Genomic DNA, 72,089 nt, shown 5'->3' with positions numbered 1-72,089 from the left:
GGTTTAGGAGGCCAAACACCATGCGGTGCGGACGGAGATGAAGACGGTCCTCGAGGAACCCCCTGGACCCCCAGGGCCTCCCGAGCCTCAGGGCCCCGGTGGCTCATGAGGGGCAGCCCTCTCACCGCACACCTTCAGCTACCCCAACTCTCCTTCATCAACAGAACCAGGTGACATTTTCCAAAGTTCATTCAGCAGGGAGCGCCCCCAGGGATGCATCATTCCTAGGCCATGTGGGTCCGTCACTGTGGCATGTATCTTTCCTTTCATCTCTCTAGCTTACCCTGTTGGGGGCGCCCCTCGGGAAGCATTCCCCAAGCCGCTCGGGCCGGACCCGGTGGCATGCATCTTCCCTGCATTTACCTAAGCTAGGTTGCTTTCCATGCTTAATCTATCTATGACTATCGCCTGCTTGATTGTCACCCACCATGGGAGCCGCGTGCCGGCCGTCTTTCTTCAGGACCCCTCGCTTGAGTAAGTTAAGCACGGCGTCTGTGCTCGGGCCCGTCCCTGCAGCATCGATAAATCCAGCAGATGAGCTCTGTCTGGCGGGCCGGCCCCGTTCACGTCACCTCCTGGGGCCATTGGTGCTTTGCTTTTTCACGTGATGACCTTAGGAGATTTGTTCGTCGCAGGTTGTCTAACCACCTCGAAGGACCAAGACATCAAACAAGAATCAAGACCAGGCGCAACCCATCTTGAGGTACGGCCTCGTGAGTCCCACGCTGGCTCACGAGTGCCCAGATACACCTCGTCTAGCCCTGCCGTGCAAGCCACCTGTCAGGGCGGGGCTGTACACGGCCGGGGGGCTCTCCACAGTAGGGAGTCCCCCTCCCACGTCCTAGTGGAAGCACCATGCTCTGCGCTGGCCGTCAACACTACCGAGGAGCAGCTATGCCCGTGCACAAGCAGAAGCACTACGCTCTACGCCAGTGATAAACAATTGAGGGCGGCCCATGGCCGTACCAACCTCAGGGAGCCCCAGAGATCAATGTCCGGCCTCACCGCAATGCCTCCCCTCGGGAGAGCCACGCGAGGGGGCTGGTCATGGCGGCTGCACTCGGGTCACGCCCAAGCGTATGCCACCCAACGAGGTCCCCCGGGCCTGGTCGTTGCACGCCCCTCCCGAGCCGAGCCTCGGCAAGGGCAAAGGTATGGAGAATGTTTGCACGTCAAGGGGGACTCCTGAGCATCGCGACTCAGGAGCCTAACTGGTCATGTAGCCCCTCACTCCTTGGTCCGTCCTGGTTTCCGGTCGGCCCAACGGTGGTTGAGGTATGCGCGGGGCCAGGCTCTGCCGACGTAGAACATTAACCTATCCTCACGTATCCTTCCTATAGGCTGTTTGCGCGTCAAGGGGGACTCCTGAGCATCGCGACTCAGGAGCATAACTGGTCATGTAGCCCCTCACTCCTTAGTTTGTCTTGGTCTCCGGTTGGCCCAACGGTGGTTGAGGTATGCGCGGGGCCGGGCTCTACTGACGCAGAACGCAAAGCAAATAGGAAGAAAATCGCAAAATCTCAAAGCAAATATTACAATACATATTGTTCTCACAATATCAAACGAGAGTTTAACGCCTCCGCGAGGCAAGGTGCATGTTGCAGGAATGAAGCAGAAAAGCAGCTGCGAGTCACCCTTGGACACCGCATGCACCTGCAAAAGGTGCCCCCTCCAGGGTACCGTCGCCTTAACCTACGTCACTAGTCGAGGGCACGGGGGCGAAGGCGTCAAACTTCTTCAGCAGGGCCTCCACTTGACCCCTCACGGTTGTGGCAGCAGTCACGCAGTGTTCGTCAGCTATAGGTTCCAGCAGCTCGTCAAGACAAGAGCTGGGGTCACTGTCGGATTTTGGGTTCCGGCAGACCCTTGAGGTTTGAACACTGGGGTGCGCGCGGAGATTTCGCTTCCTACCTACCTGCACCCCTCCGCCTCGCTAAGATCTAAGCTATGGAAAGAACAACACAAGGGACACAGGGTTTATACTGGTTCGGGCCACCGTTGTGGTGTAATACCCTACTCAGTGTGTGGCGTGATGGATTGCCTCTTGGGCTGATGATGATGAATGATACAAGGAAGAACAACCTCGTGAGGGTCCGTTCTTGGCTGGGGTGATGAACTGCTATGAGGAGTTCAGCCACCCTTCTCTCTCTCTCTCTCTCTCTCTCTCTCTCTCTCTCTCTTCTGAACCCCTCTGAACCCCTCTTCTTAATCCTTCCCCCAAAGACCCCTCTCTTCTGTGGGTGGCTGGTCCTATTTATAGAGGCCCTGGTCCTATTCCCAAATATCGAGCGGGAAGGGAGCCAACAATGGCGGGCTAATTTGAAGGGGGGCAGCTAGTACTCGCTACCCTGACAAAAGTAGTCTTCGCCTGCACAAAGCTTTGGTGGTCACGCCGTCTTGGGCTCCACGATGACCTCCGTCTTGCAGTCCTCCTGGTCTTGGTCTTGTTGCACCGAAATGGCAACCTTTGCCTGACGCCTCGGTACTCCACGGCTGCGCTTGCTCCCTTTGCACCAAAGAGGAAAGGAGGACACTGCGCGGGCTGGCACCCGCCTGGCGCCCTTGGTCGTCATGGCTTGTGTCACGGGCGCCTCGTGAGGTACCCCGCCTTGATCTATCCGCCTCCTCGCGAGCCAGCCTGATGAGGCCGTGCCTGAGGAAGCTCCGTGTCGTCCGCCCCGCGAGGCTTGGCCCCTCGCGAGGGTCTTGGGTCTGTGTTGATGAAGATGGGCCGTGCTGGGCCCCCCTTTGAGCCACGCTGCAGGCCGCAGGCAGGCAAGTCTGGGGACCCCCGTTCCCAGAACACCGACAGTAGCCCCCGGGCCCAAGGCGCGCCCGGACTTGGCCGTGCAGGGAGGCGGAAGGGCAAGAGTGAAGCGCCGCGGGCCCTAACAGCCTGCGGCCTTGGGCGCTGCGTGGCGGTTGACAGGACGTGGGTGCCTCAGCAACCGCGCGAGTTGATAAGGGAGCGGCATCTGCCCAGGCTTTGCCTTTTGCTTTCTCCGGTTGCTGCTCAGATCCCCTTTCTTACGCCTCTCCTTCCTTCCTCCAAAATCTCTAGGTCTACTCCGATCGCGTGACCTAGGAAGCCATGGCGCCTCATCAGTCCCCGGACGGAGCTTGGTACTCGTCTGCCCTGGACTCGCCAAACGTGTCGGAGGCGAGCCTTGCCCGGTTGTGCAGGATGGTGGTGGCGCAGGGCATCAACGGGGCGAAGGCGCTGAAGGCCGGCTCCGCCACCCCGGAAGGCCAAGGGAGCACCTTCTATCCGTTCTTCGTAAGTGCCATTGCCGCCGGCCTGGTGCCTCCCTTCTCTGAGTTCTTCTTCTCTTTCCTTCGCCATTACAAGCTACAGGCTCTGCATCTCCACCCCAACTCCGTCCTTCTCCTTGCAATCTTCGCCTATTACTGCGAGGCTCACGTAGGGGTGCAGCCCTCAGTGGCCTTGCTGCGCCACTACTTCTACCTCCGGACCTCTCGTGGTCCTGCTTCCGCGTGCGCGAACTTCATCGCGTACGGTGGCGCCATTGCCATCTCGAACCCTGGGAAAAGGATTGAGGGCTTCAGGAGCAAGTGGGTCTTGGTGGATGTTGGGCGCATCCACCCTCGGCTGATCTTGCCCACGGAGCAGCCCACGAGCTCCAGCGATTGGGGTCGAGCTGAACTCGCGGATCCCTGCGCGAAGCTGGTGCTGGAGAAGATGGACGCGGATCTGAGGCCGACCAACATGGCGGCGGCGAAGCTGACTGGCGCGTCACTGCTGAGGGAGTTCCTGGAGCACCAGCTAGCTCCGCTTCGGCAGTACTCACTTCCGATGTGGAGGCCCCATCCGAGCCCCACGACCTGGGCCGATGGAGATCTGGCTGCGGTCCTCCAATCTCTGGTCGGGGGCGATGTGGCGAGGTTGGAGGGCGCTCCTACGCCCTTGTTCCTCCGCGATGACTGGGAGCAGGTAGTGGAGTCCATGCCCGTCTTCAACGGGGATGGGCCCGTGCCCGTGGAAACCCCCGAGGAACCGGTGGACGTGCCCTCCGACGATTCCAGCGAAGAGGAGGAAGGAGGGGAGCGGGAAAGAGGGCCTGACTCCGAGGCGACTGATGGAGAGTCGAGGGCTCCCCTCTCCCGACGCAGGTCCCGCGTTCTCCGCCTCTCTCCGAGCGATGACGACGAGGACGATGACGAGGATGACGGCAAGCAGGACGGCGGGAGCTTGCCCCCGATCTACCCCGGCCCCGAGGCGAACCGCAGACGCACCTTCCACTTCCAAGCTTCCCGAGGTTGACCCTTCCAGCTGGCTTTCAGGCTTCAAATTTGGCCGGAGGCCGCTCGAGCTCACTGGCGACGACCTGTAAGCGCTTGATCCTTGTCTTTATTTCTTGTCCTGCTTCTGAGGCTTGACGTCCGCATCTCTTGGATAGGCTGGCGCCCGCGGCAAAGAAGCCGAACGGAGCTCCTGAGGTTCCACCCATGGCAGCACCTCTGCCCACGAAGGAGGGTGACCGCGACGCACGGGCTTCTCCTACCCGGTCGTCCTCGCGAGGCCAGGCTGAGCCGGCTGGGGCGAGCTCAGCCCCCATGGCCCATGTGACTCCCGAGGTGTCCTTGCCTGCCGCCGCCACTTCAGTCGTTGGGGCGCAGTAGACTCCGCCTCAGGATGTTGTGGCCGCGCTGCCGCCTTCTCCTCCTACTCCACCGGCTACTGTCTCTCTGACTCCTTCTGCCGTTCTGGACCATGCTGCTACTGAGCTGGACTGACTGCGGCAGGATCTTCTTGGCGTCGACCCTCGCTTGGTGGCCGGGCGCTTGGAGCTGGCTTCAGGATGGGTTTGCTCCGACGCTTCGATTCGGGCGGCACTGGTCCAGGCCTCGACGGCTTGCGATGAGGAGAAACAGGTCATTCTTGAAGCGAAGGCTGCTCGTGACGCAACCCTGGGGGAGGCGGTCGACACCCGTGGTCACTACAAGGCGCTGGAGGACGAGCTGCAAGGTCTGCGGGACCAACTCGCGAAAGAGGCCCGCCTTCGCCAAGAGCAGGAAGAAGGCGTGAAGGCTCGTGAGGCGGCCGTCAAGGAGAGGGAGGCCAAGCTCAGGAAGCGCCGCGGCCGCCTAGGCGCGCTGGAGCAGGAGTTGGGGGCGAGGAAGGCCGAGCTGGATGACAAGGCCCTGGTTCTTGCTGAGGACCACGTGGCCTTCACGGAGATGGAGGCGAAGGCTTGCTCCTCGCTGAGGACGCTTTACGACAGCGGCCTGGAGAGCCCGCTGGCTGGCACCGAGGACGGCCCCGCCAAGCCGCTTCCCTTCCTAGTTCGTGCTCTCGAAGATGTCGCCCTTGGACTTGGCCCCACGGCTGAGGCCGAGGCGCGTGTCCTGTCTTCTGCAGCACTGACGCGGGTCCTCACCCACATCTACCTTCGCGATCCCGGCGTCGACCTCGACAGCCTGCTAGAGCTAGTAAGCGGCGAGCGTGCCGCTGCCGCTGCCGAGGCCATGAAGGGTCGCGCGGAGGCTCTGCTGGGGAAGTTCCGGGCCTTCAGCACCAAGCCGAAGCAAGGCGCTGCCGACCTCACTGCTCCGTAAGGCGAACCCATTCCGTGCTGCTCCTCCACCGACAAGTGACTCCGTCGCGGCTCCTGTCCTGCCTTTAACTCCTGCACATGTATCATGCCTCAGGGAGGCGTTTAAACTTGCATTTGGCATTGAGATAACAGTGTGGACTGTAATATTTTCTTTTGAATTCCTTGAAATTTGCGCTTTTCCTTCCTACTTGCTTATGTTCTACGCTGGCAGAGCCCGGCCCCGTGCGTACCTCACCCAGCGTTAGTCACGACCGGAAACCAGGACGGGGCCAAGGAGTGAGGGGCTACGTGACAAGTTAGGCTCCTGAGTCATGATGCTCAGGAGTCCCCCTTGGCGCACGAACAGCAAGTAGAGAGGTGTGAAGTGGGTGGATCTACTGTTCTACGTCTGCAGAGTCTGGCCGCGCGCATACCTCACCCAGCATTAGTCCCGACCGGAAACCAGGACGGGGCCAAGGAGTGAGGGGCTACGTGACCAGTTAGGCTCCTGAGTCGCGATGCTCGGGAGTCCCCCTTGACACCCAAACAGCCTTCATACCTTGGCTCCACTCGGGGAGAGACACGCGACGAACCAGGCCCCGGGGGGGGCCGGCTGGGCGGCGTGCGTCTGGGCGTGACCTAGGCGCAGCCCCCGTGCCCAGCCCCCTCGCGCGGCACTCCCGAGGGGAGGCGTTGCGATGAGGCTAGACACTGAGCTCTCGGCTCCCTGAGGTTGACGTGGCCCGGGGCCACCCTCAGTTGTTTATCACCAACGCGGAGCATAGCGCTTCCGTATGTGTACGGGCATAGCCGCTCCTCGGCAGTGTCGTCAGCCAGCGCGGAGCTTGGTGCTTCCACTGGTACATGGGAGGGGGGCCCCTCCGGGAGGAGCCCCCGGGGCGTGTACAGCCCCGCCCTGACACATGGCTGGCATGGTAGGGCCTGGTGAGGTGTATCTGGGCACCTGTGAGCCAGCGCGGGACTCACGGGGCCCTACCTCTAGGCGGGTTGCGCCTGGCCCTGGGCCTTATCTTGTGATGTGTCCCTGCAAATTCAGTTAGATGTCGGCACTCTATGTCCTCGGGTCCGGCCCTCGAGCTGGTCTCAGCCGTCGCTGGTATGCCAGGTCGCGATGCCGTGGACAAGGCCAGAGGGTGAGGGCTGGAGAGCCAGTAAGAGCCCTGAGTCGCGATGCTCAGGTACCCCCCCCCTTTAACGTGCAAGTGGTCGGCATGGAGAAGAAGAGGTGCCGTGGACCGGCATCAAATAATCTAACATAGTGGGTATAGCGCATAACCGGCAATAAACGCAAATGGGATACAAGCCTCTGGGTCTGGCCCGAGCGACTTGGGGATCATGTAGCCCGAGGGGCACCCCCAATAAGGTAAGCTAACAGCATGAAGTAAAAGGGATACATGCCGCAGGGACGGACCCACGCGGCCTGGGAATAATGCAGCCCTAGGGGGCGCTCCCAGCTGGAAGTGAAACTTGAAAGATGTCACCTGATGACGTTGAGGACGAAGGGGTGTTGGTGTAGCAGACTCGGTGGGCTGCGGAAGCCGATCCTCGCGAGCCCCCAGGCCCGGGGGCCTCAGGAGGCTCCAGAGGTGCTGGCGGCTCCCCACGGACCATCTCCATCTCCGCCAGGGCTGCAGAACACCTGGCCTCTTGCGCCTCCATGATGCCCCTCATGAGGCGCTCGTACATGGCAGCCGCGTTCGGCAAGCCGTAAGGCATGCGAACATAGCTGTGAGGTGGACCTCCGCAGCGCCCCACTCACGAGGGCCAGAGGCGCTCCAGAGAGGCGACTCGGTTGAGCCCTGGTATGTCGATGCAGACGCGCAGCCCACCATCCTCGCCTGGATGGGGAGCCACTGCTGGTAGACGGCGGCCGCCTTTCATGACTCTTGACTCCTGTAGCTCCTGAATGGCCTTGCTGACGAACTCCTGAGGGTCTGGCTCTCCTTGCCTTACTCCTTCTTGAGGGAAACGTGCTTCGAAACATGCCTCCATGTGGTGCCCAAGCGCCTCCCTCGTGACCCTAGCCAGGTCGGTGGCCCTCCAGGGGAGAGCCCCCGAGCCCTGCCTGAGGAGGGCGCCGAGCACGCTTTCCTATGCGATGGAAGGAGGTTCCCCCTGGGCAGGCACGGGCCCTGAGGGGCCTGCCTCCTGAGGAGCCAGGCCGGACGATGTCTTCTTCTTCTTGGGGGCGGTCTCGGGAAGCCTCCTGCTTCCGCGATCCGGGTCTTCCAGTGACGCGGCCTGAAAGGCTCGTTCCAGGGAACACACCGCATCCTTCTCTTCACAGGGCACCGTGATGACTCCGCCACTTCCTGGCATCTTGAGGACGTTGTAGCCGTGGTGAGTTACGGCCATGAACTTGGCCAGCGCTGGGTACCCGAGGATGGCGTTGTACGCCAGGCGAATGTGAGCGACGTCGAAGTCGATGAGCTCGGTGTGGTAGTTGTCGCATGCCTCGAAGGTGACAGGGAGGCGGACCTGCCCAATCGGGACCGTGGAGCCGTCGGTGACTCCGGGGAAAGGCTTGGTTGGCTGAAGCTGGCTGTAGGGCACTTGGAGATTGTTGAATGTTTCCACGGACAGGACGTTGAGCCCTGCCCCGCCATCGATGAGGGTCCTCGTGACCACCACGTTGTTGATGATTGGGGAACAAAGCATCGGGAGGACTCTGGCTGTAGCCGCACACTTGAGCTGATCTGCTGAGCTGAACGTGATGGCGCACGCCGACCACCTGAGAGGGCGTGTGGCTTCGAGCTTGGGGAGGACTGCATTCACTTCACGGGCGAACTGCTTGAACATGCGTTGAGAGGCTGGGGCTTGAGCCCCGCCCAGGATGCAGGCGATCTCGCGCGGCTCCTGGAAGCCCCCAGCCTCCTCATCCTGGTGGCGGTCCTTGTTTCTCTTGGTTGCGGCGGCAGCAGAGGGAGGCCGGCGTTGCTTTGCGGGCGATCCTCGCGAGGCCGACCCCTCCAGTCTCCCTCGCGAGGCAGGTCTTGCCAGCGATCCTCGTGAGGTTGATCGCGCCACCCTTGGCACGGGCCACGGTCTTCCCAGCGTCCTGCGTTCCTTCCTCCTCCTCGACCGTAGCCCCGGTCACCGCGGTCGGGGCGACGGCCGATCCTTCCTTCTCGCATGGCTCGGAGCTCTTGACATTTGTTGGTGTTGGTACATGCAGTACCGGCTGCCCTTGGAAGGCTCGGGCTGATCTCTGCCCCGCTTGGTGTCTGGTTCTGCCGCGAGCACGGCAGCCCCCTTGCGCTTCACATCCTTGGCCTTGGGCTTCTTCTCTTCCGGGTCCGCGGCAGGCAGCTCGAGGAGGGAGAGACGCCCTTCCTCAGCCCTGGCGCACTTGGTTGCCAAGTTGAATAGCTCCAAAGAAGTGCACAGGTCTTCATGCATAGCCAACTCCTCCTTCATCTTGACATCGCGCACGCCGTCGGAGAAAGCTGAGATGATGGCCTCTTCAGTCACCCTGGGAATCTTGAGGCGTGCGTTGTTGAAGTGCTGGATGTACTTCTGCAGGGTCTCCCCGGGTTGTTGCTTGATGCGGCGCATGTCGCTCACGGCGGGTGGCCGGTCGCGAGTACCTTGGAAGTTGGCGATGAAGCGGGTGCGCATCTCATCCCAGGAGGAGATCGTGCCTGGAGCCAGGTTCAGGAGCCAGGTGCGTGCCCCATCCTTGAGCGCCATGGGAAACCAGTTAGCCATGACCTTCTTGTCTCCGTTGGCAGCTTCGATGCCCAGCTCGTAGAGCTGGAGGAACTCTGCAGGGTCAGCCATGCCGTCGTAGCGAGGAGGCAGGTCTGGCTTGAACTTGCCGGGCCACGCGACACTGCGTAGCTCGGCGGTGAAGGCACGACAGCCTGCTGTGGCCACGGGAGGCCTTGGGTGACGGAGAGCTTGGTCTTGCATGTCCCCACTCGCTGCAGCTGGGTCTTGACATGCGGGAGCAGGAGCATGGTCGCGACGTGCTGGAGCAGGGAGCGCCCGGGCAGCTTCTTGCGGGCGAGGGACTTCCTGGCAGCTCTGCTCTTGCTGTGCTGGCACCTGACGGAGCGGGTTCCGCCCAGGGGCCACACGCCTTGGAGCCATGGCGCCTTCTTGAGGAGGAGGCGGCCGGGGCGCCGTCTGAGCTTCGTCGCCCGCGCGGGGCGGGGTGCGGTGCAGCGGAACGGACGGCGTAGGAGAGCCCCCTGCGGCGCGGACGAGCTCGGCGACGCGGTCGAGCCATTCTTCGTAGACGTCGTCGACGGGGTGGTAGCGCAAGAGCTCGTTCGCCGCGATGAGCGAAGCTCGAGCCTCCATGGGTGCGCGGAGCGCGCGGGACGAAGAACCAGCCGGGGGGAGCGAGGGAGTTGCGGTGCGGCCATCTTGCCGCATAGACGGATGCTGAGACGATGCTTGCTGCTCGTCCCCCGCCGGGCCGGTGGCGGCGTTGACGATAGGTGACGGGGAACGGTGTTGATGCCCGCCGACAGGAGCCGTCTGGGCGACGCGGGAAGCGAGAGCGGCCCGGCGCTCAGCGCGGGCCCGATGAGCGTCAGACATGGGTGCGATGGTCGGAGGAGAACGGGGTGGTGGAAGACGAATTCCGGCGCACCCCTACCTGGCGCGCCAAATGTCGGATTTCGGGTTTCGGCAGACCCTTGAGGTTCGAACACTGGGGTGCGCACGGAGATTTCACTTCCTACCTACCTGCACCCCTCCGCCTCGCTAAGATCTAAGCTATGGAAAGGACAACACAAGGGACACAGGGTTTATACTGGTTCGGGCCACCGTTGTGGTGTAATACCCTACTCCAGTGTGTGGCGTGGTGGATTGCCTCTTGGGCTGATGATGATGAATGATACAAGGAAGAACAGCCTTGTGAGGGTCCGTTCTTGGCTGGGAGGAGTTCAGCCACCCTTCTCTCTCTCTCTCTCTCTCTCTCTCTCTCTCTCTCTCTCTCTCTCTTCTTAACCCCTCCGAACCCCTCTTCTTAGTCCTTCCCCCCAAAGACCCCTCTCTTCTGTGGGTGGCTGGTCCTATTTATAGAGGCCCTGGTCCTCTTCCCAAATATCGAGCGGGAAGGGAGCCAACAATGGCGGGCTAATTTGAAGGGGGACAGCTAGTACTCGCTACCCTGACAAAAGTAGTCTTCGCCTGCACAAAGCTCTGGTGGTGACGCCGTCTTGGGCTCCATGATGACCTCCGTCTTGCAGTCCTCCTGGTCTTGGTCTTGTTGCACCGAAATGGCAACCTTTGCCTGATGCCTCGGTACTCCATAGCTACGCTTGCCCCCTTTGCACCAAAGAGGAAAGGAGGACACTGCGCGGGCTGGCACCCGCCTGGTGCCCTTGGTCGTCATGGCTTGCGCCATGGGCACCTCGTGAGGTACCCCGCCTTGATCTCTCCGCCTCCTCGCGAGCCAGCCTGATGAGGCCATGCCTGAGGAAGCTCCGTGTCGTCCGCCCCGCGAGGCTTGGCCCCTCGCGAGGGTCTTGGGTCTGTGTTGATGAAGATGGGCCGTGCTAGGCCCCCCTTTGAGCCACGCCGCAGGCCGCAGGCAAGTAAGTCTGGGGACCCCCGTTCCCAGAACGCCGATAGTCACGAAGGTGCAGGTCGCTGAAGACCCGTGTCAGCGCGACTTAAGAAAGGACGCGAGCCTCTGCCTCCGCCATGGGACCAATTCCCTCCACAACTTCCTCAAGCGCCTTCACCAAAAAGGGAAGTAGCTGAGGAGGGCCATCCTCGTCAGTGGTCAGCGGCCTCTCCAAGCCCTTCTCATGCAATGACTTCAGCGCCACATGGGACCTCTCCTCGAGGAGCGAGAAGGCCACGCGGTCTTCAGCCAGGACCCTCGCCTTGGCATCAAGGTCGGCCTCCTTCGCCCTCGTCTTCCGCTTCAACTCCTCCAGCCGGCTGCGCTCCGCCTCCTGCACCTCCGCTAGCTCTCCCAGCTCGGCGTCGCGGCCCTTGATGGCGTCCTCCCAGGCTTTCATCTCCTCCTCCCTCGCCTAGCAGCCACGTGCTTCTTTCGCATACTGGTCACGCAGGCCCTTTAGCCCACCCTCCAGCTCTCGGCAGCGGCCGTGGGCGGTCTCGGCGTCCTTCAATGCCGCCTCACGACCGGCCGCAGCTTTGGCGGCAGCCTACTTCTCCCTCTCGGAGGCCGCCGCAGCCTAGCTTAGCAACGCTCGAACCGCCGAGTCAGAGTGAAGCCAGCCAGAGACCAGCTCCAGGCGCCCGGTGAGGGAGTCCTAGATTAGGGGGTCTTCGGACAGCCGGATTATATCCTTTGGCCGGACTATTGGACTATGAAGATACAAGATTGAAGACTTTGTCTCGTGTCCGGATGGGACTCTACTTGGCGTGGAAGGCAAGCTAGGCAGCACGGATATGGATATATCCTCCTTTGTAACTGACCTTGTGTAACCCTAACCCTCTTCGGTGTCTACATAAATCGGAGGGTTTTAGTCTGTAGGACAAAACAATAACATACAATCATACCATAGGCTAGCTTCTAGGGTTTAGCCTCTCTCATCTCGTGGTAGATCTACTCTTGTACTAGCCATATCATCAATATTAATCAAGCGGGACATAGGGTTTTACCTCCATCAAGAGGGCCCGAACCTGGGTAAAACATCGTATTCCCCGCCTCCTGTTACCATCCGCCTTAGACGCACAGTTCGGGACCCCCTACCCGAGATCTGTCGGTTTTGAAACCGACATTGGTGCTTTCATTGAGAGTTCCTTTGTGTCGTCGACGTTAGGCTTGATGGCTCCTACTATCATCGATAGCGATGCAGTCCAGGGTGAGACTTTCCTCCCCGGACAGATCTTTGTGTTCGGCGGCTTTGCACTGCAGGCCAATTCGCTTGGCCATCTGGAGCAGATTGAAAGCTACGCCCCTGGCCACCAGGTCAGGTTTAGAAGCTTAAACTACCCGGCCGATGTCTGCGGAGACTTGATCTTCGACAGATTCGAGCCTCTGCCTTGTGCGTCACACGGTCACAATGAGTACGTTTTAGCTCTACCATCGGACGGTGTTCAGGAGATCGCACCGGCAGTCGCTCCGACCCTCAATTCGGAGCCAGATGTGTCGTCCATGGACGGGTGGATGGACCCCGCCACGGAGGCCTTACCCTCAGCGACGATCGAGCCGAACATCGACCTTACCTTGCACGAGAGCCGTATTGTTAAACTGTCGGATCTTTCTCCAGCCACGGACTCCGAACCGCCTGCGCCCGTTCCTATCGAATCCGATTGGGCGCCGATCATGGAGTTTACCTCCGCAGATATCTTTCAGCACTCGCCCTTTGGCGACATACTGAACTCATTAAGTTCTCTCTCCTTGTCAGGAGGATCCTGGCCGAACTATGTCCGGCAGGACTGGGATGCGGACGACGAAGAAATTCACGGCCCACCCACCACCCACTTAGTAGCCACTGTCGATGACTTAACCAACATGCTCGACTTCGACTCCGAAGACATCGATGGTATGGACGATGATGTGGGAGACGAAGAGGAACCACTGCCCACAGGGCACTGGACAGCCACCTCATCATACGATATATATACATGGTGGATACACCCAAAGAAGGCAATGGCGACGAGACAGCGGAGGATGACCCCTCCAAGAAGCAACCCAAACACCGACGTCAGCGGCGCCGCTCTAAGTCCCGCCAAAGCAAAAGTGGTGATACCGGCACATGAGGTAATAACACTCCGGATAGTGCCGAAGACAACAATAACCCCCTCCAGCAAGAGTTAGAGCAGGAGGATGGAAGAGCCAGCCCTCCTGAGAGAGCGGCAGATGGAGAAGCAGAGGATGATAATTACATGCCCCCCTTCGAAGACGAGGCAAGCCTCGGCGATGAAGAATTCGCCGTGCCAGAGGATCCCGTCGAACAAGAGCATTTCAAGCGCCGGCTTATGGCCACGGCAAATAGCCTTAAGAAAAAGCAGCAGCAGATTCAAGCTGATCAAGATCTGCTAGCTGACAGATGGACTGAAGTCCTTGCGGCCGAGGAATATAAACTCGAGCGCCCCTCCAAGAGTTACCCAAAATGCAGGTTGCTACATCGACTGGAGGAAGAAGCGTATGACGCGGCTGATCGGCCACCTCGTGGCCATGATAGAGAGGCATTCCAGCCAAAAGCTCAGTCGGCACCCCGATGCCATTCAAATAAAAAAGCATGGGGAAACACACCAGACCTGCGAGACGTATTGGAGGACAAAGCAAAACATGCAAGAACGATCTATGGATCACGAGGGCGCGCCACTATGCGAGACGATAAACGTCATGCCGGATACAGTAAAAGTAAATCCGGCCGGGCCGAACACAGCGGGGAAGACCCATTCGAGCCGCGTCGCGATATAGCCCAATACAGAGGCGCCGCACACCCCTTATGCTTCACAGATGAAGTAATGGATCATCAAATCCCAGAAGGTTTCAAACCTGTAAATATTGAATCATACGACGGCACAACAGATCATGCGGTATGGATCGAGGATTACCTCCTCCACATCCACATGGCCCGCGGGGATGACTTACACGCCATGAAATACCTCCCACTAAAGCTCAAAGGACCAGCGCAGCATTGTCTTAACAGCCTGCCAGCAGAGTCCATTAGCTGTTGGGAAGATCTGGAAGCCGCATTCCTCGACAACTTTCAGGGCACTTATGTGTGACCACCAGATGCCGATGACTTGAGCCACATAATTCAGCAGCCAGAAGAATCGGCCAGGCAATTCTTGACTCGGTTCCTAACAAAGAGAAATCAAATTGTCGACTGTCCGGATGCAGAGGCCTTAGCAGCTTTCAAACACAACATTCGCGACGAGTGGCTAGCCCGGCACCTTGGTCAGGAAAAGCCGAAATCTATGGCAGCCCTCACGACACTCATGACCCGCTTTTGTGCGGGAGAAGACAGCTGGCTGGCTCGCAGTAATAATATGTCAAAGAACCATGGTACTTCGGATACCAAGGACGGCAATAGCAGGTCAAATCGCAACAAACATAAGCGCCGCATTAACAGCTATAATACTGAAGATACGGCAGTCAATGCCGGATTCAAAGGCTCTAAACCCGGTCAGCGGAAAAAGCCATTCAAAAGAAGCACTCCGGGGCCGTCCAGTTTGGACCATATACTCGATCGCTCGTGTCAAATACACGGCACCCCTGACAAGCCAGCCAACCACACCAACAGGGATTGTTGGGTGTTCAAGCAGGCCGACAAGTTAATTGCTGAAGACAAAGATAAGGGGCCACATAGTGATGACGAGGAAGATCCCCGACAGCCGAACACCAGAGGACAGAAGAGGTTCCCCCCACAAGTGCGAACGGTGAACATGATATACGCAACCCACATCCCTAAGAGAGAGCGGAAGCGTGCGCTCAGGGACGTATATGCGTTGGAGCCAGTCGCCGCAATGTTCAACCCATGGTCCTCCTGTCCGATCACCTTCGATCGTAGGGACCACCCCACTAGTATCCATCATGGCGGATTCGCCGCACTGGTCCTAGACCCAATCATTGACGGATTTCACCTCACTCGAGTCCTTATGGATGGCGGCAGCAGCCTGAACCTGCTTTATCAGGACATAGTGCACAAAATGGGTATAGACCCCTCAAGGATCAAACCCATAAAAACGACCTTTAAAGGCGTCATTCCAGGTGTAGAGGCCCATTGAACAGGCTCAATTACACTGGAAGTGGTCTTCGGATCCCCGGATAACTTCCAAAGCGAAGAATTAATCTTCGATATAGTCCCATTCCGCAGTGGTTATCATGCACTGCTCGGGGGAACCGCATTTGCGAGAGTCAATGCGGTACCGCATTATGCATACCTCAAGCTCAAGATGCCAGGACCTCGTGGGGTTATTACAGTTAATGGAAACACAGAGCGCTCTCTCTGAACGGAGGAGCACACTGCGGCCCTCGCAGCAGAAGCGCAAAGCAGCCTCTCAAGGCAATCCACCAGTTCGGCATCTCAAGACCCAGATACCTTCAAGCGCGCTCGGAGTAATCGGCAACTAGACCGTCTGGCACGATCTGAGCTCGCATAGCAATGCGGCCCCCACCCCAGTCCCAGCCAAGTGGCGAAATCCGTGCCACGCGTACATAATTATGCATTAAAAATACCATGGGCACAGGTGGGAAGGGGGGCACAACTACGGCACGCTCCAAGAGGCGGCCTAAACCGCACTAGGGGCTTCCTGCTTTGTTATTTTTCTCTTTCAGGACTTTAATCTCTGGAAACCTTGTTCGGCAGCATGATTGTCGAACACATGATGCAGCAACCAAGAGAGGCAGAAAGCTAAGTCACACCACGGAACTCCCAGGTCGATTACGACAATGAGTGAAATATTTGCTTTAATACTATTCCTCGGCTTGCCCTTGGAAGGGACATAGTCCTACCTTTTGCCTATCGCACTATCTGTATCATTATGCTTTAACGCACCTCTTTGAATAAACAACGCATAACATTACGACTATTATTGCATTCTTGTTATATATATGTGTTCATTAATGACACCTTGCAACCGTACACTTTGGTACGCCCAACACACTAGGGGCTGAAGTACCCCACAATATGGTGTGAGAAGTCCGAACACTTTCACAAGTGTGGCACCCAAAACTTATAGCATTATATGCATCAGCTCTGAATCATGTCTTTGGTCAAATGTTGGGTTTGCCCGGCTCCTATGTTTTGGTACCTTACGTTCCGCTCTATCGGCTAAGGTAGCGCTAGGAGAACTACTGTGATTGTGCCCTGGTTCTGCTCGGCTAAGCACCTTAGTAGAGAAAGCTAAAACTGACTGTCATGATAAGGCGAGAGACTGGTCGCTGTTCGGCGAGGTTTTGAGTCCCTAAAGACTTATGCCGCTTAGAGCGAGGAGCCGGTCCTAATTGCCTTAAAGGCGTGTATCACGCCCTGAATTCGGCCTTCCGAATAGCAGGGGCTTCGCCGAAATTTAAAATTATAGAATTCTATGGCTAAGTGAGAGTGATAAATCATTATTAGTCTGGTTGCGTTGTTCGCTGTGCTGAGCACCTCCCTCGAAGGACCCAAACATGGGAACAAGAGTGCTCAGGTTTATCCTGAACACCCCAGCACTCGCGGCATGGGGGCAGAAGCCGAGGACTAGCCATCTCTCGGATTGGATAAACAGCCAAACAGAAGGTAATATTTTAAATTCAAACAAGCGTTGCATAGCGCATATGAAACAAGTTTTCATCATACTGGATCACATGAGCAAGTTTACTCAAATATTACATCCTTTGAACATTCGTCCCCTACAAGACGGGCACCCTTCAGGACACCCTCATAATAAATTTCGAGGGTGAGATGCTCCTTGCCCTGCGGCGGTCCCTCCTTGATCAGCTTCACGACGTCTAGCTTGGCCCATTGCACCTTCACGCAGGCGAAAGACAGGCGTGCACCTTCAATGCAGACAGACCGCTTGACGACCTCCAGCCGTGGACAGACGTCCACAAGCCGCCTCACCAGGCCGAGGTAGCTGTTCGAAAGGGCGTTGCTAGGCCACAGCCGGACTATAAAGCCCTTCATGGCCTGTTCGGCCGCCTTGTGCAGCTCGACCAGCTGCTTTAGCTGGTCGCTCATAGGCATCGGGTGTTCGGTCCCAATATATTGGGCCCAGAACAACTTCTCCATTGAGCTTCCCTCCTCGGCCTGGTAAAAAGTTGTGGCATCTGACACGCTGCGGTGCAAATCTGCGAATGCTCTTGGAGAGCTCCGGATTCGGGTAAGTAACAGGTAATTTACTTTCACATGCTTGCTTTGCATATAGAATGCCTTACCCGCTGCTATCTTTCTCATCGCATCAATCTCCTGGAGGGCCTTCTGTGCTTCGGCCTTGGCACTCTTTGCACTTTCACGGGCGGCGGCAAGCTCGGACTCTCGCGTCTTCGAGTCACGCTCCAACGCCTCATGCTTCGACACGAGAGCTTGGAGCTCTTGCTGCACCTCGCCCACCCATGCTTGTTGCCTTTCCCGCTTGGTCCGCTCCTTGGCCGCTTTGTCTTCGGCCTCGGTTAGCGCTTGCTTCAAGGTCGCCACCTCGGTCGTGGCCCCTGGCAAATATACGATGATCCTGTCATTTTGCAATTGTGTCTTCTTTTATATATACATAGACAGGGTATTACTTACCCTTGTTCTCCTCGAGCTACCTCTTGGCAAGGCCGAGCTCTTTCTTGGACCTCTCGAGGTCCTGCTTCAGTGTGGCGACCTCTGCAGTCAGTGCGGCTGAGGCCAGCAGCGAAGCCTACATACGCATATAGACATAATTATGTTAGACTCCTGCGGTATCATTTGATCCGCTATTCGGCTTTTCTTTTTGAACACCGAATAGAGCATCGGGGGCTACTGTCTATGCGGTAATATTTTTCCTATATTTCAAACACTTACCTCAAAGCCTGTTAGAAGGCTGGCACAGGCTTCAGTCAATCCGCTCTTGGCGGACTGAACCTTATGGACCACCGCACTCATAATAGTACGGTGCTCCTCGTCGATGGAAGCGCTGCGAAGCGCTCCCAGCAGATTGTCCGACCCCTCTGGATGGACAGAGGTCACCGGCACAGGCGTCTTGCCCCTCTTGGAAGGAGGCCGCCTGCTCGAGTCCGGAACCACTTGAGGTTCCGACACGGTGTTCGGCTGAGGGCCAAACTCGGAGCCCTCAGGGGCCTTCTTCCCTCTGCTCCCGGAGTCTGGAAGGTCGCCTTGAGGTGCCTCCGGGACTGTCTCCCCTCGACCCGGTGCCTCTTGAGACAATACCTCGGTGTAGTCTGCAGGGTAAGGGGAGGTGGCGGTCGTAAGTGGATCGCTATCCATATCCGACGAGCCCAGGGAGCCGTCCGACGATACATCGATACTGGCTCGTGGCGGCCTGCATAATCATATTCGGCGTTAGGGGAAGCAGTGCGACAAAGGAATGCTATGAGTTACTCTGGTATCTGAATACTTACGACTTCGCCAGGGGCTTGTCCCTGAGCAGCCACTCGTCTTTGCCTTCGGCGGAGGTGGTGGAACTGTCCGGAAGGAGAGTCCTTCCCTTCTTGGACCCTTCGGCCTCCCCAGTTGGGGCGGCCTTCCTTTTCTTGTCTCCCCCAACTGGAGGGGGAGCATCTTCTTCTTCCTCCTCGTCTTCGGGGGAGGAGTGTGCCACAGAGTTATCGGACGATGAGTCCGATGACGCGTGGTGTTGGGAACTCTTTCGGGTTCCCTTGGCCTTCTTGGTCTTCTCCGACACCATGTAAGGGGCCGGAGTCAGCATCTTCGTCAGGAGAGCGTCCGCTGGGCCTTCGGGCAAAGGAGACAGACAGTCGATCTATCCGGCCGTCTCCTGCCTGTCCTGTCAAAGGTACAGGAGTTTCGATCCCGCATAGAGTCAAACTATGAAAAACAAGTATCCCGTGAGAGGTAAAACAGCTTACCGCACTGGCTTGGCGCTTCGCGCAGAATCCGCGGTCCTCGGTAGTGGGAGGGGGAACCTCGGCACCCTTGAATAGCACCTTCCAGGCATCCTCGTGAGTTGTGTCGAAGAGCCTGTTCAGAGTTTGGTGTTGGGCCGGGTCGAACTCCCACAAGTTGAAAGCCCATTGTTGGCACGGGAGGATCCGGCGGATGAGCATGACCTGGACTACGTTGATGAGTTTGAGCTTCTTGTTCACCATGTTTTGAATACATGTTTGGAGTCCGGTCAGCTCTCCCGAACTACCCTAGGACAGGCCCTTCTCTTTCCAGGAGGTGAACCACGTGGGGATGCCAGATCGGAACTCGGGGGCCGCTGCCCATTTAGGGTCACGCGGCTCGGTGATGTAGAACCACCTCGATTGCCACCCCTTTACGGTCTCCACGAAGGAGCCCTCGAGCCATGTGACGTTGGGCATCTTGCCCACCATGGCGCCTCCGCACTCCGCCTGGCGGCCGCTCACTACCTTCGGCTTGACATTGAAGGTCTTCAGCCATAAGCCGAAGTGGGGCTTGATGCGAAGGAAGGCCTCGCACACGACGATAAACGCCGAGATGTTGAGGATGAAGTTTGGGGCTAGATCATGGAAATCCAGGCCATAGTAGAACATGAGCCCTCGGACGAATGGGTGGAGAGGGAATCCCAGTCCATGGAGGAAATGGGTAAGGAACACTACCCTCTCATGGGGCCTGGGGGTGGGGATGAGCTGCCCCTCATCTGGGAGCCAGTGCACGATGTCGTCGGGCAGGTATCCGGCTCTCCTCAGCTTCTTGATGTGTCCCTCCGTGACGGAGGAGACCATCCACCTGCCTCCCGCTCCGGACATGGTTGGAGAAGGTCGAGGTGGGAGATGCGGACTTGGGTGCTGGAGCTCGAGTGTGCGAAAATGGATGAGCAAGGGAGGAAGAAGGCGTGGATGAAAAGGTGAATCCTTATCCCTTTATAAGGGTGGACGAAACTATGCGTCCCCACTAGCCTGGTAAAACTCGCTTATCCCCCAAGCACCGTAATCGATGGCGCGGTTGGGTTACCCACGCCTGTATTGATGAGAATCCCGTGATAAGGGGACACAATCTCTGCTTTGACAAGACGTGTCAAAAAACTGCCTCGCGTTATGTGCGGGACTAGTTAAAGGAAACGGTTCGAATAATCACCGGGCCATGACATAATGTCGTGCTGCCAAAACAAGTTAGCAAATTAGATTTGTGAAAATATTATTCTCTCTACGGTGGTATGTGGAACTTATTTTGAAGGGTCGGACACTATCCTTGTATTCAAATTCTTCCGTGGTGTATTCGGAGGAGGAACCCGCCTTGCAATGCCGAAGACAATACTGTGCGCCGGACTCATCGTCATTGAAGCCTGGTTCAGGGGCTACTAAGGGAGTCCTGGATTAGGGGGTCTCCGGACAGCCGGATTATATCCTTTGGCCGGACTGTTGGACTATGAAGATACAAGATTGAAGACTTCGTCTCGTGTCCGGATGGGACTCTACTTGGCGTGGAAGGCAAGCTAGGAAGTACGGATATGGATATATCCTCCTTTGTAACCGACCTTGTGTAACCCTAACCCTCTCTGGTGTCTATATAAACCGGAGGGTTTTAGTCCGTAGGACAGAACAATAACATACAATCATACCATAGGCTATCTTCTAGGGTTTAGCCTCTCTGATCTCGTGGTAGATCTACTCTTGTACTAGCCATATCATCAATATTAATCAAGCAAGACGTAGGGTTTTACCTCCATCGAGAGAGCCCGAACCTGGGTAAAACATCGTGTTCCCCGCCTCCTATTACCATCCGCCTTAGGCGCACAGTTCAGGACCCCCTACCCGAGATCTGCCGGTTTTGACACCGACACCCGGCCATCAGGCGCGGGTCCGTGTCCTGGAGATCTTCCCGCAGCTGGGCTATCTCCGAAAGGGCACGCTCCAAGACGGCTGAGGAAGCAGAAGAACCTGGGACCAGGGGCGCAGCAGGAGAAGGGGGCGACGTTGTCACCAGAGCCTGGGAGATCAAGGGCTCCTGAGCCTTCAGAATCTCACCAGCCGTGCCGGACACCGGCACCTCTTGAGCCAGCGGCGCTTCGGGGGCTGACTCCTCCCGAGGATGCTCCACCGGGCCTCGCGAGGACGACCGGGCTGAAGAGGCATGAGCACCATCCCCACCTTTGCCCATGGAGAGGGGCGCGGTCGCAGGAGGCGACCCAGACTCAAGTGGCACCACCTCGCTCTCCCTTCTCCTCTTCACCGCAGACGACAGCCTGGTTACGCAGCAAGGAAAGATAGTTGGAAACGAGCATCGACAGCAGAACAAGGCAAGGCGGGGCACTTACTAGTCTACAGCAACGTAGTCCACCTTCCGCTTGGTGAGCTTGAAGCCAGAGAGCGTCGTGACCCAAGGCGTGGGCGCACCTGCTCCAGAAGCTGCAGGAGGAGCGACAGTTGAACCAAAAGCGGCTCGAGCTGGCACTGGAGCAGCAGCAGAATCTCAGAGGACTAGTGCCGACCTGCTCCTTGTCGGGATCACGGGAAGTTCCTCCTTCTCCTGGGAAGTGTTGGCCTCGTCATCGTCAGGGAAGGCGCGGAGGATGCCAGCCTTACTCAGGGGGAGATCTCCCCCGTCCCTTTGGGGGTCACCTCCGAGTCTTCCTCCTCCTCTCCTTCCTCATGGGACTCACCAGAAGATAGCTCCACCGGCGCCGGCGCTGCTGGGGCCCCGGTGAGTACCAGCGGCACCAGTCCACGCCGGTCAAAGGTTGGCTTGGAGGCCACGATCAATGCACTATCCTTGTGGCGGAACAAGGGAGTGAAGACATTTGGAGGATACTCCTGATCGTCCCCAACCAGGAGGCGGAGAGCTGTGGACAGCTCCTCACCGGACAAGGCCTTCGAGCTCAAGCGAACCTTGTCCTCTTCATCCCCAAGCTCCCACAAGGGGCGAGAGCGAGCCTGAAGTGGGGCCACGTGCAGCGCCAGGAACTCCCTTAGTTGCGTGGCCCCTGTAATCCTGGCCGACTTCGCGTTGCCAGGCTTCAGGTCGGACTTCATCTGCTCCAGCACCAACATCGCCCGCTCGTTGGTGAGCTTCACGCAGGACCACGCCTTGTCGGCCTAGGGCTTCTCCATCGGCAGCGCCAAGTGCGGGTGGACGCACTTGGCGCTCATCATGACCCATTTGGCCCTGAGGTTGTCAGTCTTCTTCCCGGTGTTTGAGATCGAGTTGGCCTTGCTGGCCGCGATGAAATTGGCACACCCAGAGATATGGCCCTCGCTGGCTCGGAGGAAGAAGAAGTGGCGTAGCAGGGCCACAGATGGCATCACGCCCAGATACGCCTCACAATAGTAGGCGAAGATGGACAAGAAAAGGATGGAGTTGGGATGGGGATGCAGCGCCTGCAGCCCGTAGTGGTCGAGGACCTCATAGAAGAAACCGGAGAAGGGGCGAACCAACCAGGCGGCATTACTGCTCGTGAAGAAGGGGAAGAACACGCTCCCCTCGGGCTCTGGCATGTTGGAGGCAACCCGGAGCTCTGTCTTCCCCCTTTCATTACTCTCCCGCACCGTCAGCAAGCGCGTGGCGGCGAGGCCTTTCTCCGAGACGTTGGGCGAATCAAGGGCAGGTTCGTACCAAGCCTTCGCCACAGACGATACGGGCGACGAGGCGGGCTTAACCCTCCGGGGCGCCATCGGTCGCTGTTGCAGGAAAGGACGGGAGCGGATTTGAAGATTTCGGAAGCGGGGAGCAAGAAAGGGGATACGAGCAAGGCGAAAGGTAACAGTGAAGGCGAACATTGTCTACGCCAGCCTTTTCATAGTCGGGATGTTGCCGAGGCAGCGTGGGGAAGCGGAGACGCCCACGTCCAATCAACCGCCATGCGTCGACCGAGGCCGCGGGCTATTGGGGCCTGCGGCGCTCCGCACTTGACCCTTGGCTTCGCCTTGAAGCCAAGCCCGAGCGCGCCTTGGGCCTGGGGGCTAGTGTTGGCGTTCTGGGAATGGGGGTCCCCAGAGTTGCCTGCCTGCGGCCCATGACATGGCTTTGCTAGCAGGCCTATACGGCCCATCTTCACCAACAAGGAATCAAGACCCTCGTGAGGGGCCAAGCCTCGTGAGGCGGACGACACAAGACCTCCTCACCAGCGGCCTCACCATGCTGGCTCGTGAGGGGCGGAGAGCTCAAGGTTGGGCAAACCTCGCGAGGTTCTCATGACGTGAGCCATGACGATCGAGACCAGGCGGGCGCCAGCGCGCACAGCGTCCTTGTTTCCTCTTTGGTGCTAAGGGGGAAAGCGCAGGCGCGGAGTACCTAGGCATCAAGCAAAGGTTTCCATATTGGTGCAACGAGACCAAGACCAGAAGGACGGCAAGACGGAGGTCACCATCGAGCCCAGGACGGCGTCACCACTAGAACCTTTGGCAGGCGAAGACCACCTTTTTGTCAGGATAGCTTGTACTAGATGTCCCCTTTCAAATTGGTTGTTGTTGGCTCCCTTCCCGCTCAATATTTGGGGAGAGGACCAGGGCCTCTATAAATAGGACTAGCCACAACCATAGACAAGGACGGATCATCAAGATCATCCCCAACCACACAAGTGCACCAAGCACAAGAACACCTCAGCCTCAGGAGTTTGTTCTTCCCCTTGTATTGTTCGTCCTCAGCCCAAGAGGCAATCCACCACCAATACATTGGAGTAGGGCATTACACCACAACGGTGGCCCGAACTAGTATAAATCTTGTGTCCTTTGTGTCGCGAGTTCGTCGAGTTAATTCATGATATCTAGGCTAAGTTAGGACGCGGATCAATAGGGGGAGATCTTCACGCGCACCCCAGTGTTCGAACCTTAAGGGTTTTGCCGGAACCCGTGATCCGACAATGGGTTATACACCTTTTTTCATGTTTTACGGAGCATAGGAAGTTCTCCCTAGTGACATCCGTCATGACTCGCCCTGCGTGGCGGTTTATGTTGAAGCTGACACTGAAAAAGCACGTCAGGAAGCACTTGACCTGTTAGATGAAGAGCGTGACGTCGCAGCGGCTTGTTCGGCGACTTACGAACAAGATTTGCGTCGTTACCAAAGCCGCCAGGTTAAAACCAGAACTTTTCAAGAAGGCGATCTGGTGCTCCATCTCAACCAGGATCAGACTGATATGCACAAGTTATCCCTACCTTGGGAAGGACCCTTTGTGGTCAGCAAGAATCTAAACAACGGGTCATATTACCTTGTCGATGTTCGAGACCACAAGGAGTCACGCACGTCGGAGGAGGAGACCCGCCGACCTTGGAATATTGCTTATCTTAGTCCATACTACACTTGAGCCACAGGCTCTCCTTATGTACATATTTAGACAACATATATATTATGATTGATATAATAAACCGACATCCTTGCTAAAGCGGGGCCTGTGTCATTCTCTTAAATGAGCTTTTGGTTACCATGGGCTTCCGGCTTAGGCATGAAGTTATGATTTCCCCTTGATCCGGCTGTCAAGACAATATTGTCATATTATAAGAGCACAGCTTTGGTCACTTTGGTAATCCGGCTATCATGTCCTTATTATAAGAGCACAACTCTGGTTACTTGGGTAATCCGGTTATCAAACCCATATTATAAGAGCACAGCTCTAATTACCATGGTAATCTAGCTATCAATCCAATATTATAACTTCATATGAGCATAACTCTGGTCTACTTGGAGGCTTAATGCCCGGATTAAAGGGACCAAAGAGAGTCTGTTGCACAGCACAGCTCAAACATATGTACCCATTGGGCGCAGCCCACATAATCACTTCGGGGCTTGGTCGTATTCGAACCATAGCTACACCTCTTGATTAGCGTAAGGCCACCAGGGAAATCACTTGGGGCCTTGGTTGTATTCGAACCATAGCTACACCTCTTGATTGGCGTAAGGCCACCAGGTAAATCACTTCGGGGCTTGGTCGTATTCTAACCATAGCTACACCTCTTGATTGGCGTAAGGCCACCAAGGAAATCACTTGGGGGCTTGGTCGTATTCGAACCATAGATACACCTCTTGATTGGCGTAAGGCCACCAGGGAAATCACTTGGGGGCTTGGTCGTATTTGAACCATAGATACACCTCTTGATTGGCGTAAGGCCACCAGGGAAATCACTTGGGGGCTTGGTCGTATTCGAACCATAGCTACACCTCTTGATAGGCATAAGGCCACCAGGGAAATCACTTGGGGGCTTGGTCGAATTCGAACCATAGCTACACCTCTTGATAGGCATAAGGCCACCAGGGAAGTCATTTGGGGGCTTTGGTCGTATCCGAACCATAGCTTAAACACTCTTGATCAGTGCAACACCACAATTATGAATATTTAAATCTTTCTCGATTTTTTTGGTTTATAATGCTTTATGAGTATAATTTATCTATGCTTATTAACCTGGCTTGGCCTTTGACTATAAGTCACTAGCAAGCGGAAAACTATTGTCCGGTGTTTATTGATCCGGCTTGGGCCCGTTCATAAACCGACAAATAGATGATTACCAGTATTCAAGTTAAGGGTTATCACCCTTATTATGCCAGCTTGCTAAACCAGCAGTGTGATAAAATATCACAGGTATGGTATATCTTACATTGTATATGGTTATTTTTATGCCTAGCCATGGTTATAAACTATGTTATTGGGCAAGATAACCCGTCTAGCGGTACACCGCTAGGAAATTTTTTATTTTATTAATTGCAGGAGAAGATTTCATGGTGCTAAAGTATCATAAGTAGACATAGCTTATATTAACATGGAAGATTAACAGTGTCATGCAAAGTAAATATGCACGATGGCATAGCAGACCAAGCGTTTAAACTAGCCTATTACAAGGCGGTTTGATGCCCATAAGAACAATTGTTTCAAACAAATCTTATAGAGGGGAGAAGCTAAACCAGCTACCGGTTTATGAATCTTGATCGGGCTGGCTTGAAGGTTGTGGATCATCTTGCGCAAGATCACCCTCCTCTTCTCTACCCAGTTGTTGGAAGTCACTGGTTGACCAATCGATCCCAGTTAAGGCTCTGAATACATCTTCATCGCTTATAAGTGAGGAGGGGTCAACATCAGGAGCATAGGTATGCTTATGGATAGGCGGAATAAGATCCGAAGCATTGCAACTTGGCGGGTTAACCTTCTTGTTGTTAGCATCATAAATCGCCTGATAATGTGACAGATCAGTTTCTTCAGCCAATTTGCTAGCCAGTGGACGTATCTCCCTTGTCAAAGCTCTGAGGTCATCATTATCAAAATCTGACCCGTCCTCTTTTATGCTTGGATAGCCATTTCCAAGATCGGCCGGGTCAAGATCAGAGATCCAAGCTTTGGCTCGAGTCAATGCGGTAAGAGCACCCACCCTGGCAGCTGATCTCTTCAGCTCCTCAATCTGAGCAGGCATCACAACTAGCCTTACCAACGTATCCTTGATCAAGGCTGGGGGCGGTTTATTATGAGAGGTTGTGTAGATGACCCATTGTACGCTGGTATATAGTTGTTCTATAAATGTATAGGCAGCTTTCAGGCTTTGACACATGTCCGAGCCAAGATGAGCAACACGACTCCCTACGTTGACAAAAATATTGGTAAACCGGTAGTCTATTCGATAATACATGTTTACGATTTGTGAAGAAGATTACTCACCAAAGACAACAGTAGTCATGGCATTTATTTGCCGCTTCAAGCCAGTTAATTCCTCAACGACCGGATTAAGGGCTGCTTGAGCGTCCTCAGCCCTCTTCGGCAGAGTGGTTTTCTCTATCTCCCATCCTGCCCGCTCACTTTTAAAGCTCTCCTTCAGCTTTTCCATAGCTGCTAATGCGTTGGTCAGTTCTTCTTTGGCCTTGGAAGTCTCGGCTTGTTGAGGTTTGATATTCTCTTGAAGGTCGACGACTTGGGTTTCTTTTTTGCTAAGCTCAGCCTGCAAGAGGTATGCAATTTGTGAGTTGGCAGTATACATTTGAAGTCCCAAGCACATGACAAGTCATACACTTGGCACTTGGGGGCTAATTGCTATTGCTTCTTCTCCAAAATTATTACAAAGTCCCAAGCACATGACAAGTCATATACTTGGCACTTGGGGACTAATGCATATTTTCTCAAGTTAAAGACTATGGATTTTGCTGCCATCAATCGGCTTGGCGGTTCATCAGTTTACACAGGTTTGTACATGAATGTTGAGTTTTATAGTAAAAAGACCCGGTTCATCTTGAAAGATAAACCGGTCCTTAGGGGCTACACAGGGAAAGTTGAAGTATATTCTACAAAGTCCCGGTTCATATCAGTATTATAAACCAGCCCTTGGGGACTACTGGAGTTAGTAGCACTAAGATGGTTATAAGGGAAGAGTAGTTATACAGAAATCAGCAGTGTTTACCTCATATCGCTCCTTCATCATGTTCAATAACCCGGCTTCATAATCACGGCTGGTGTACAACCGGTTTAAAAACCCAGAGTGGATATCTTGGGCACTGAGATGGGCATAACTTTCCAGATCCACCTTCCACTTGCCCTTGTCTATAGCAGAAAATTCTTCTTTGGCGCTATGTTTTGACAGAGTCGTGGGGTTGCCGAGGGCCGTATAGCTGACGCCAGTAACGACAACATCGTCCATTTTATCATCAGTAGCTTTGGTTGGGCTTGGCGGATTATCGTCATGAGCCATCGGATCAATTTCCACTTGCTCAACAATGGTGTCATGATCTTGTGCTGGCGGATCATCAAGGACAACATCAGTATTTGGTTCAGATGGTTCTAGAGTCTTTTCCAGGTCAGCTGTCGTGTCATCATCAGCCAGTTTATTCAACTTGGCCTTTTTGCTGGGTCTGGCTTTGGCTCTGAAATTAATGGAAATAAAGGTTAGTATATTAAGCAGGCGCAAGGTATAAAGTGTTAGTTTAATATGCTTACCTAGGAACAGTTTTAAGAGGTGGAAGTTGTGTCCCTGTTGACTCGCCAGAAGATGAATGAGATGTTCCCTGATAGTTTGAATCAGATGGATTAAGAGGTTGTCGGAAATAACCTGCCTTGGGATAATATGGGTCAGGAATAGGTGTAACCTCTGGGCGATGTTTATGAACCAGCGTGTTCGGTAAACCGGACGAAGTAACCACCTGGCCACTATGTCGGCTTGTACGGCGAGCCTCGTGTTGTTGTTTCTTCAAAAGAAAATTTGGATCCAGATAAGCATGAGGGTGTGAAAAACTTACTTTCCTGTTTGCTTGACGGGTCTTTTGTGTTGGCAGAGGGTCTGAACCGGAGGAAAGAATAATTACCTCTACATCATCAGCCCGGCTAGCCTCAGCGTCATCCTGATAATGGTCATTGTCAATGAGGTGTATGATAAAGGAACCAAGAGAATCAAGTTCTACCTCTAATTCTGGGTTATCAGGATCATCATCGATGTTCAGCTCGACGGACTCGGCGGTTTTCTTCTTGGCAGACCTTTTGACGACCTTGGTCTTGGGGCGAGGCGTCTTGGCCGGTTTATCATGCGGTGTCTTCTTCCATAACAGATCATCACCCTGTCGAAGATTGACAAAAATTATAAGGAAATATAAAAAAGGAACGGATTAAAACAAGAGTTATGTGATTCTTACTGCTGGCGGTTTATTGGAAACGCAGAAAGGACTAAGCCCTGTTTTACTGCAGACAGCCACCAGTTCTCCAGTATTTTCTTGACAACTTTAGTGATTTCAGCGTCAGTTAGCTGAATGTCAGTGTGCCGTTGAGGATCTTTCAAATCCCCTGTGTACTCACACATTAAACCGGGGCGGCAACTTAAAGGTAAAATGCCCCAAGATATCCAGCAGCGAACGAAATCAATGCATGTTAAACCATTAGCCACATAGGCTCTGAGCTTTGAAAGTTGTGGTGAATATTTGGCCCGTTCTTTTGCAGTCAGCCTTTGGGGAAATGGATGTGTATTGGTAAGCCGGTGAGCACGATAACCCGGCAGAGGATTCTCATCATCTGGAGACGCATCTCAGCAATAGAACCAAGTCTGATTCCAGTCTTTCGGGTGACAGTGATGCTTGGCGTGAGGGAAGTTGACATCTTTCCTTTTCTGAATTGAAACCCCGCCAAGTTCAGTATTGGGCCCATCTGTAAATTCAGTACGGCGGTTTAAATAGAAGAAGTCTCTGAACAGTTCAACGGTCGGCTCTTCTTGCAGATAAGCCTCCCAAAACACTTGAAAATTACAAATATTGGACAGAGAGTTAGGTCCAATATCTTGAGGGTGGAGTTGGAAGATAGAAAGCACATCACAAAAATAATTGATCCGGGAGGTTTAAAACTGCGGCTCAGATGATCAACAAACACAACTACTTCTCCATCCTTGGGCGTTGGAGGATTTTCTAGACCGGGGGCTCTGCAATGGATTTCACTCTGTCTGGGTAAAGCGCCAGCTGTAACACATCCATTCAGATCTTCTTCCGTAATCCGGGATGGAACCCAGTTGCAAGCATAAAAAGACTCGGCCATTTCTTTAACAACCTGAAGGAAGGTTTGTGCTGGTTGAAGATTCATGGTTGACAAGCATAAAGCGTTGCAGGTTCAGAGATGGAAAGTGTTAAAGCATGCAAAATTGTTAAACCAGATGTTGGTGTTGTCAAAAGTACAATGATAAGCAATTTGCGGTTTAGGAGGGGAGTAATGGTACCTGGTGGGTTATCATTTTCTAAAGTTAAACCGCCTACATTGATATTGAAGGTACAGATCTGAAGTAACTAAATGATGGAAAAACAAGTTTCACAAGTTGGCACAATAATTTTGGATCTACCATGGGTCAGAAAATGAAAGTATATTCAAACTTAAATATGGATACCGAAGCACCTGGTAAAGGTTCAGATTGGAGTTTTTACTTAAGCAAGATGCATTGATGAAAAAAGAAGGACTAGGCCATCGCCATACATGTTGAATACTTATGTTTGAATCAAAAATCATCGCACAGTGACGAACACCGATGAACACCGATGAACGTTCAAACCCTAAAGACGGATCTATGGGGGAAGAAAGGGAAGCTTACTGATGCTGAGGAAATAGCGGAGACGTGCCGTGATTCTTTGGTGCGTTCAGGGTGATGCAGCCACCAAGGTCGAAGCAGAGGCAAAGTCCGACGGCGGCAGCGGAGTTCGAAGCACTGGGGCGACACGAGGAGGACGATGAGATGAAGAGGCACGAGGGAAAAAATTAAAATGACCCCCAACCCTATTTATAAGGTGAATGGATAAGTGGCAGGTGCAGGTATCGAGGAGGTCGAAAAACGGATCTGTAGATAGGCAGACGCCTCGATTTTTGGAGATTCATTAAAGGTGATACATTAAAAGATTTGGGTACTATAGAAAGTTAATGGCAGATGACGTCACAGCAGACTTTCATGATATTGAAGATGGCGTCACGGTGAGTTATAAAGTTTTCGTAAAGATGTTCAAGAAGGAATTTCTGAAGTACTGAAGATTGACATGAACGAGTTCAAATCAATCTAGGGCCTAATGTTGGGGATATAACTATTGAGTATAAACCGCCTAGGAGGGGCCGGATTATACTCATAGTAAGTTGTTCCTATCAAAGCCCACGAGGACAGGGAGTAGGACGCTTTACGAAGGAGAGTTAACAAGAAGGCCCAAGGCCCAAAGGCAGATTTTGGCCCATAGATGTAAACCGCCATAAGGTGTATAACTTGTGTTGTAAGATAAGAAAAGGTAGAGACCGAGCTGGACATGTTTATGAGTCGGCCGGGACTCTGTAAACCACCAGGAGTCAACCTGTTTATACAAAGGGACGACCCGGCGGCGGTTTAGGGACAAGAAACAAGAGATCGAGAGCCGGGTCAAGCGTATTCACTCCCCGTTCATCGAAACCCTAGCAATACCAACTACAAACTAGACTAGGCTTTTACCATTGTCGTAACGGGCCGAACCAGTATAAACTCTTGTGTCCTTTGTCCGGTTTAACCCCTTTAAGCTAACCTCAACGCGATGGCTCCACGACTAAGTCCTCACACTAGGACATCTGATGTGATGTTTCCACGACAGGGTCCATAGGCCCGGCTGGAGGGGGTGGTCGCAGGCTATGAGGAGTTGTTTCCGGCAAGGTCTCTGCCGGGAGCAGATGGCTCCGCCAGGAGAGGCTTACCGTAGTCCAACTTTCTCCTCTTCTGGGCCATTGTGGGTGGTGATACGGAGGGTTGAGAGAGATGGAGAACAAAAGTTCCTGGTTCCACATGAAGCTTATGTGTAGCACACTTTGAAAGGTGATCCGCTATGCTGTTTTCCGCATGGGGTACATGCTTTGTTTGCAACCCATCAAAGTGCTCCTCCAATATCCTAACTTCCTTGGTGTATGCTTCCATCAATGGGCTTTGGTAATCCTTGTTGGCTTGTCTCATCATGAGCTGTGAGTCTCCTCGAATGATCAGCTTCTTAATCCCCAACTCTGCTGCAATCCTGAGCCCGGCAAGGAGCCCTTCATACTCTGTCGTATTGTTGGTGGCTTCTTCCTGGGCAAAGTTCATCTGGACGACGTACTTGAAGTGCTCCACAGAGGGGGCAACAAGAAGCACGCCAGCCCCTACACCTTGTAGGGAAAAAGCACCATCAAAATACATGATCCATTATTGGGTTGATTCCTTGCCGGGGAGAACTGTCTCTGTCCTTTCCTCATCAGGGGTTGGCATCCATTCTGCAATAAACTCTACCAATGCCATGCTATGAATAGTTGAACTGCTCTCAAACTTCAAACCAAAGTTGGATAACTCCAAAGCTCATTCCACTATTCTTCCAGTTGCCTCAGGGTATCGGAGTATCCTTTGCAACGGGAAACGAGTGACAACCGTGATCTCATGGGCTTGGAGGTAGTCGCACCGTTTCCTTGAGGCCATAATGAGACTAAAGATCAACTTTTGCATGCCAGGGTACCTCGATCTAGCCCCTTGTAACAAGGAGCTGACGAAGTACACTGGGCGCTGCACCACTTTCTTACTTGTCGTGTCCTTGGGGTTGTTCTCATTGTCGTGCTCATTATTGTCTTGATCCTTTTCTGACTCTGCCGTCATCTGGCCACTTTCTGCCTCATCCACCTCTCGTTGTGCTACTAAGGCTGCACCGACCACTTGGTTGCTTGCCGCCAAGTAAAGCAATAACGACTCTCGGGGTTTGGGTGCAACCAAGGTACGCACAGATGATAGGTAGGCCTTTAATTCCTGCAAAGCTGCATCTGCTTCCGGGGTCCACTTCATCGGCCCCGCCTTCTTCAAAACGTCGAAGAAAGGAAGGGCACGCTTGCCGGACTTGGAGATGAATCTTCTCAGCGCGGCAACGCATCCCGTCAAGGGCCTCGCATCCTTAACTGTCCATGGCGCTTGGATCTACTCAATGGCCTTGATCTTGTCAGGGTTGGCTTCGATCCCCCGATTGGACATGAAGAACCTTAGCAGCTTGCCGAAGGGAACACCAAATACACACTTCTCCGGATTAGGCTTCAAGTTGATCTTGCATAGATTGGCAAATATCTCTTCCAAATCTTGGATAAGGGTGGCCTTATCCTTGGTTTTGACCACGATATCATCCATATAGGCTTCTATATTTCTGTGCAACTGTGGCTCAAAACTGATCTGGACTGCCCTTGCAAAAGTGGACCTGACACTCTTTAATCCGAACGGCATGCGAACAAAGTAGTACGTACCAAACGGAATGATGAATGATGTCTTCTCTTTATCTTACTTGGACATGAAGATCTGATGATACCCTAAGTAAGCATCCAGAAAAGGAGAGTAAATCTCATCCTGAAGTAGAATCCACGATCTAGTCAATGCGCGACAAGGGAAATGGGTCCCTCGGGCAAGCCTAGTTGATGTCTGTGAAATCAATGCAAAGCCTCCACTTCCCGTTAGCCTTCCGGACCACTAATGGATTTGCTTACCACGTAGGATGCAGTACTCCTCTAACCAAACCAGCTGCCTCTAACTTCTTGATCTCTTTGGCACTTTCTGCTTGATGGGTGGGGCATGCGGGCAGACAGCAAGGTGGTGCTCAATTACCTCCATGGGAACACCGGGAATATCAGATGGTTGGCAAGCAAACACATCGATATTCGCCCGCAGGAAGGCAACGGACGCGCTTTCCTATCTGTCATCGAGGGTGGCGCTTATCGTGAAAGTACCATCAACGCTAGCTAGCCATGCCGGGACCTTCTTCACATGGGGTGTGTTGGTGTCAAAACCGGTGGATCTCGGGTAGGGGGTCCCGAACTATGCGTCTAGGATCGATGGTAACTGGAGACGGAGACACGATGTTTACCCAGGTTCGGGCCCTCTCTATGGATGTAATATCCTACGTCCTGCTTGATTGATCTTGATGAATATGAGTGTTACAAGAGTTGATCAACCACGAGATCATAATTGGCTATACCCTAGAAGCCTAGCCTGTATGACTATGGTAATGAATCTATCCTTTCCGGACTAACCCCTCCGGTTTATATAGACACCGGGGGGATCTAGGGTTTGCATAGAGTCGGTTACATAAGAAGGAATCTTCATAGTCGGTCGCCAAGCTTGCCTCCCACGCCAAGGAGAGTCCAATCCGGACACGGTTACAATCTTTACAATCTTTAGCCTTCATATCTTCACAGCCCATCATTCCGGCCCATGGATAACAAACCGGACGCCCGAGGACCCCTTAGTCCAGGACTCCCTCAGTAGCCCCTGAACCTGGCTTCAATGATGAGGAGTCCGGCGCGCAGATTGTCTTCGGCATTGCAAGGCAGGTTCCCCCTTCCGAACTCCTAGTTGATCTTCATATGTAATGATTGTATCCGGATTTGTATGCATAACCGCAGAGGACATAATATTTCATGATTTCCACCAACCACTTTTTGGTAATATGACACCATGCCTGCCCGGCCACTACTTGCGAACCGTTTTAGCCGGTCCGTCGCCCCACGTCCCAAGACATGGTCTTATTGGAGCGTCTTATCCAAGCGGAGATCGTGCCTTCCTTTTTAAGGGATTCCTGTCAACCCGGACATGGGTAACCCAACCGTCGCTTGAGTACAACTCCTTGCAAACAAGCAAGTTTTTGAGGCCCAAGAGGAGACGTTTGATATTTGCAGCCTTTATATAGGGGTACAGACCCGTCTTTTTTTTCCACGCTTGCCTCTTTCTCAACCCCGGCTACCCCGAGTTCCAACACCCGGGTTTCGGTCGCCACCAGCCCCAATGATGTCCGGATCCAGCTATCAAGACCGGTGGGTAGCTTCTTCTGTTGCGGAGGAAGACATTGCAAAGCTTCGGGCAGCGAGGTACCTGACCGCTGAAATCCATCATTGGCTTCCTGCCAAGGCAGGTTATTTGTAACGCCCTCGATGCGGCTATATCTCCCACGTGTCGAAGCACGACTTAGAGGCATAACCGCATTGAAAGCAATGTCGCAAGTGAGGTAATCTTCACACAACCCATGTAATACATAAGGGAAAGAGTTACATAGTTGGCTTACAATCGCCACTTCACGCAATACATGAATAAAACATTACATCATCCAGATACAATCAAGGCCCGACTACGGAACCAAAATAAAAGAAGACTACCCCAAATGCTACACAGATCCCCGATCGTCCCAACTGGGCTCCACTACTGATCAACTGAAACGAAACAACACAATGAGCAAGATCTTCATCGAGCTCCTCCTTGAGCTCGGTTGCGTCACCTGCACGGTTTCATCGGCAACTACAAACTGGTTTTGGAAGTATCTGTGAGTCACGGGGACTCAGCAATCTCACACCCTTGCGATCAAGACTATTTAAGCTTATAGGTAGGGTAAAAGGTATGAGGTGGAGCTGCAGCAAGCGACTAGCATATTTGGTGGCTAACATACGCAAATGAGAGCGAGAAGAGAAGGCAAAGCACGTTCGAGAATCTATGATCAAGAAGTGATCCTAGAACAACCTACGTCAAGCATTACTCCAACACCGTGTTCACTTCCCGAACTCTGCTAAGAAGAGACCATCACGGTTACACACGCGGTTGATGTATTTTAATTAAGATCAACTTCAGGTTTTCTACAACCGGACATTAACAAATTCACATCTGCCCATAACCGTGGGCACGGCTTTCGAAAGTTCAAATCCCTGCAGGGGTGTCCCAACTTAGCCCATCACAAGCTGTCATGGTCAACGGAGGATATTCCTTCTCCCAAGACAATCCGATCAGACTCGGCATCTTGGTTACAAGACATCCTCGATAATGGTAAAACAAGTCCATCAAAGCCACCCGAATGTGCCGACAAATCCCGATAGGAGCTGCACATATCTCGTTCTCAGGGCACACCAGATTATCCAAGGTTTCGGTAGGCAGCCCAGAGTTGCCCATGGTGGCCACCGGCAGCTGACAGGTTGGACCAACACTCAGAGGAGCACTGGCCCGGGGGTTTAATAAAGATGACCCTTGGGCAGGCCTACCCGAGGGAAAGAAAAGTCTAGGTGGCAAATGGTAAAACCAATGTTGGGCCTTGCTGGAGGAGTTTTATTCAAGGCGAACTGTCAAGGGGTTCCCATTATAACCCAACCGTGTAAGGAACGCAAAATCCGGGAACATAACACCGATATGACGGAAACTAGGGCGGCAAGAGTGGAACAAAACACCAGGCATATGGCCGAGCCTTCCACCCTTTACCAAGTATATAGATGCATTAATTAAATAAGAGATATTGTGATATCCCAACAAACTAACCATGTTCCAAACATGGAACAAACTCCAATCTTCACCTGCAGCTAACAACGCTATAAGAGGGGCTGAGCAAAGCGGTAACATAGCCAAACAACGGTTTGATAGGACAAGGTGGGTTAGAGGCTTGGCTTAGCAATATGGGAGGCATGATAAGCAAGTGGTAGGTATCATAGCATAGGCATAGCAAAAGAGCGAGCATCTAGCAAGCAAAGATAGAAGTGATTTCGAGGGTATGGTCATCTTGCCTGAAATCTCGCAAGGAAGAAGAACGAGTCCATGAAGAAGACAAACGGACATAGTCGAACGAATCCTCACAAACGCGACGTTATCGAAACCAACCCGAAGAAGCACACAACAAAGTAAACAACCAACGCATGATCATGGTATGATATGCGGGATGCGGTATGTGATGCATATGCATGATTTGGAAAGGAATGATTGAACCTGGCCTCAACTTGGAAATCCAAGAGTGCCACTGGAAAGGTGAGTTGATTTCGGTTGAAATCGATATAAAGATCACCGGAATCGGATGCACGGTTTGGAAATGGCAAGCAAAACAAATATGGCACCGGTCTGCGATAATCAGCAAGTGACCATCTAAATGCATCAAGATAAATATGCTACAGCACTCAAACATGGCAACAAAATAAATGGCAGGGATTCACTCATGATGCTTGACAAAAGATGAACACTGAACTACGGCTAATTCACTCAATAGCAGCTTCAAACAAGCATGGCAAAAGTGCAAATGATAACAGATTTCAGACTTTGTGGAATTAACAGCATGTCAGGAATTTATCAACAGGAAGCAATCTTACGATCATGCTAACTACATACTACAGGAACATATCATGGCAAAGCAAGGCATGGCATGAAGCTACTCTAAGCATATAACAAAAGTCCCTTAGTGACCTTGAGCCAAAAGGGATCAGAAAATACAAATGCAAGCATGTGAACATAGCAAAAACACGACCAGATTCAGACTTAGTGAAAAACTGGAGCATGCAAAACAGCTAACAAGTAGGCATGTTTACGAGCTCGATGCACTTACTACGAGGCATTGCATGACAAACTAAGCATACACCCATCAAATAGACATGGCATAGAAGCTAGACATGGCAAGAATAACAACATAGCATGCATGGATCAATAGCAACATCCTCGGCAAAATCGCTAAACATGTCAACAATCTGCTAGGATCATTTTGTAGTAAAAGTAGAGCTCGATTGACTCAAGCTAGATTGCTCCATAAATGCAAACAAAGACATGGCTGGATAAAGCACCACAATATTAACAAAACATCCTTACTGATCATCCTCAAAAGAGGCACGGATCACTAGGAAACAACATGAACATATGGCATATAAACAATATCAGGACAAGGACTTAGTGAAATTCTAAGTCTCTGAAATCAGCATCATTGAGTAAGCTACTTTGCATGCTTGTGCTAGTCACCACAAAGATCACGAAAATACATGGCATACACCCCTGTAAAGGTAACATGTCATTCTACAAAACACATCTAGAGCTCGGGATCATAGCATGCACACATTAATCATGGCAAAAATGACAAAATGCCATTTGCTGAAACAGATCTGACATAATCATCACATAGCCCTCTTCCAACAGCATTTCGGGCATCAAGATGAGCTCAAATGAAAATTTTGGAATGAGATGAAATGATGTACTCGTTGATACGAACATTTTGATATGCTACACGCACGAATCGGAGCTACGAGTGCAGAGTTATGGCATGATAAAAAATGGGCACATGAATCTGGAAACTTCGGGGACTTAGTGAAAAATTTACCTCCGCGAAAGTCAACGCGGGACGGAGGGATCCGGGACGAAGCGGATCGGGACGCAGGGAGGCCGTTGGTTTCGATGCATTGGTGGATCTGGTCCCGATCCTGGGGACCTCGCCGGAGAAGAAGAAGATGGCCGGAGCGACGAGGCCGGGGATCGCCGGAGTAGCAGGGAGGAAGGGGCGGCGACGGGGACGGCACTCCGGCGGGCGGTGATGCACGACGGCGCGGGCGGTGACCCGTGACGAGGCGGCAGCCGGCTCGGGCCGCGCGGGACGCGGTAGCGGCGTCGCGTGGTGGTGCGGGTCGGCGATGGGAGGAGCACGCGGCGCGGCGGCGGAGACATCGGCGGGCGGCGGCGTGCGACAAAAGTAAGAATGGAATGGAATGAACGAAGGGGAACACGATCTTGAGAGAGCACACTTACAACAAATACTAGAACGGAGTTGTTGGAAAACCAACAACGAAAAGAATAAGCTTGATATGGTCTTATGGAATACATCTCAAATAATGAGGTGACAACCTGCCACTCACAGAAAAAGATTGTGTTGATAAGAATAAGGAGACGAGAAACTTATTCACCGGAAGGATAAAACAAGAACTTGGATCATTTATAACCACCATAAATAGCAAAATCCTTAGGGAAAGCTTTAGGTGAAATATAACCCAAGATAACTCCAACGAAGAGGTTGATGGATTTAAAATTTCTCATTCTTAACAACATGTGAATCATGAAACATGAGCTCAAATTATCAATAATGACATAATACCACCTCCAATGATACGGTAGAAAGAATTTCACTCTGGATTGCAAGATGAAGAATGCTTGAGCTCCTCTGAAAAGAATGTTGATGAACACTTCGAGAAGGAATTAAATCATTGGTGAACCATCATGTAGAGCCTCCATGAAGAACTCCAGTAATAAAAGAATGATCAAACGAAAGGAAAAAAGAAGTTGAAAACACCAGGTGAAGCCTTGCGATTAATTTAGATGGAGCATTGCGACGAGATAAAACGGAAAACTTGGAACTCCGAAAAGAAAAGATGAAGCATCTCGAACCGAGAATGTGATATAATGAACCACTCCAGAAAGCTGGCATTGAATACACTCGATGAAACAAGAATAAGAATTACATTATGCTTATCCTTCATCAATTAAATTGATGACAACCAAAGGATTTGGCATACTACTTATTATCGTAGAAAGGATTTAAGATAGATATAGCGCAAACTTCAGAAGGTCTTCAACGAACCACCGGTAGGATTTGGGAACAACAAATGAATTGATATGATAACAAAGGAAGAGAAATTTTGAATGAGCCACCGGTAAGAATTGAAAATGAACGAAGTAAAGGGATGAATCACCGGGTAAGAATTGTGAAAAGAACGAAGATACTTGAGACAATCTAAACACATGAGAACGAAGGGATGACGACTGATTAGAGATCACTTGAACGATGCACCGATAAGATTGGAGGATGATGACTGAAAGCTGAGAATGAATAAACCTGAAATGATGGACTCCGGATAATTAAACTGAGAAGACTCTTGAATTGCTCCGGATAGGTGGAAAGAATACTCAAAATCAAAAACAATTATGAGAAGATGGCACAAAGCTAGAGCTATGAATCTTGAAGAGAATGGAGCAAGATATGAAGGTAAAACTCTTCTTCGGTCTTCAAATGCAGAGAATGGTGATGAGAAACACCACCAAATTGTTGAGATGCTCTGGGATGAAAAATGGGAAGATGAGCCAACGATGAGAAGAATTTAACCGATCTTGGAGAAAGGCATTAGACTGATGATAATTCATTCTTACGTCAAACTTTAGAAGATTTGAGAATAGCTCCGGTAAAATTAGAAGAGTCAGGTAAGATCCTGGAAAAAGACCTGTGGGTTAGGGCCCACTAAAAGATACACCATTGATGATTTAAAATATATATTGCGCTGGTTGATTTAAATGGCTTGAATGAGATAACATCCTCGAAAGAGCTGGAACGAAACCAGAGTGGAAACACGAATCTCCAAGATATCTTGAGCACTCTGGAACAAATGAATAGCAAGAGTGGATGATTAAGAGGTGCACCGGCATGAGAAAGCATTTGAAACAAGGAGAGGAATATTATCAACACCGAAAGCTTGAATTGAATCCACCAGAGGAGAAAGGGAACAAAGAATGGTGAACTTGAAGCTCCATTAAAATCTTCATGAGCATCACCGGGTAAGAACATTGACGGAAAAGAATGGAGAGACTTCACAAGAATAAAATGGATACTTGATTAAGAAATCCGAGTCCTTGAAGAAACAAGGGTGGGTGGGCGGGAAAACAAAGGCAGCTTGGGATGGATGAAACAAACAACGTTGAGATCTTAGATTGAATCTTGCGGATGTTGAAAATGGACGAATCCGCTTGAAGAGAAGCACACCGGTTGAAAAGGATTGGAAAGACAATCTCGATGATCAAGAAGGATTAGTATTCACATAGGAATATGAGAACACCACTTAGACAAGGGATGGAACTAACATTTCACTTCGAAGCAACTCGAATACCACAACTCAAAACAAAACAAAGGATTGGCTTGCAGAAAAAGCCGGAACAAACATATGATAGAGATTTCGTCCAAAGTTTTCGTGGTGGGGCCTACACGGGCTCGATCGTACAGCACCATCATGTACAAGACAGTGCACATGACATACGAAGCGTCCCCGAGTCGGCATAGCCAAGGACTCTTTAAGACACAACGAGACCACTGTAAAACCAACCGTGGATAGGCGGACCACTAGATGTCGAACCCCAATTTCATATCATACATCTGTCGAAAAGATATCCTAAGAGCTACTTGAATTCCCACTTATAAACTCCTAAAATTTTCCAGTTATGCAATCAGGTGTTGGGGATACAGGGGAAGCATAATATCTCACCCAAACTAGCAAATCCTACATCCAGTTGTATCCATCCTTCAACACATAACCAAGAAACCTTCGGAAATCGTTTACCTCAATCTTCGAAAAGCATCCGTTATACGAGTTATGGCAATACTCCCGAACTCCCGCCCCAGTACTGGGTGGCGTCGAGGTTATCTCACCAGCAACTGCATAAAAGAGATTTTTGATGTCGGCGAACTTAGGTATTCCAGAACTGTAACGATAAAATTATGACGACAACACCTCTGAGCTCAACTCCCCGGGACACTGCCACAACCCCTAAATGTCAGGAGGCACCAAGAACAATGTTCTCGTCACAAAACCATCAGAACGATTCCAATATACCCGCGTGATCCTAAAAATAATTAGTGAAATTTTAGAAGAGAAGAGTCAAAACTCTACGTCAGGAGGCCTCACCAGAGCGACGAAGGGACTGGGGAGTAAAAAGAATTCCTAACTGTCCGATATATAATTCCTAAATGACTCAAAACATTATTCTAGACTCAACAGCGCCAACAATTCGATCAAGCAGGGGGCTCCTAAGGTCGGGGAAGGCTCTGATACCAACTTTGTAACTCTTTCCCTTATGTATTACATGGGTTGTGTGAAGATTACCTCACTTGCGACATTGCTTTCAATGCGGTTATGCCTCTAAGTCATGCTTCGACACGTGGGAGATATAGCCGCATCGAGGGTGTTACATTATTCCCACCCCCAGATCCGGCGAGAGGGTCGTGTTCGTGTCCCACTTCCTTCACCGGTTGGGGTTTGCCCTTAACCCCTTCGTCCGAGGGCTCATGTTCTATTACTGGCTAGACTTTCATGATTTGGCCCCGGACTCTACTCTTCTTATCTCGGCGTTTATAGTCACGTGCGAAGCCTTCCTCCAAACTCCTCCGCACTTCAGCTTGTGGCTCAAGACCTTCGATGTGAAGCCGCAAGTGATAGAGGGGGAGCAAGCCGAGTGTGGCGGCGCTACAGTGAGCAAGCTTGCTAGCGCCGTTTGGCTGAAAGGATCCTTTGCCAAATCTTCCGATCTGTGGCAGCAGGGGTGGTTCTATATCACCGAGCCCCGCAGCTCCAAGTGGGTAACTGCGCCCGCATTCCGATCCAGCCCCCAATTCAGCTTGCATCGTGGATTAACAAGGGGCTGTATTGGGGATCAATGAATGATGTGCAAACTCTACAAAGTTGCATCCGAAGCCTCATTGAGAGGGACATCGACATAGCCAACATCGTTCAAGTAATGCTAGTTCGTCGGACCCTGCCGTCCCAGCGACGGCCTCTCTGCCTATGGGAGTTCAATCCAGAAGGGTCGCGGACTCTTCCGCACTTCTTCGGCACAATGCACGAAGGAATGTGGAGATTATTCTTCGGGAAACGAAGGCAATGGCTGGACACCACCAAAGATGTCGGCTTAGATTGTAACCATCCGGATACCCCGGTAAGTACCCGTTTACCGAATACCTTATAGTCAGATACCCAGTGGCAAGATACCAATAGTATCATCCTTTTTCAGGGCTAGATAAAGAAGGTGGAACTAATTAGGTGTCCGGCTCCCCTTCCCGAAGACTCAGCTACTCCCTTATTAACAAGGATGCTGACCTCGGTGCCATACCAGGCACGAGCAGGGGAGGACGAGAAGTCCCAAGATGACCTTGGTTCTGGAGGTAAGTCGGACACTGGGTCCGGAGAAATCAACCTTTCCTCGCCCGAAGACGAAGGAAGAAAAGGACCCAACATCCCTTCTCCAAACAGGAGGAAAAGGGCCACCTCCGAAGATTGGGAGGGGCGGTCTACCAAGAAGGGCAAGATGTCAACGTCGATCGGCTTAGGTTTGGAAAGCGACGCCGTCGAGCAGCTCCAACAAGGGGACAAGCCCTTGACCAAACCGTAAGAGAATCCGGAGTACTTTGATAGTGTTCCGCTGTGCTATTGTTACTGAAGATACATGTAACGCATTTATGCATTTTTACAGGTCGGCAAAGAATTTTTCTAGGCGATCCTCTTCTTCGGGGAGTCTCCTCCCAGAGATGATGGAGAGCGAGACGCCTCCTCCGACTGCCTCGCCCAATAAGGCGGATGACTCTGAAGTATCATCGCGGAGGGTGCCTTTAGACCAGGGGACAAAAGAGGGAGTACCCAAAGGTGGACCTCCTACCATCCGAGATTTCGGGGCTAATGATAACAAAGGCCCCGGACTGTCTGGTTCACAGCCGACAGAGATTTTGGAGACGGGTGAGCAGATTCCTTCAAAGGATGATTGTGCTTTTGGAGCAGCTTCCGGAGACCTGGGGACTCCGGGTACGTTGCGGGACATGTTGCGGAAAGCATCTATCTCAGGGGAACAACGTACCTTGATGGGTATAGTGATTGAAAAGATTTCGTCCGTGAAGAGCGGATTAAATGAAGCCTTCATGAGCCTACTAACGGGCTTTGAGGTTTGTGACATAAGGTTCTCAGCTATGTTTCATTTGCAAAGACGCGCCTGTGTATAGGTAGTATCCCCTGATACTCACGTTGGCTTCCGCTGGGAAGCAAAACGGAGGATCGAAAAGGATCGTTTGAGGACTAACCTGACCAACTTTGAACACAGGCTGCTTCCCCCTTGGCCGCTCCCCGAACTATGGAAATTGCTGAGTTGCAGCGGAAGCTTGATGTGGCAGGGGATGATATTGCTTTAATCAATGTGCGTCTTGACGAGTCGCAAGGTATGTATTCGGGGCAATCCTCATACAGTTTTGTGGTATAAGCATGATGCTGAGATTTAGATGCTGGGATATGCATGGCTGCAGATGGTGCTGCCGCCGTTGAACTTCTTCGAGAGGAGCTAGCCCGGGCCAAGGAGTAGGCCCATCATAGTAATGTTGCTCCCGAAAAGGCATCGGCTGAATTAAAAGCCGAACAAGCTGCACGGCGCCAAGATGAGGAGAAGATAACCACTATCACGCTCGAACTAGAGAATGTTACTGGCCGCTGTGAATTTCTGGAGAAGGAGAGTAAAGCCTTAACGGCTGATCTGGACAAGGCCTTACAACATGCTAGAGCAGCGTAGTTGGAATTCAGAGCAGCCCATGAGGAGGTTCGACAGGCGAGGGAGATTGCGGCTGGCAAGCCCTTTCTGCCGCAAACTAATTTCGGTGACCCGAACTATGCCCAGCTTAACCAAGTATGGAGTTCTCCGGATGAGTTCTTGGACTTGCCGAAGAGTTCTGTTGATGTGGCGCAGTATTACCAAGCGCGAGATGGATACGCAACAGAGAAGATTTTTTGGTCGCAGTTTGGCGCATCAAAGCACCCTCTGTTGCTCAATGAACAGATGTCCCAATGGGCCGAACTTCATAGGATATCTGGCGCTGCCATGAAGGATGTCGTAACCCGGTTGTGGCCAACCGAGCCTGTTCCGAATAGCTATTTCGGTTTGGTGCAGAAGCTTGTTGATGCGATGCCGCGTATCGATGTTGTGAAGCGATCATCGTGCATTGAGGGTGCGCGGATGGCTTTTGCCCGAGTCAAAACATTCTGGGGGAAGATGAAGGCCATCGATGTTGCGACGAAGAGTCCACCCAAAGGCACGGATCGCCCGGAACCGGAGCATTATTTTGAAGACGTCCTAGAGGCCGCCCGCTTTATAGAGGGTCAGTACTTGAAAGACATAATGTTCGAGTGAGGTGTATGAAAATTGTAAAAGACAATTTTATAGTTAATCTATTTATGTATTGCTCGAAAGCTTGAATTCCTCCTATGCGACCGTTTTGATATAATCTGAAAGTTTTCCAGTCGTCGGTGTCAGCCCCCTCGTAGGAAGGACGAGGGTGTTCGGAAAGGCATTTAATCACTCTTTATCCAATTTCTTGGTCCATGAAGGAGGTGATAATGCGGCGAACCAAGCAATCGGACTATAGGGCATTAACGCTTTCACTTAGCCAAAGGAGTTTTATTGTGGGGCTGCGACATAGCCCCTGGTATGTATGCGGCGTATGATTCCTTACATATTTGATCTAAAAAAGATCCCTCGTGTGACACGGAGAATCGCTAAAGATTCCAAGAAGTCGTCAAGTGGTTGACCAGCTCACGCCGCATCATGACAGTCAGTTTTCGGCTTTGTCTACTGAGGTGCTCGTCCGGTTTAGACCAAGGCACAATCGCAATAGTTCTCCCTTTACTACCCTAGCCGATAGAGCAGAATGTAGGGTAGCAAGCACAGGAGCCAGGCAACCCAACTATTGACCCAAGACAATGATTCGGAGCTGATGCATATAAGGACAAACTTGCGACGCCAAAGTATGCTATAGAGCTGTTCGGACTTTTACTGGCAACTCATTTGTTCCCACACCAAGCCCCTTGCAGGTTATGCCAAGGTATTTCTGTGAAATAACCATAGGAGTCATATTTGTTGAGGAGACAATGCGGATGATTAGTTCGTATATTGTTTAATAGGAACTGAGTGATACGCCAATGATTACTTATGATATATATATATATATATATATATATATATATATATATATATATATATATATATATATATATATATATATATATATGACAACAATATTCTCATTCTGGGATCAGAATAGTTAATCTGATCACGATCGGCCCTATATAGCGCTCAACAAGGACCTTCTTGGACTCCCCGCCCCGCAGTGAAACAAAAAGGAAAATAGCCCAAACAGAAAAGAAAAAAACCACCCCCGAAACCCCACGTTCCCCAACTCTCCCCACTCTCCCCGATTCCCAGCCGTCGCCATCCCCGCTGCCGCACCCCTCCCCCTAATCCCAATGGCCGACGAGCCTCCCCTTCCTCCCTCGGCCAGCGCGCCTCCCCATGGCCCGGTCCAGATCGGCTCCAACGCCCCGCCGCCGGCATCTTCCCCTGCGTGCTGTTGCCAGGCGCTAGATCCCGAGCGCCGCCGACGGGCCCTGGATCCCACGCGCCGCCGCCTGTCCATGGATCCCATGCACTGCCGTCACCACCCGAGACCACAACGAGCCAAGTTTATGTATTGTTTCTAAGTGACTTTCTTTTCTGAAGTTCAGACGTATTTGCAGGTGCAAAAAAGTTGGATGTAGTGATATGTTGGTTTACACAGGTACTTCAAATATTGGGAAAAAAGAGTTTTCTTCTCCAAAATGCATCAAAACCGTGAAGTGCTAATTCTTCTTGTGTCCTTCTATAGGGCCTTGTGTTTCAGTCACCACCAAGACGAACCAACTCGTCCTATTTTGCATAAGCAAGTCGCACAATAGTTTTTAGCCGGAATGCAGTTTAGAGGTAATACGGAATTGAGGTTTAGAGAGATTTTTTTAGCACATTCAGAGAGTTTTTTTAGTGCACTGCAGCCAAATCCGTTTTGGAGGCCAAACTACCGACGTTTGGTTTTGATTTTATTTTAGAGATAAATACACCAGAAGTCATAGAACTTGCATGCGACAGTCAGTTTGGTGCACAAACTTGTAAAATACGTATTTCTGGTCATCTAACTTGTCGCCTCGTTCATATACGGTGCTTTCCATTATACCCAGTCGTATCCATACGCGCGCCAACGTGGCAGGGCCACTGTCAGTGGCTGAGGCCGGTTTGTTGTCAGAAAGGACCCTTACATTCTATTAATTTATGCAGAAAATCCTCAAATAAAATGAAAAAGTAATGGAGAACGGGATGGGATTTGAACCAATGACCTGCTGCCCTTCGCCTCGCATAGAAAACCACTAGACCAACTAACATTTGATGTGTCAAATGTATAGTTAGTGCTATTTATTGAACACGTACCACACTAATTAAAATAGAAATCAAAACGACAAAATTGTGTGCTAAAAAGGAGAAGCCCCGGTTCGAAATATTTTTTGAAATAAACGCAGGAGAGCTGCGTATTTCATTGATTAGAAGGGGAGGCGAAGGAACGCCGAGTACAGGGTGCAGGCTAACGCATTAGCTTGCGGAAAAAGAAATTGAGAGAAAGCAAAAAGAGGAAATAAAGGGGCTACTCTCGCAGAGTTAGATGCCGGCCTCCTGCCAGCGCCCAGTCGCTTGCCTCCGAAAGCAGGAGATGCAAGACTTGCCGCGGCGAGCGCTCCGTCCCGCCACCAAAAATGCGCATGTTACGCTCCTTCCAAATCCACCAAAATACTAGGAGGGCAACCGACTTCGCCAGCTTCCGAGTGGAAGGCGCACGGCTCATGCTGCTTATCCAGTCGGTCCATGGCACATCCAGCGTCCATGCAGCCGGATTTAGTTCCGGGACTGTGAAACGGTGCGCCACCATTTCCTATAGCCGACGCGCCCACGGGCATTCCTTCATGAGATGCACCGATGTCTCGAGGTTCCGCAAACATAGCGGGCAAAAATAGGAATTGGGCCAATCCCGGGCAAGTAGGCGGTCGGCTGTGAGGATCCTCCGTTGGGCGAGCAGCCATGCAAAGGTACGGAGTTTGGGCGGAGCCCAAGCTTTCCAGATCTCCTAACACAGTGGGAAAATAGTGGATCCGATGAAGAAAAGCCTATACGCGGAGGCCGTCGTGTAGACGCCATTTTCTGTTAGCCTCCAGCGGAAGGAATCCATGGTGCCAGGGGAGAGCGGCTGCCGGGAATTGACACACGCCCATAGCCTGACAAAGGAAGGCAACAGGTCGGTGGTCACCCGGCCACGGAGGTCTTGAATCCATCTGCTCCCTAACAGTGCCTGACGCACGGAGCGCACCTTGCGTCTTGAGACCTTGAATAGATCAGGGGCGATCACGAGCGGCGCGCCCTCGGGCAGCCAGCTATCGTACCAGAAACTGACTCGGTTGCCATCCCCAACGGTGACCGCACATGCCGCCGCAAACATATGTCGTTCCGCAAGTGTCACTGGGACCGGTAAACCCTGCCAGGGGACGACGGAGGTCCTTTCCGCCCAGAGCCAGCGGAGGCGGAGCGCCATGCCAAACCGCTCCAGGTCGACGATACCGAGCCCGCCAAGATCGCGCGGGCGGCAAACACGGCTCCACACAACTTTGCAATGCCCGCCATGGCACACCTCCTCCCCACGCCATAACCATGCACGCCGTAGCCGATCCAGCTCCTTACGAACCCATGGCGGGAGCGCATAGACGGCCGACCAGTATATGGTGAAAGCAGTCAGGACGGAGTTGAGGAGAACCAGTCTACCAGCAAGGGTGAGCAGCCTGGCCTTCCAGCGCGCCAGGCGTGTGCGGAGCTTGTCCAGCAGCGGCTGCAGGTCCACTTTACGCAAGGTCCGAAGCGACAGCGGCAGCCCCAAAAATTTGCAGGGGAAGCTCTCAACTCTAGCCCTTAGAGGTGAGATCACGTCATGCACGTCCAACTGCTCGCACCTTATGGGGAGGACGACACTTTTCTCGAAGTTTACCTTAAGCCCGGAAGCCAGGCCAAAAGCAGTAAGAATGGAGCGGAGAGCTGCCAGCTCGGTCTTCACGGGGTTGAGGAAGAGAGCAACATCGTCGGCGTAGAGGGAAGCCCGCAGCTGCGGCAGCCGACCCTGGAGCTTGGAGATGACCCCTGTGTCCACTGCAACATCGAGAAGCCGTTGGAGGGGCTCCATGGCGAGGATGAATAAGAACGGCGACAGAGGGTCACCCTGACGCAAGCCGCAACAGTGGATTATGGGCCGGCCAGGCACCCCATTGATCAGAACACGCGACGAGGAGGTGGCAAGGAGCATGGAGATCCAATCGCACCATCTCGGACCAAAACTCAAGCAGATATGGCCAGGAGACGCTGTCGAAAGCTTTGGCGATGTCGAGCTTGACGAAAAGCATGGCGCGCTTGACACGGTGGAAGTGGTGTGCCATCCCTCGGGCGAACATGAAGTTGTCCTGGATGCAGCGGCCTTTGATGAACGCAGACTGGGCCGGGCCAACAAGTTCGTCAATCCGCCGTGCGAGACGCATCGCAAGCACCTTCATGAACAGTTGTGTAGCTTGACTAATGGTGCGTTAGTTCACTCGCGATACGGTCATATCGTTGTGGAAATCAAAGATCTACTTGGTAGTAGGGAGTTTTTTCCACAAAAGATTAGTAGACTTTAAAATAGAGTTGCCGATCGTCTGGCGAAATATAGCCGGTCCGAACGAGCTACGGCTGTGTGGCTTGGTTCGGCTCCACCATGTATCGAGGACATTTGGCCCCTCGACTGTAACTCTATTCATATGTAATGAAACTCCCTTTACCCCCACAAAAAAATCAAATAATTTTTGTTTGATTTTGAATAATTAAATATTTAAAATCTAGATAAAAGGAAATATAGTGTAAAATGAATGTATGTAAATTTTTGGGACAAATCAACTATTTTTTTCAATTAGAATATTTCTAATTTTAAAATCTAGATAAAAGAAAATATAGTGCAGCATTAATGTACATAAATTTCTTTGGACAAATCAACATCATTTTTTTGAGTTTGAATAATTTAAAATTTGAAAATTTAGATATACGAAAATATAGGTCAAAATGAATGTACATAGTTTTTTAGGACAAATGAACGAACTTTTTGTTTGAATGTGAATTATGTACATAAAAGAAAATATACTTCAGAATGAATGCATATAGGTTTCTTTTGGACTGCGCCCTCAAGCTCGAAGCGGGGATTACCTTGTCTTCGTTTTGATTTTACTTTAATTCGCGTGGTCTAGTTATATAAAGATAATTTTTTTTCATTAAACGCAAAGTTGCAGTTGGTCTGGTGGCTTCTATGTGGGGCGAATCATGGTCGGTCGTGGGTTCAAATCCCACTGTGTGCAACAATTTTTTTACTTTTATTTGAGAATTTTCTGCATATAAATAAATAAAATGCAAGGGTGCTATCTGAGAAAAAAATAGTGCGTGCGGATTACCACCACCTCAGCCACTGACTGTAGGCCCCATCACGTTGGCACCCGTAATGATACAGCTGGATACGGTAGAAAGCACCGTATATAAACAAGAGGACAAGTTAGATGACTAGAAACACGTATTTTACAAGTTTATGCACTAAACTGACCATCGTGTGCAAGTTCTGTGACTTGTGATGTATTTACCTCTTTATTTTACAAACGAAGTTGCTAGCAGTAGTAGATCTTGGGATTTGGGCACACAAGGAAGAAGATGAAAAGAAAAATGGTGAGTTGGAGATGGCATGTTTGTTGCTTAGAAGGATAAGATCCTTTCGGTTTTAGCTAGGTTGGAGGGGACTGGGAACATTGACGAAGGACTTCTACATGGTGCTGTCTTGAAAAAAGGCGAGCTCGTGCTCCATCCTCGTCTGCGTTTGCAACTGCCGCTCGAGGGACAGTACAGACCACCCCTGTGGCCCTCTGGTATGCGCATCGTGTGCTACTGCTTGTGCCTGCTCGTTGCCTCCACTTCAGGGACGAAGGAAAATTTTAGCTGGTGAAGTTCAGCTTCGTGCCGGATAAAAGGTCATCTTGGATATGTGCCTGCTCTCTGCCTCCACCGTTTGAGCATTTCTCTGAACTTTTTTCAATGCACACACTACTGAAATTTTAGTCCAGGCTTTGTACTTTAACTAAGTTCGGTACTGAATTTTAGAGAGGTTGAGAAAAATGAAGTTCTACTATATTTAGTTTAGCCGGTCAAGTTCTTGACGTGGGGTGGCTGTGGCCTGTGGCCACCTGCCCTATTTTCTTGTTTCTGCTGTAGGCTGCAGCACCTAGCATCATCACCCCCACTGAGCCTATGGTGTGTGCCAATCCCTGCCGCAAGCTTTGCCCCCTGCTATTGCCACACGAAACGCTCGCTTCTGCAATTTGGTACAAGGTTGAATATTGTTGGCCAGTGTTGAGATAACTGAATGAGAGAAGTTGTTCTATAACTGAAATAGTACTTCAGGGTTCAGAAAACTGAATGTTTGTTTGATAACCTCGGTGTTGTAAAAAGATATTCAGGCGTTCAAAGATAGCTTCCACAGAAGTTCAAAATCAAATAACGTTATGAAGTACAGTAACTATTAAAAAGGATTAGTACATTTGTGGATGTGTGCGTACTGGGTGTGATGACTTGTGTGTGCGCTTGTGTGTTTGTGTGTACGCGACTTGTGTAGTTTGTGTCCTCTAGTGTGTACTCCCGTCTGTGTGGGTGCTTTGCTTCTATAAAAACAATTTGATACTATGGCAAATTGAAATAGTGCTAGAAAATAAATTATGTTCACAAAAAATTACTTGCTTGTGTCAAAAACATGTAAAATTTATATTTGTACATCAGTCGGTGTAAACAAAAAAACACTCACTTTTTAGACTTTAGTAATTTGGAGAAAAAACGTACTAGTACGCATAGGAAAACACTTAAAAAAAGTTCGCTGTGAAAAGTCATGGATATTCGTGATACAAAATGTTTTCCATTTTGAATAACATAGCATATAGAAGTTCATGGAAAAAAATATAAATAAGTCACCCTAATGAAAAAATACCCCACAAAATTCATTTTTAAAAACACATGAAGTTCTACCTAGATAAAACATTTCTTATTTTCCCGTTCTTAAAATATAAATGCACGAAGTTCAAAATAGAAAAAAATGAGTAATCTGATGGTTAGAAATTTGAAATAAATAAATAGAAGTATGCTTTGAAAAAAAAAATTTGCAAGTATGGGATTTTAGAGACCAAAAGATTAGGAAGTTTAGAAAAAACAAATGAAAAATGTTCAAACACCAAACATGGGGTAGTTCGCCATAAAAAACCCAGGGGCATCCTATCACGGAAGTTTTTCAATAAAAAGAGCAATTCGACGATTATAAAATTATGAAGTTTTTTTACTATTTCTACATTACACAAAAATTAGAGCATAGATGTTCAGAATTAAAAGAAAAAAATGAGCATTACTTGAAGACAAAAAAATTGTTGATCCGAAGTTCATATTCTCTGCCGCGAATAGTTCAAAATGTCCGCTAACGGCAAAACACACACATTGGGTATCCAAAAATAAAGAGGGGAACACACAAAAAATCCATGAAGTTCAAAATTAAAAATAGAGAAGTCCGAAGTTTATTAAAAAAAGGAAAAAGTATTTGTTCTAAAGAATAAAATAAACATTCAGGTTTAAATACCACAACAGTTGGATGTTTATTAAAAAACTGCTAGCAAAAATAAAAACTAGGAAGTTCAATTTTAAAATAATAGAATACTTTGATGTATATTAAAACATCTGATTTTTCTCGTCATTAAAAGAATAAAACCAAGAAGTTCAAACTAAAATAACAGAGTAGCTCAATGTATATAAAATCGTCAGATTTGTTGCAAGAAGTTCACGTGCACCTCCGTGCACGGTTCATAATTTATATTGCGGGCGTTTGACCTCCAATTACATGTTTTAAAATGGCAAAAAATGACGTTCGGCCTTCAATTGCATGTAATTTGAGGTACACACAAAAAATCGACAAAAGTTCAAGGTGAAAACAAGGAGAAGTTCAACTACTACAAGGAACGCATTTCAGGTGAGGATAAAAGAATAAAAAAATAAAAGCTCTAAAGGTTTGTTGAAAGAAGTTCAAGTACTCTGTCCAGAGAAGTTCAAAAATTCTTGCTACAAAGGTTTACCTTGTATTTTCATGTTTGATTTTTTCCGTATAAAAACGAATATTATTCTTTACACAAAATATAAAAAGGTGGAGTTCAAATTGAAGTAACAAAGAAGTTCGGAGTTTATTAAAACCTAGGATTTACCTGTTCAAAAAATAAAAAACACAACGTCATTTTTTCACTTTTAAAAACAAATCATAAACGGAAAAATGGTTGCTAGAAGTTCAAGTACTCTGCGAGGAAAACTTCAGAAAACTCGGTGGAACTTGTACCGTTTTATAAATTACTCTTAAACCATTCAAATTAGAAAAAACTTTCTACATGAAAAAGTAGCGCATTTTCATAAGCTTTCCAAGGCCATATCATTTGCCTCAATTGGATTAGGCGTTTAGAAATGACATCGAAAATACGAACTCGGCTGTTCGATTTGCGAAATTTTACGATTTTCCAAATTACTATTTAACCATAACGAATTAGAGAAAAGTTTCAACATGTGGAAGGAGCGGATTTACAGCAGCTTTCCAACGCCATATTATTTGCCTCATTCCGATAAACGATTTAGAAATGTGATCGAAAATACGATTCACGTTTTTTGTGTGATGAAAAAACGGTTTTCAAAACTGCTCTTAAACCACTTACAATTTGCCAAAAATTCAACTTGGGTCATGATACTGGTGTCCATTGCTTTCCAACGGTATATCGCACGCCCCATTTGGGCAATGTTGGCGGAAGTTCAACCTAGCACTGGGAGAAGTTCAGGTCGAACAACTCAGGCAGTAAAATTGCAACAGAGACATGTTTCATCATGACCCGAGAGCAAATTCGCCAATGTGCGAGATTCCTATTTAAAACATGCATTTAGTTGCTAAAAACCGTTTGTAGTTTACACTTATATCACATAGAACATGAGTAACCAAAAAAATTCGCGCGGGGAGATACAGTTGAGAAGATAGCCCAAAGGTCGGGTTCCTACAGAGGGAAGTTCAGACATGTAACTCGGTCGGAGAAAGTTGAAAAATTTATTGTGAGAGAGGTTTGTACAAAAGAAATATCATTTATGTGACATTGACGAATGTATGAGGAAATTACAAACGAAAATACGTCACAGAAGTTCAACGTGAAAACAACAGGAAGTTCAACTACTACGCTGAATGAATTTCAGATGAAAAACTTCTAAAACCATCGCGAGTATGAGAAAATGATCAACACGGGAAAGTTGCATGTTTACAGCAGCTTTCCATCGGTATATCACCCGCTCAATTCCGAGGAGTGGATGGAGAACTACGAGTAGTGGATGGACATCTGCGAGCAAAAAAAGCACGTCGAAAACAGAGTGAAGTTCAAGTAGACAATGCTGAGAAGATCAAGTTCTTCACGCGATGCATTTTCAAAGAATCTGTTTCGCGATAATGGTAGAACGAGTGATCCTGCCATTTTCGAAATGACTTGAATACCGCCAGGAATCAGAGAAAACCACCAACATGGAAAAGTTTCGCATTTTCTGTAGCTTTTCAGCGGTATATTATTTAACTCATTCCGATAAAGTTTGTAGAAATTACGGGGAAAATACGTTTTCAGCCATTTTCAAAACTGACTTAAAACCGTAAGGAATTGGGAGAAACAATATATACAAAAAAGTTTTGCATTTGTTCAAGCTTTCCAACGACATATTATTTGCTGCATTCGGACGTACGGTTAAATAATTAGCTTGAAAATACGAACTCGGTGGAACTTGTATCGTTTTCTAAATTACTTTTAAACCGTTCAAAATTATAAAACACTTTTCACATGAAAAAGTTACGCATTTTCATAAGCTTTCCAACGCCATATTATTTGCCTCAATTGGATTAGCCGTTTAGAAATGGCATCAAAAATACGAACTCGGGTGTTCCATTTGTGAAATTCTACGATTTTCCAAATTACTCTTTATCCATAGGGAATTACAAAAAACTTTCAACATGTGGAAGGAGAGGTTTTCAGCGGCTTTCCAACGCCATATTATTTGCCTCATTCCGATAAACGGTTTAGAAATGCGATTGAAAATACGATTAATGTTTTTTGTATGAGGAAAAACGGTTTTCAAAACTGCTCTTAAACCGCTTACATTTTGCCAGAAATTTAACTTGGGTCATGATACTGGTGTCCATAGCTTTCCAACGGTATATCGCAAGCCCTGTTTGGACACCTTTTAGCTAAAGTTCAACCTAGTACTCGGGGAAGGCCAGGCGCGTTACTCGGGAAGTTCATGTTGTGATCAGAATATATATAGGATAGGGTCGCGCTATTCGTCACCCTGGGTGAGGAATAGTTATTCTTCACCCCCTCTATTTTACCATCAATGCACCGTAATTTTACGTTCTGTAAGTTTTGTCTTATTTCCGACGTAAAAAGAGGTCGTAACAAAATATATAATTGTTGTAAAAAGTATTTTATGTTATGTAAAATTACAAACGTAAAAACATAGTATAAAATACATATAAACTACAATTTTTCTTATCTTATGACCTAAATTTTTATTTTATTATGCCAAATTTTACGTAGTGAATCAATAGAAATATAAATATTTGAATTCCAAACGTAATTTAATTATGCAATAATCGTAAGATTACCTCATGTGAATAATAATTTATTCTGCATCCTGGGTGATATATATATATATATATGCCATCCTCCCGGCTATTTGACATGCTCGGGGTTGGAGCCGGAGGAACAGGCATAGTACAGGCTTGAGAAATAGAGAGTGCGGTCTACAAGAAGTTATTTTGGACCTCCTGTCGCACGTCTGCGCCGCCAGTCCTCGGTGGGGGGAATCCTTGATGGAAATAGCCCCTTAGGTGAGAGTCCGGACTATGATAGAGCCAATTTCCGATGTTCATCATGTTCGTCACCTGTTTTTAAAGGATAGTGAAGGAAGAAATAAAAAGAAAATAAATAATAATAAGAAAAGTTACCGGGGTACTTGCAGGTTTGTCCCTATTGTGCTTCCGCCAATGCCCACGGTATCTTGAGTGCGTAATGATGTATGCGCGGTACAAACTTTGTAGGTGTACGGAGTGGGCAGCGGAAGCCGGGTTCCTATTTCCATTCTAAGAGTAGTTGATCCTCGGGTGGAGACTGCTTTTAACCCCCAGTGTTTCGTTGGTGAACCTTTCCATACCTGTCGCTTGGCGGCCTCCTCCCCCTGTGTTCGGCATTTAGCTTGCCGGCCTGTTTAAAGACCCAACATTTTCTATTGGTATGATTAGCTGGTTTATCGGGGTGGCCATGAATCTGGCAGGGTCGGTTCAATATCCTGTCTAGGTTGGATGGTTCATCTCGATTCGCCTTGAATGGCTTCTTCCGCTGACCGGGCTTGGGGTTGATGAATCTTGTGAGTGTTGTTTTTGCTTCCTCGTGGCTTGCCCTTGCTGTCTCGGATTTCAGAGGTGCCCTAGTTGTTGGCGCTATTGCTTCTATGAGTGAGCCAGCTGTCTTCTCCCGCGCAAAAGTGGGTCATCAGAGCAGTGAGGGCTGTCATGGATTTAGGTCCTTCTTGGCCGAGGTGGCATGCAAGCCATTCGTCCCGGACGTTGTGTCTGAAAGCCGCGAGGGCTTCCACGTCCGGACAGTCGACGATTTGGTTCTTGTTGACTAAGAACTGAGTCCAGAGCTCCCTGGCTGATTCTCCGGGCTGTTGGACAATGTGACCTAGGTCATCGGCGTCCGGTGGCCGGACATGTGTTCCCCGGAAGTTATCGAGGAAGGCCTCTTCCAAGTCCTCCCAGCTTCCTATGGAATTTTCAGGCAGGTTGTTTAACCAGTACCGAGCTGGCCCTTTTAGTTTTAGTGGGAGGTATTTAATGGCGTGGAGGTCGTCCCCATGGGCCATATGGATGTGGAGAAAGAAATCTTCTATCCATACCGCGGGATCGGTTGTCCCGTCGTATGATTCCATATTGAAGGGTTTGAATCCTTCGGGGAATTCATGATCCATTACTTCATCAGTGAAGCAAAGTGGGTGTGCGGCGCCTCTATGTTGGGCCACACTTCGACGTAACTCCGAAGGAGTCCCTTTGCACTTTTCGGATCAGGCGTGGCGAGGTTTGACACGTCCGAATAGGTAGCCATCATCGTGTAATAAAGCATGCTTTCGCGATCCATAGATCGGTCTTGTGTGTCTTGCTCTATTGTACAGGTCCCTCTGCAGGTTGTCTGAGTAATCGTGGCGTGCGTTATTCCTGCCTTTACGGCGAGGTGGGGCGCTCTGGTGTTCGGCTTGAGTTGCCTCTTTATCTGGACAGAATTGTCGGTGACCTGCCGCATTGTGTGATGATGGTATGGGCTCCAAAGCCTCATCATCGGACTGGTATAGCAATCTGTGCTTTGGGTAGCTTTTGGCTAGGCCACTAAGGCCGTATTCTTCGGCGACCAGGACTTCGGTCCATCTATCATTGAGTAGGTCTTGGTTAGCTTGAAGCTGCCGCTACTTCTTTTTCAAGCTCCTTGCCGTAGCTATCAGCCTGCACTTGAAGCGCTCCTGCTCGAGGGGCTCTTCGGGTATGATGAAGTCTTCGTCGCCGAGGCTTACCTCATCTTCGGAGAGCAGAAGGTAGTTGTCGTCCTCTGAACCGTCCCTAGGCGGGGTCTGTTCATCGGGGCTGGCTTCCCCGTTTTCCTGTTCCTCCTGCTCGGATATTGCTCCCACAAGGTCTTCATTACTTTGGACGCCGTCCGGAGTACTATTTTCTCCAGCGCCATCGTTGCTGCGGCGTGACTTGGGGAGGCGTTTGGGGCGCCGGAACTTAGACTATGTCTCAGGAGTTTTAACTGGATCTCCATTGTCCTTGCCGCGAGGCTTTTTAAGTGTATCGATCATGTACACGTCATATGAAGGGGGTGGTCGTCCCCCACCTGATGACTGGCGGGTCTTGGCCTTGCTCCTTATCGGCATTGTCGTCTATGCCGTCAATGTCTTCGGAGCCAGAAGTGGCCATGTCGGTCAAGTCCTCGACAGTGGCTATGAAGTGGGTGGTGGGTGGGAAACGAAATTTCCCATCATCAGCCTCTGGCTCGAACCAAACATAGTTCGGCTGTTAGTCCTTCTCCAAGGACAAGTTCTTTAAAGAGTTTAGCACATCACCCAAAGGTGAGTGCTGAAAGATGTCTACGGCGATAAATTCAAAAATCGATAACCGATCCAGCTCGGTGTCCGCAGGCGTACCTGGTCCGGGACTTATAACCGGAGACGAGTCCGGAGTTCCATTGACGCAAATATTGCGGGGTGTTGAGTCCGTGTGCAGCTCCAACGCCGCGGACTCGGTGGCCCCGGATGGCATGATCTGCTCCGGTTCTAAAGCCGTTGTAGCGACAGGGACCATCTCCTGAATGTGATCCGATGACAGATTTAAGTCATGTTCATCAGGGCGAAGGGGAGCGATCGTTGCGGTCTCAAATCCATTGAAGATCAAGTCTCCATGGATATCAGCGACGTAGTTCAAGCTTCCGAATCTGACCTGGTGGCCAAGGGCGTAGCTATCGATCTGCTCTAGATGGCCAAGAGAGTTGGCCCGTAGTACGAATCTGCCGAACACGAAAATCTGTCCAGGGAGGAAGGTTTCTCCTTGGATAGCGTCACTATAGACGATTGAAGGGGCCATCGAACCTTTCGTTGATGGCACAGTGGAACTCTCAATGAAAGCACCAATGTTGATGTCAAAACCAGCGGATCTCGGGTAGGGGGTCCCGAACTGTGCGTCTAGGATCGATGGTAACAGGAGACGGGGGAGACGATGTTTACCCAGGTTCGGGCCCTCTCTATGGAGGTAATACCCTACGTCATGCTTGATTGATCTTGATGAATATGAGTGTTACAAGAGTTGATCTACCACGAGATCGTAACTGGCTAAACCCTAGAAGCCTAACCTATATGACTATGGTAATGAATATATCCTTTCCGGACTAACCCCTCCGGTTTATATAGACACCGGGGGGATCTAGGGTTACATAGAGTCGGTTACATAAAAAGGAATCTTCATAGTCGGTCGCCAAGCTTGCCTTCCACGCCAAGGAGAGTCCAATCCAGACACGGGTACATTCTTCGGCCTTCATATCTTCACAGCCCATCAGTCCGGCCCATGGATAACAGGCCGGACACCCGAGAACCCCTTAGTCCAGGACTCCCTCAGGGTGCGGTAACCTTGGGTCTCTTGCTATTGGAACACTCCGGCACCTCGTCAATGGGTGCCGTGCACTCGGAGGGGGAACGCTTCTCAGACTCTTTGCCGGAGGTCCTAAAATCCCTCTTCTTTCCTTTGCTTTCCTTGGCAGGAACTGCTGCTGCCGCAGCCTCTGCTATGACCGCATCCGGATACATCGTGTCCACACAGATAATTACATCCTTCTCATCTAATGGGGTAGTGAGGACTCCCAATGGCCCAGACATTTTCAGGGTGTTCTAAGCATAGTGGGATGTTGCCATGAACTTGGCCAGGGCTGGTCGTCCAAGAATCCCATTGTATGGTAGGGGGAGATCAACCACATCAAACACAATCTTCTTAGTCTGATAGTTCAGCTCTCCCCAAACGTCACCGGCAAGGTAATCTTCTCCTTAGGATGACTCCTGTCAGGGATTAACTCCATGAAACATGCCGGTGGCCTCTAGCTCCTCTTCTCCTATCTGAAGGTTGCTGATAACTGTTGGGGAAATCAAATTCAACCCGGCCCCGCCGTCCACTAGCATCTTTGTGACCTTGAGGTTGTGAGTTATTGGGGAGATCAAAAACGGCAAACACCCCACTATAGTGATTCAATCAGGGTGATCCTCTTCGTCGAAGATGATGGGCGTGCGGGACCACATGAGCGGCTTCCAGGCCTCTGGCGCTGGTTCCACAATATTGACCTCTCGTGCCCATCGCTTGAGTTGGCGATGAGAGGTGTGCAAAGATGCACCCCCATCAATGCTTAGGGCGTTAGTGGCCTTCTGGAATTCATGCTCACTAGTTTCCTCCTCATCCCCTCCATCACTGGCATCATCACAGATTCCCTTTTCTTGTCCCCTAGCGGGTTTTCCTTGGTTCTGAAAGGGTTTGCTGAGGCGATTTGCTTCACCGCCTCGCCCCTTACCGCCAGCAGCATTTTGACCTTTTTCCTTATCACGCTTATCATACTCTGCCCTCTATTTCTTGACAAGCTGCTCAACCTGATAACACTCCTGAAGGTCGTGGCATTTGGTTCGGTGGATCTTGCAGTATGGCCCATCACCTTTCCCAACTTTTTCCACGGCAGCGGCTTCCTGTCAGGCAGTGCACGTGGTAGCTTCCTTGCTGGGAGCCTCAGCCTTGGCCTTCTTGCCGGTACTAGGTGTGCTCGAACCTTCTGTAGTCATCACTGCCTTATCTCTTTGCTTCTTACTAGGCTTCTTGCCCTTCCTCTAACTGGTTGATTCATCTTCATCCTCTGAATCAACATTAATGCAATCCTCCTCTTAGGGCAACTTACTTTCTTCTTCCATCCTGGCACATTTGTCCACCAGTGTATATAGATCTTTCACAGTCTTGGGCAACCGCACGTTCATTTTGGAAAGAATGCGGCGGTTGCGCACATTGGACTAGAAAGTTGCTAGAACAGCTACCGGATGGATATTTGGAATATTTCTATGAACCTTACAGAATCTCTGTAAATACTTACGGAGGGTTTCTCCTTCCTTCTACTGGAGAATATGTAGGTCGCTGGGCCTGCCGGGCTCTAGGTGGCACTGGTGAAGGCTCCGATGAACTTGTGGCATATGTCTTCCCATGACGAAATGGAGTTCTCTGGCAGGTGCATCAGCCAAGACCTCACATTGGACTTGAGGGCGAAAGGGAAGTAGTTGATGAACACCTTCTCATCTCTTCGCCCGGTAGCCTAAACAGTGATGGTGTAGATGCTCAGAAACTCTGTCGGGTCCAGCCTCTCGTCGTACTTCTCAGGTATCTCTGGCTTGAACGTGCGAACGGATGGCCAACGGACTTGCCGCAGCTCTCGTGTAAAGGCAGGGCAGCCGACCTCGAAGGGTAGGCACCCGCCAACACCGAGCGCAGGCTTGTCGGCGTTGAGGCCATCACACCCGTCGGTCTGGTAGGGGTCGTTGCTGCGCCGTTCAGCAAGGACGCGCGCATCTCCCTGCTACCTCACTTTCGGGGTTCGACGTTGGCCTGGACGTGCTCGAGGGTCAGAAGAGGCTATCGAGTTGTCGTCGGGGTCTTAATTCTGCTGCGCCCTCACTGGCTGCCGTGGCAGGGACTGAACCGTTGGAACGGCCCCCTTCGTATGGCTAGCGGCGCGGGCGGTGGCTGTTGCTTGGGGAGGTTGCAGTGGGCAAGCTCGTCGCGAGCCCCCAGCTTCGGCGAAACTGAGCAGGCTTTGGATGGTGGCACGCCACTCATCCATCTGCTCGGCTGCTGGCAGCAACCTTAGTAATAGCTGAGCTCACGCCATGGCTTTCGTGGTTGTGCTTGGCATGGATGTCGATGGCGTCGATCGCACCGTCGCCTGGCTCCGGATGGTGACAGTGGGGGCGGAGGCGGTGGCACGCCCATGCTGCTATGGGACGACCACCGGGGCAGCAGGTCGCGTGGCGGTGGTGCTCGAAGATCAGCGGCTCCGCTGACTGTAGCGGCCTGGTTGGCTCGTCCCAGAGGAGGCGCATGCACCACGGCCACTCCCGTGATGGGGGCGACCGGAGGGCGATGGCTCGCCCCAGACCAAGCGCCGCTGCTGCGGCTGTGCTCGTCGACGAGAGGAGGGGGCGTGGGCGGAGTAACCCCCTTCCCTGCACCTTACAGAGCTTGACTGTCGAGACACTGCCGATGTTGTTCTCCTCCGGTAGCTCCGGCCCCCGTGTCGGCCGCAGGGGAGGTGGTAATGGCGCCATCTGCTCCAACCACGCCCACAACAGCGTCCACATCCTCGTGCGCTCCTGTGTCCCTCGCGGCGTTAGAGGCCGCGGGCGGTGGAGCTTTTGAGGTGGATGGATGGGCCGAGGTACCAGATTTCTTCTTGGGCGCCATGGTCGATGGCGTTGTCGAGGATGAAGATGTCGATGAAGATGACGCGTGGCGTACACTTTCAGGTTCGCGCAAGCGCTCCTGCTACCTGGCGCGCCAAATATGTCGCGGGATTTCCATGGCTATCTATGGGACCGTGTTGCCCCTTGTTGGTTCAGTGGGGGGACGGCGCATTGCACAAAGAGTAGACCGACGTACGACAGCGCGGTAGAGAGCACACAAGCGATTTACCTAGGTTTGGGCCACCGCGAGGCGTAAGACCCTACTCATGCTTTGGTGGATTGATGGTGGAATGAATGTGGTGGTGCTTAGTACACTTGCCCGGCAGGGTTTGCCTCAGGGGCCGCAGCGACTATGCGTGTCTAGTGGCTTGGGTGTGTCAATTTTCCAATAGTCTAACCCCTCCTACGAGTGCCACGGGCCTCCTTTTATAGATTAAGGGGTCACCATAGTGGCAAAGTGGTCATTCATTGATATGATAGTGGAGAGTGCTATCAAACCTAACTCTGCAGGCTGACAGGTTGCATTAAATGTGCCACTGATTGTCACATCACCGGTCGCCCGACAAGGCATGCCGGGCTATCTTGCCAGCTCCGCACCTGTTCTCTTGACATGTCGCAGGACGGGTGTCATCTGTAGGCTTATTCTGTAGGAAATGGTTGCCATGTGGCGAACGACTTCCACTTAATCATCTTGCGGCTTGACACCGCACTGATTGACGATGTGAGTCGTGCTTGAGTGGCAAGCTCTACCGGTGAGCCTTAGTTGCTCACTTCTGGTGGTGGCCTTGCCCCTTACCGGGCTCGCCTACCCGGCAAGGGAGGCCCTTCTCTTGCCGATATCTTGCTCGTCAGGCTCGATATTGGTCCCTTTGAGTTGCATGTTGGTTCTTCAAATCTCTTGGTTCTTCAATCTCTGACTTAAGCTGGTGCTTCAATCTTGATCTTGTGCCTGTGCACAGTTGGTCCACAGACCTAGGGTTTGTTGCACCGACAGCGACTCAGGAGCCTAACTGGTCATGTAGCCCCTCACCTCTTGGTCTCGTCCTGGTGGTCCGAACGACCCAGCAACGGTTGAGGTATGGGTGGATCCAGGTCCTGCCAATGTAGAATGTTAAGGCCTACTCTCGCATCTCCTTCCCGAGGGTTGTTTGTACGTCAAGAGCTTCGCGACTCAGGAGCCTAACTGGTCACGTAGCCCCTCACCTCTTGGTCTCGTCCTGGGGATCCGGATGACCCAATGACGGCTGAGGTATGCACGGGACCGAGCCCTGCCAACGCAGAACACTAAAGCAAGCGGAAAGGAAATCACATAACCCTAGCAAATTATTACAAAGCATGTTGTCTCTTAAAAGTACCACGCTTAAGTTATTACGCCTCCACGAGGCACGACACATGTTGCATGACATAAACAAGGGGGAGCGCCGCCACCGAGCATCTTCTTCAACCTTGGACGCCACCGTTGCCCGCCTGGGGAACCCTATCGCCGACGACGTCCCCACTGTTCTGGTCGCCAGCCGTAGGCGCGGGGTCAACAGTGAGGAACTTCCGCAGTATGGCCTCCACTTGACCCTTCACGGCCATGCCAGTAGCGTCTTGAACCTTGGGGTCCATGGGCTTGAGGAAGGAACCAAGGTCGAAGTTGGGGCCCCGAAGGTAGAGGTGGCTGAAGGCGCACGTCACAGCCGAGGCGGAGAGCGCGCGGGCTTCTCCCTCCACCATGGGGCCCACACCGACGATGATGTCCTCGAGCACTACAACGATCTTGAGGAGCAGCCCAGCGGGGCCTTCCAACGGAGTCACCATGTCACAGCCCTAGCTTAGCTTTGCTTACTCTTGCATGAACATCATGGCATCATGTTTATTTTTTTATGAAACTGAAATGGGGATGACAGAACCCCCAGCACCCCCCTTAAACCAACTAGGGTTTACTAAAATCTTTTTCAATAATTTCAAAATGCCCTTTAAAAATGTTCATCATTTCTGGATCAAGGTGGAAGCATCTACCAAAAATGGTTGACATTTTTGCAGGACATATTTGGACTTTGAATTAATTCAACCATATTTGAATTGGAGCTATTTAAATGCTATATATATTTTAGATGCTCCAAAAATGTTGGAAATTGTTAAGGGTCACTGGAATAACTTGGAAAGCACCCATAATTATTTCCAGGATTTTATGAATGGTTTACTATTTATTTTAAACCAGAACAGAAAAACAGAAATTAGAAAAGGTAACAGAAATAAAAGAGAGAGACAGAGGAGCTACCTGGGCTTACCTGGCCACTTACCTCGGCCCAGCATTGTAGCTGGCCCAGCCCAGCCGTCGCACCGTCTTCAACCTCCTGCCAGTAGGCAGGAGGGCGTGTGCTCGCCGCGCGCCGGCACGCGCCGACCACCTCCTGCCTCCCTGCCTGTCTCCCCATCGCCCTGAGGATGCCATGCACTCCCTCTCGACCCTATCACTCTCTCCCGCGCCTTCTCCCCCTCCTCTGGCTGCCCCTCTTCCCCACCGAGCGGAGCTCGTCGCCGCCGCTCACTGCTGCCGCAGCCACCGCCTCCCCCTCGCTTCTCTGACGTGCCCACGAGCTTCGCCTCGACTTCCTCATCCTCTCCACCAAGCCATGGAGCTATGGACGCGCCACAACATCGCCAGCATCGCCGTTTCCATCGCCGGCCACCGTGGATTCTCGTCGTTGATTCGAGAGCTACCGGACGTCCCCGAGCCCGCTGAGACCGCCGTCTGACTCCCTGTGAGCTCCGCCGTTGTTACCCACTCTTCCCTGCATCGTTTCCTTGCCGTAGCGCCGTTCCCCGCCGTCACTGAAGCTCACCGCCGCCCGGCCTTGTCGCCACCGTGGCTTGAGCTTGAATGAGTCGCGCACGTGCACCTCACCGAGCTCCTGGCGACCCCAGGAGGCTACGCAGTGTTTTACTTCGCTCGCCCGTGCTCCGCAACACCGTTTCCACCGAGGTCCGAACTCCGGCGCCGCAGCCGAGCTCGTCGGCGTCAGCTCCGACCATCCCAGCTACTGCTGCTTGCTGGAATGGATGCGCGCGTGTGCCAGCAATCCGTAGCCGCAAATGGCGCGCCAAACCGTCGACCGTGGGCAAATCCCGAGCCCTCCGCCGTCTCGGGCTTCGCCGGCGACAAGCCGCGGGTCAACTCCGGCGAGTTGACCCGGGGGTTTGACCCCGTCTGACCAGGGTTTGACCACCCTGGGTCACTAACGCATGGGGCCACCCTGCTAATTAACCCAGGTTAGTGTTAATTATTTAGTTAGTTAATTAGCCTCTGACATGTGGGCCCATGCCTTAACTAAACTAGATTAGGTTTAGTTTAATTTTAATTAACCTTGTTAGTTAACTGTGTCACTGACGTGTGGACCCCACTGTCAGGTTTGACTTGGACCAGCCCCTTTGACCCGCTGACGTCATGCTTACGCATTGCTGACGCAGTTAATCGTTTTCTGGATTAAAAATAATTCAGAAAACTCCAGAAATTAGTATAAACTTCTAAAATTCATAGAAATTCAACCGTAACTCCAAATGAAATAAATTATATATGAAAAATGATCAGAAAAATCCAAGGAATCTGAATATGGCATTTTCATGCATGTTTGAACAACTTAACCTCACTGTTTAGTCCAAAACATGATAATGCACTATTTGAATTCATAGTTTGAATTTGAATTTGAACCTAGTGTTCAAACCAACTCCATTTAACTTGTTGCTAGTTGCATTAGCTCAATCAACAGCATATTGCCATGTCATGATCATGCATCATATTATTGCATCACATTGATTGTGTTCTTCCTTGTTTGCCGGTAATTGTCCCCTCTCGGTAGACGCTGCTCCGACGCTGTGATCGTTGACACTGATGAAGACTCAATGTTGTCTTCAGAAGTGCCAGGCAAGCACAACCCCCCTTGTTCATTCCAATACAAGCCCACTCTCTCGCTCCTGCTCTCTTTTACTGCATTAGGACAACAACGATTCATCTGTTACTTGTTGTAGTAGTTAAACCCCTTATCCTCTGCATGACCTGTCATTGCCATAGTAAATAGATGAAACCCACTAGCATGAGTAGGAGTTGTTTGAGCCCTGATGTGCCTACTCATTCATGCTTGTTTGTCATGCCTGCTATTGCATAGAGTTGTGTCAGGTCTGATTCATCGGGAATGAATCGGAGGTGTGTGAACATGTCCTACTGTGTGTGAGCTAAGTGTGTGAACACGTTTTGGTAAAGGTAGCAGTGAGAGGCCATGTAGGAGTACATGGTGGGTTGTCTCATTGAAACCGTCCTTAGGAACTGAGTTCTGTGTCTGTGATCCATGAACAGCTACTACCACTCATTGGGATCCTTAATTGACCCTCTCGGCTTCTTAATCACCCTAGTACTCTGTCCAGGAGTTGCAACTAGTTTCTGGTGTTTGTAGGCTATGTGTTGGCGGCCGTGCGTAGTGCTGACCCTAGGGGTGGGCTATGGTGCGGTAGATACACCATGGCACGGTGTACCGGGCGCCCGTTTGGTGTCTCGGGAACCCTGTTCACATCATTCGGGGCCGTATGTGGAAACCTCGGCCGGACTCCCTGCGGATGGAATCTGGATAGGCGATAAACCTAGACTAGAGACTTGAGTGTTTAGGTAGGCCGTGGCCGACACCCTCGTTGGGCTTCCGCTTGAAGGTTGCCGAGTACATGTCGTGTAAACGGCGGTAAGTGGTGGGAGCATGTGTGAAGAAGTACACCCCTGCAGGGTTATCATTATCTATTCGAATAGTCGGATTCCTTGGATATGGAAACTTGGACCCCTATCATAGTTCATAGACAAGCGAAAGTGGATACTCTAAAACCCGCAAGATAAGCGTGAGTGCTATGGATGGCGTTCTCATAGGGAGACGGGAGCAGATCCATAGTGGTTTATTGATATGGTGAATATGTGGACTCGTGTGCGCCACCTCAAAAGAGTTACTTGCAGTCATAGTTTAGGTTAGCCACAGAGTCAAAGCTGGCTTGCTGCAGTTAAACTCCACCACCCCCGTCGTTCATACTGATGCATATGTAGCTAGTTCTGATGTAAGTCTTGCTGGGTACATTTGTACTCACGTTTGCCTATTTTATGTTTTGCAGAGAGACGTCAGTCTCGCTAGTAGTTCCGTGTGGGCTTCGACGTTTAGCTTGATACCTCAGCTACGATCTTGTGCCCTCGGCAGGATCTGGTAGTTAGTCAGGCTTCTTAGCCTTTTTCATTTGTAGATGTCTATACTCAGACATGTTAAGCTTCCGCATGTGCTTTGATTTGTATGCTATGATTGTTGGGTCATGAGACCCATGTTTGTAATATCTCGCTCCTCGGAGCCTAATGAATAAATACTTGAGTCGTAGAGTTATGTTGTGATGCCATGTTGTATTTACACATATCGAGCATATTGTGTGAATGATTGAAATGCTTGGTATGTGTGGGATCCGACAATCTAGTTGTTTATCCTTGGCAGCCTCTCTTATGGGGAAATGTAATCTAGTGCTTCCATGAGCCATAGTAGTCCGCTACAGCCCGGTTCACCGGAGTCCTGCTAGCCCAACACTACTGCTCAGGACACTTGACTGGCCGGCATGTGTTTCACTTCGTTCCTGTGTCTGTCCCTTCGGGGAAATGTCACGCGGTGACATCCGGAGTCCTGCCTAGCCTGCTACAGCCCGGGTTCCCGGAGTCCTATTAGCCCAGTGCTACAGCCCGGATTCACACGCTGCTGACCGACATGCTTGATAGGATTCATGTATGCCTGTTCCCATAGGTTGGTGCCGCTTTGGGTTCACGACTAGCCATGTCGGCCCGGGTTCTCTGTCATATGGATGCTAGCGACACTATCATATACGTGAGCCAAAAGGCGCAAACGGTCCCGGGCCATGGTAAGGCGACACCCGTGGGAATACCGTGCATGAGGCCGCAAAGTGATATGAGGTGTTACCGGCTAGATCGATGTGACCTGGAATCGGGGTCCTGACACACCAGCGGCTCCTTGTACCTGCCCCCGTAGAGATCACGCAGTGCCTTGCGGGACCTCTGCTCGAGGGAGTCGAAGGCGGCATGCCCCGCGATGGCTGCCTCCTCAACCTCGGCAAGGAGTTTCTTCCTGGCCTCCAGCTGGGCCTTCTCCGCCTCCACCTCCTCCTTCGGCTTGTCCAGGCGGCCATGCTCCGAAGCCTACTCCCGGGCTACCTGGTCCTGCTCGGCATCACGATCGGCGACCGCAGCTTCCCGGGTCTTCAGCTTCTCCTCCTACTCCTCGAGCTGGCGGGCGTGGGTTTCCTGCTCGTCGTGAAGGGTCTTCAGCTCAGTCTCCGTCGCACTGCAGTGCTCCTCGACGACTTGGCTTCCTTCAGTGACACGTCGCGGGCGGCTCCGGCTAGGCCGGCTACCTTTCGGCCCTCCTCTGCGGCTGCCGCGGCTTGGCCCCAGGCTGCCCTGACGGACACGTCGCCCTGGAGCCAACCCAAGACCAGCTCTAGACGCCCCGACGCCCTGTGGCGTTCCGGGTCCCCAAGATCGTCCCGAAGCCGGTCCAGCATGGAGGAGGCCTCCTCCAAGGCACTGGGAACAACAGAAAAACCACAGCCCTCTGATGAGATGATGGGGGGAGGAAGCGGTGCCTGCGTCAAGCCTGGCGAGGCGACAGCAGTAGAAGGGGCCGGGGGATCCAGAGCCTTCAGGTCCTCAGCGGGCGTGCTAACACTACAAAAAAAATACACTTCCGTGATGATACGTGTTTTTCACAGTAGGTCGCTTTTTTTGTCATGCATGTACATCCATGACAAATTTATGACAGAATCAAGATAGTCATTCCTGTACTGTCGTAGAAGTGTTCCATGACATTACCAAAATTATCATCATGGAAGTGTCCACTTCCATGATGATAAATCGTGCGTCACAGAAGTGCTTTCGTCAAGGGTGACCAACACGTGGCATCCACCATAACGGAACGCTGTTAAGCTATCGGGTCGGGTTTTGGATCTGGTAACCCATTAATAGCCCCGACCAATGGGAAATTTCCACATGTAAAATTCTTATTGGCCGGACGAAACACGTGTCAGCTCGTCAGTCGGTCAGATAGGCGCTTATGATACGTCGACACGTGGCACGGCCCAACACAGGCCCATTCCTGTGAAAAGGCTGGCCCGTTTGACTTGGTCAAAAGGTGGCGGGCCGGCCCATGGAAAGCCTTTTAACGGCATGTTCGCATATAGCCCATTTACAGCCCGCTAACCCAAGGCCCGTTACGCCCTATCCGAATTAGGCCCAGTAGCGGACATCTGGGCCATCCAATGATTCCAGCCCGTTTTCACTTCTGGCCCATGTATGGCCCATGACATCTTTCGGCCCATATGAGGCCCTATGTAACTCTTGGCCTATTAACGACCCGTGGTGAAACTGGCCCGTAATGAACAGTGTATCACTTTATACCCATTAATAGCCCATTATTCCGTTGGGCCATTTCCAGCCCATGTTATCTTTCGGCCTTCTCAGAGCCCATTTATTCTTGGGCTCATTTCCAGCATTCGTTTACTTACGGCCCATTACTGTCTTTTTCTGCTTGTGGGCCAAATTCAGCCCGTGGTTACATCGGCCCGTTTGTGGTCTGTTAATACATTGGGCCGTTTTCATAGCGTCATCAAATACGGCCTATTAACGATGGCCCGTTACGGTTGGCCCATGAATGGACGATTCTAACTCTAGCCCGTTTACGGCCATAATGCAGCCTGTTATTGGCCCATGTTTGGCCAATTGATCATACGGCCCGTATAAGGCCCATTGATGATATGACCCATAGAAGGCCCATTGTTTCTATGGCCTGTAGAAGGCCTACTGTTTCTACGGCCCGTAGAAGGCCTACTGTTTCTACGGCCCGTAGAAGGCCCACTATTTCTACGGCCCATAGGAGGCCTAGTGTCACTACAGTAAATATTAGCCCATGGTTATTGTGGCCTAGTTTAAAAAATAGGTTATTGCAGCCACTAGTTAACCGCGGAAAAAGAACTGCAATGACTACAAGCAAACAAATAAACAAGACAACAAGGAAATAAATAAGCAAGCAACTAACGCTAGGCTATCACGACTATTACACATATTACATCCACTGGGCATCAAAGTTCACCACCAGTGCAAATATAGGGAACAAAGCAGCATATCGTATACACTGGCCATCAAAATTGGCCACCAGTGCAAATAAACGTGGCAAAAAATCAAGAGCATAACTGAAACAACTTCAGAAGAGCTCAAGAAACGTTATCCTGGGTATCCACCATGCTGGGAATAAGCTTAGCAAGCTGATTAGCTTTGTCCTGTTTGGCGCTAAAATCCTCCAACGCTTGCTGTTGCACCAGAAAGTATGCATCTGAATGCTCCAGGGACTTCCGCAGTCCTTCCGCTTCTTGTCGCAGCACAGCTGAACGATGACTTTCAGCTTGTAGTTGAGACTCAAGAAACCGAACTGATTCAGATAGTGAGTTTGAATAGCTTGTGCAAGCGGTAGTGGCCAGTAACTCCAACACTAAACCAAGACAGGATGTGTCACTATCCTGAACCTTATCTGCATTACTTCATTTACCGTTGCTTAATAAGGCACTCTTCCCCAATATTCTGTCAGCATTCTAAAAGAAGAAACAAGCAGACACATAACAAGTTTAGCATGTACTAGTATATGAAACTCATTTCGGTGAACCAGTTCATTACTAAGGTGGACAGGATTAAACTACCAAGTCTTCTATTGCCAAGTACTAGTACATAATAAAATCATCAAACAAACATATATCTATGTCCTATGGTAGCAATGGAATCTTAAATTAGAACAGTTGTTCTTCAGGTTTAGGCACTTGTTCTACATGAACAGAGTACAGTAAGACACAAGAATATAATACTTAAAAATAGAAAATGAGCTCATAGACCTTACCACATTCTTGGTTCGGGACCAGTACAGAACAAGGCGTTCCCAGTCATCATCCAGTAAATGTGTCTCAGGAGAACGTAAGGGAATTTGATGAGTTTCTTTGCCGGTGAAGTACGTTTTCTTTAGGTAATTCCGATACTGCCACCAAGCATTCTTGAAGATAGTAGAGGTATTAGCACAGGTTACCTCATCCAGAGTTTCCAAATCGGTCCTTCTCTATAGAGAAAAATGGGAAAATTTGTTGTATTATAACCATCATGGAGGTAGGATGTATGGGACGAAGCAAAGTAATTGCCATGAATAACATTACTTACACATAACTCCTGGACAAACACCTGCAACTGGCATTTTCCTTCATCTTCAGTATAATATTTCCAAGATGGGAAGATACGCACATACGATTTAACAACATCAAATGCGATAGATGCTAAACTATGACTAGTTGGTTGTGCTTCCTCCAAAGGAATAGGCGTACTAACTGGTGGAGTTGGGGTTCGCCGTGATAGTACTGGCCCTTTGAGCACTGGAGCTGCCTTACTAACTGCTCTTGTTTGGGAGCTCTGTGGTGGAGATGGTGTTGTGTCAACAGGAACTGGGTTACTATCGGCTGGGGTTGGGGTTAGATTGGGTGAAGCTGGTTCTCTGTCCATCGTAGTAGGGGTACAATCTGCGAGAGTTTGGGTTATGTGTGGTAGGGCTGGTTCTTGTGCATGTACAACCGGGGTGCTATCTCCACCAAGAGGTAGCACTGTTTTATTTGAAGACCGTGTTTTTAGTCCGCTAGATACTGGCATCACCCGCTCCAATTCAAATGGCTGATAAACAGGAAACATAGTTGAATGTACAGACATTGTATGAGAGACAGATGCAATAGATAGTGTGGAAAAAAGAGGGCATGAAATAGTTGACATGTATATTGGTTAACTAAAATGGATAGCATGACATAATTTCACATATATGATGTCTATCTAAACTGGATAGCATAGCATAACATAATTCAAAGATATGATGAATAACTAAACATGATCACATGACATAATTCACCTACATGTTATCTAAGTAATCAGGATCGCATCATTTAATTCACATATGTGATTTATATGCTAAACAGAGGGCATTCGATATGATGTCTGAACTAAGAACATGGTGTTGAATATTGTGTATATGATGTCTAAACTATGCAATGCAAGACACCGTATGCATGATATGAGCAGTATAACCGTGCCAAGTTAGAGCATACACCTCAGTGGAGGAATAGGACTGGTCATCTGGCTCTGAATCCATCTCTGAGGAGCTATCGGGACCCAACAAGAGATCTGCTTCGACAGGTAGCACTGTCTGCTCTGAAGGCCTTGTTTTCACTCCAGATCTTTCCATCTCCCACCCAAATGGCTGATTCACAGGAAGCGTAGTTTAATGTACAAACATTGTCGACAAATGGAAATGTAATGAAGAAAAGGATGGGCAAGATATCATTCAAATATATGATGCCTGGTTAAACAGGATGGCATTGCACATTTCACATATATTATGGCTGGCTAAAAGACATGAGACTGCATAATTCCCATATATGATATAGAAACTAAATAGGTGGCATTATAGAACATGTCTAAACTAAGCAGATGACATATATGATGTCAAAAGTAGGCACTGCAAGGCAACATATGCATGATATGCCTAACATCATCATGCCAAGGTAGAGCAAACACCTTGGGGGTAAATAGGAGTGGTCAGCGGCGTCCGAATCCGCCTCAGAACAGATATCTTCCTCTGGATAACAATCTGGAGAGGGGTGGGGAGGGATTGCCATTGAACCCACCATGGAGCGATGTCTGCATGACATTGTATTGCCGCGCAAAACTCTTCTCTTTTTCTCTACATGTTCAGCATGACTGTGTACAATATCTGACATGCATACGAAAAAATATGGTGAGATTATGTAAGGAGAGCATGCAGAAATTTAGAGTGATGGTAACAACCAGTGGATCGATGTTTTTCCGTTGAACCAAAATATCCCTAATGGATTGACGTGAATGTATAGTAATAAGTGACGCAACAAGTGTACAACCTCTTTGC

Source organism: Triticum aestivum, chromosome 6A (genome assembly GCF_018294505.1).
Source record: "Triticum aestivum cultivar Chinese Spring chromosome 6A, IWGSC CS RefSeq v2.1, whole genome shotgun sequence".
NCBI lineage: Eukaryota > Viridiplantae > Streptophyta > Magnoliopsida > Poales > Poaceae > Triticum > Triticum aestivum.
Note: the sequence above shows the minus strand (reverse complement) of the source record.